Consider the following 72089-nt stretch of genomic DNA (forward strand, 5'->3'; position numbering starts at 1 on the left):
TGTGTGCGCGTGCATGTGTGCATGATGTGTGCGTGTGTATCATGTGCGTGCTCGCCTGTACACAAATGCACATGGGAATCCAGTGAATCTTAACGGCTGCTTGGTGTTTATTTGACACCTTTGCTGGAGTGCTAATGCTGGAGAAACATTTAACAGCTAAACAGGCTGTCACAGAGGTCGCCACTGGGGCCACAGCCAAGCCCCCAGCACTATCCTGCTAAACGCCATGTAACGATAATGGATGGTGACCACGCAAGGAAAAAGGAAAAGAGGCAAAGGACTAACACACAAGGTGTGTGTGTGAGTGTGTGCAGGCACGTGCACACATTGAAATGAAAGAGGGCTTGAGCCCCTGCCCTTTCTTTATAATATTTGTTATGCCCAAGGAGACACAGGGAGAACATGCAAACTCACCACAGAAAGGCCCTATCGCCAACCCCAGAGCCCCTGCCCTTTTATCCATCTGTAAAAAGTGCCCTCTTCAGACCATGAATGCAGGTTTTACTACGGTGAAAGAAATGCAAATGCCCTCTTTCCATGCCATACCTCAAGGCAGTGTTCAAGAGAATTGCCTTGTCTAAACTCTCCTGAACTTGCATGCAGCATCTTATGTTTCTGTGTAGAAATCCATGCAGTACGCCACATCTCCAGTATTGACTTGATTATGCTTAGTTCAGTGTGGTATCAAGCACCGAAAATGGCCGACCTCCCAGCTCATAACGTGTTGCAGCGCGACCCGTTGTGAGCTTGGAGGTCTGCTATTTTCTATATTTTCACCAAAAGGCCCTTTTTAGAAATGTCAGCCCCTGCCTCTCTAACATTCTCTGCACGTCCCTGAGTGTGTGTGAGGGGGGGCAGGGAGGGGGGTGACAGTGCACATGCCCCGATCCCATGCCGGCCCCCTGCCGCGCTGGATGAAAGCTCCCCGACCGGCCGTCGTCGCGGTAACTAATTTGCCAAGATTTTCCGCCTGGCTGGAGGCACGAGGAAGGCTTTCCTCTGCCCCCCACCCCCCCAAAACACCTCTCCCTCAACACTCATAACCTTTACATCTTCCTTGTATTCAATTCACCCCGCGAACGCTCTAGAATGGGAACTTAAATGTGCCTTTAAATCTCTCAAATCAGCGAAGCTTGTGTTATAGGAGTTTTCCGGACAAAATACGGGGTATACGTATACTCTTTTCTTGACCTTTCAGCTGTAGTAGTTTCTGAAAGTGAATGTGGCCAGCACTGTTTGGAAAGATCAGAGATACAGTATGTGAGCATAGTAGGGGGGAAAAAATCACACCTACGGTAGTTAATTTCATTAAGCTTGGCCAATCTGACCCTGGGTGTACAATAAACTTTGAGTGCTTTGTGCCAAGATGTAGGCCAGATGTAGGCCATGCTTCAGAGCCCAGACAAAGCCAGATGTTGGAGCTTAGCTCCTTCCAGGAGCCCCGCTCAAAAACAACAAAAAAAGTATAAAACCCACCAACAATTAGCTATACGTTGTAGGCCTACATTATACATTGTTGGCTGAACCGCGGTATGTTAGTTTTGCATGGTGGAAATAATAATGTTCCGACTGTATTTGATCAATTACCTTGTGTAACTTGTACACAAGGTATTGTGTACAAACACCAAGTAGCCGAGTCATCATCTTGGTCGTATTCTCTAATCACGGCTCCGGCACTCTTAGGGGGTTCAGACGGGGTCACTGGCTGGCGAGGGGACATAATCCCTCGCTTGAACCGTGACCCACAGCAGCCATTTAATGGGGGTGAATGTGGAAAGCTTGGGGTCACTCACATCCCCACCAGCTCACTGCAAAGTCAGCTGGATGACGTGTGAGAGAGAGAGGATGATGGATGTTTATGTCCTTCACGACTCAGGCATTCCTGCTAGAGATGCAAGTAGGGATGAGACGATAGGCGATATTATCGTTTATCGTGATAAAAGACACTCACGATAATCGTATCGTGGAGATTTAATTTATCGTGATATCGTCCTCCGTCATGATCAATTCACCCTTTGTTTGCCGAGCTGCATATCCGGCACCACTTAAGTCCTCTATTGGTAAAAGGTACTATATTATAAATACTTGCTATACAGTCTTTTTTTCACTCTCTATCAAATGTCTTTGGCAAAAAATAGCCGATCTACAAGCTCACAACGCGTCGCATTGCAACGCGTTGTGAGCTTGTAGATCTGCTATTTTTTTGGCATATGTTTCGCCCCAGGATAATGGATTTTGATTATCGCGATAATATCGTAAATCGCGATTTATTTTGTCACAATAATCGTGATATGAAATTCTCATATCGTCCCATCCCTTGATGCAAGTACATATCCACACTCAACCAACACACACACACACACACGCACACGCACGCGCACGCACACACACACGCGCACACGCACACACACACACACACACACACACACACACACACACACACACACACACACACACACACACACACACACACAGTGGTGTAAAGTAACTAAGTACATTGGTATAATTCTAAGGTATTTGAACTTTACTTGAGTATTTCCAATTACCAATACTTGCACTTCTACTCCACTACATCTCAGATCCAAATATTATACTTTTACTCCATTACTACATTTATTTGAACACTTTAGTTACTAATTACTTTGTAGATTTTGATTATTATTACAAAACATACATTATGGTAACCACTTAAGCCCTATATAAATCTTGGCCATTTGAAAATAGCCGATCTCACAAGCTCACAATGCGTCGCATCATGTGAGCTTGTAGATCTACTATTTTCAAAAGATTGTATACATTTGAAAACTTGTGAAATGGGACATTCTGCATAATGACTACTTTCTACTTTTGGTACTTTAAGTACATTTTGATACCAATAATGTTACTCAAGTAAATTTAGAATTTTACTAACAGAGTATTTCTACATTGCAGTATTGATCATTTTAATAAAAACATGTGAGTATATTTTCCACCACTGCACACACACACACACACGCACGTGAGTGCACGCATGCGCACGCACACACACACACACACACACACACACACACACACACACACACACACACACACACACACACACACACACACACACACACACACACACACACACACACACACACACACACACACACACACGCATGCATACATTTGCGCACAAACACACTGAGTGCAGTGTCACCACCACAATGATGTACCTGGAGTGGATAAACACGCGGATGAAACACGCCGTGATCAATAATATTGATGGGGACACTCCCAGCATGCATGATCACTCTATAAGTTGAACCACCAGTCAATATCGCAAGAGGTGGGAGGTTTTCTACTGCAGTCGCCAATATGTCTTATCCTGCGTGCATGCAGATTATTAAAGACAGGATACCGTGATTTTTTCCACCCGACAACATGATAATCAAGTATTATGATTATATTTGGAGGAAGGTTTTTGGAGCGGTGAAAGCGCTCCCAATAGACAGGTATGTCCGTGGGTGGCTATGTGGCTGGCTGGCTGGCTATGTCTGTAGCCTGGCAATACCTTGAGTGGCCACACAAGTTAAAGGAGGGGCGCTGTTGTGCAGGCACACACACACACACACACACACACACACACACACACACACACACACACACACACACACACACACACACACACACACACACACACACACACACACACACACACACACAGAGACAGGGTATAGCTGCTCAGATTCACCGCTCCACTTCGAACCGAGGTTTGATTTTTTTTTCTACAGAAAGTGTTAAAAATATGTTTTTCTGTGGCCACACCCACCTGTTCATTAAGTATACCTGGTGTTCAGGCGGGTGGTGACCCAGCTGAAGTTAGCCGCACCCACAGTGTTGTTGTATGGTAAAAAGGGGAGGGGATGATTTTATGATGTCATTAAAGCGGTATATTTCAATTGGGCCTTCAGGGGCTTTCAAGCTGAAACCAAAAATACACAGGGAAGACACATTTGCATATCATAGATCTGGGTCTATTAGAGTAATGTTCCATAGACACATACAAAACAGAAAAAGTACAACACTATGGCACCACCTCTTTAACAGGTGCACAGGAACTAGGAAAAACAGCAACGGGCGACTGTTTGTGTGTGTGTGTGTGTGTGTGTGTGTGTGTGTGTGTGTGTGTGTGTGTGTGTGTATGTGCAGAATACGTGTGTGATGGTGTTACTAAGTGCTGTTAATACCCAGCAATAACAACATTTAGGCAACAATAGATGTTTTCTTACGGCCTCTTGGCTTTTGTCCATTTCCCTCACTGTTATTTTAGCGGCTCTGTTAATCCCACTTTCTGCAGCCTCTCAGCCATTCCAAGACCACAGGGAATTTACAGTAGGCCATGAGACTAAAACCCTATAAGAGCTTACAGTTTGCAGGCCGCCTTGCTTTTCCACATTACATTACCACATGACGTAGTTCACTCCGCAACCCCAAAGACATGGGCTAAACATTTCACACGGTAGCCCTGAACAGCTCTGCTCTGAGACGTGTTTTTCATTTGTTAAAGGAAAGTCCGTTTTTAAGGTTACATTATACAATTATTCCCAAAGGATTTGCTCAAAAAACACAATCTACAGTGTCTGACAGACCTGAGCTTCTGATTTTCATGATTTGAAAACCAGATAATGAATGGGGGGAAATCCAAAACATAGATTTTTAAAGTAAAGATACATTTCATGTCATGACTTGTGACATTGGTTTTTAGTAAGACTTGACTTTCATAAATTAGGTCCAGAGAGCAGAGCATTCTGACTAATGCCAAGTGCACAGAACTAGGACTTGTGCTTGCTTGGAGATCACGCCGCGGAGAGGCCCTGGGGGAAGGCTGTGTGAGAAGGAAGGGGGGCTCTTTAAGTGAATAAAGGTTGAAGTCAGCCCTACTAATAGGGGCTCTTTGCACATGGTCTTGTTTGGCCCCCTCTCACTGGGTTGGCTGTTAGCACCCTGGATCCCTGCTCACCAGCGCTTCCACACTCACACATCGCCTTCACAACCCAGCACTGTAGAATTCTGAGCTTTAATTAAACTCAGAGGGTGTACAAATAGACCAAAAGAGGTCCATTTGTACACTCTCTGATTTAAATTCTGACAGTAAACTGCGACCTTCGGTCGGAATAATCATCTTCTTTCAAACCATCTCTGTCTTCATATTGAATTTAATATATTTTAATGTGGTGATAGATCCCGTTGGAGAATAGTGATTTATTTATTTTTCCTTTTCAATCTTGACTAGATCAACAGTTCCAAAACATATTTACATTGATTTTTGCATTTCATTTGCTGAGAGGCTTTCACTAATTGATTGTTTGGATGAAGTGCTTTTTTCTAATAATAATTGCGACCGTCAGGGAGCAGTTTACTATGAAAACCTCCACCGGCCGTCCGTCCGTCACACGTCACACGTCACACCTTTGCCCTGCTCATATCTCCGCATCAGTATGACATCACACCACATGTGTACACAAACCTTTGTGTACGTTGCTGTGGCAACAGTCTGTTGTTGCTGGTCTGTTAGTGTACGTTAGCAACCACCTTAGCAACCATGGTTTTACCCTAGCAACCAACTGTTTACCCTAGCAACCAACTGTTAACCATAGCAACCATGTTTTTTTACCCTAGCAACCAACTGTTTACCATAGCAACCAGATACGCAGAGCAGGGATCTCCATATATGGGCATAAACAGGTGACATCACACTGATGTCAGATACTCAGAGCAGGGATTTCTCCATAATATATGGGCATAAAAGGGATTCTGTTAGGGATCTCCATATATGGGCATAAAAGGGATTCTGTTAGGGATCTCCATATATGGTCATACAAGTGATTCTGTTAGGGATCTCCATATATGGGCATAAAAGGGATTCTGTTAGGGATCTCCATATATGGGCATAAAAGGGATTCTGTTAGGGATCTCCATATATGGGCATAAAAGGGATTCTGTTAGGGATCTCCATATATGGGCATAAAAGGGATTCTGTTAGGGATCTCCATATATGGGCATAAAAGGGATTCTGTCAGCTGTTAGTGATCTCCATATATGGGCATAAAAGGGATGCTGTTAGGGATCTCCATATATGGGCATAAAAGGGATTCTGTTAGGGATCTCCATATATGGGCATGAAAGGGATTCTGTTAGGGATCTCCATATATGGGCATAAAAGGGATTGTATCCCAGATGATGCCCTGTTAGGAGATCCACACTAACAGAATCCATATATGGTCCTACCGACAGCTGCTATAAGCCAACCCTGGCGATAAGGTCTGAGTCGAAGAAATGCTTCTTTCCTGGCAAGAATTGCCCCTTTATACTGTAGGGCTCGTTTGTGTATTGTATGACATCACGCCACATCATCGGCTGAGGACTGTGTGATGTCATCATATCTCCATATATGGAGACATAAGTTGCTCATGCCCAAATATGGGCTGGTGAGGTCAGACTTAGTGTGATGCGTAGGTTATCTCCATATATGGAGATTCAACTTCAATGAGTAACCATGGCAAACTGTCAACTGCCCGTATGTCTTGATAATTGGTAAAACAAACTTTTGGCCTATTTGTGGAGATAAGCGACCAACGGTCGCTTATCTCCCGATTAGGGAGTCTTACTGGTATAATTCTGCTGAATTACAAATATTTATATTCACACATACCATCTTAGATGTCTAATCATGGAAGAGCATTGTGTCAATTTTGCCATCTACTTATTTTGAATTTAGAAAGTTACGCTTGTTGTTCCTCTGCTCCTATATATTTTATGTTTATTTGGAATCATACTGCCACCAGTGATAGGCATGTTTTTATTCTAGGTGTGCAGGACTTAGGCACATCTGAACTGATTTAGATCAGGTCTACAGGGCTTGATGGTTGAGGCATGTAGGATTTATATTCTGAGTGTACCTGGATGAATTATTTGAGTATAGGTTATGGGTTTCTGTTATAGCTGTTTTCTCTATTCATTTGTAAATTATATATTACTTTGTTTATTTCTGTTTATTGATTGTTTTCTTTTCCTTACAGCCCATTAAGCATCTGTGGCAGTCAGCCCAAGTAAAGAGTCATCCAATACAATGTTACATCAACCTACATCTCAGGTCCTCTGCTCATACTTTCATAATAATCTGTTTGGGAAGTAAAGAAACTGTGCAGGTTTTTATACACCTGTGACTGGCAATGGTAAAGGCATGTTTTTGAAGAATATAAGGATGCTTATATTCTTCAAAAATGTCCATATCTTCTATGTGAAAAAGGTCCTACCACAGTAACATTAGTTAGAATATTCATTTAACTCTAAACTTGAAATGGTAAAACAAATTGCGCTCTGAGTTAAATTAATACTCCAGATTTGACTGTGCAGGGGGAGCCTCTGCATTTCTTTTTTCTTTGTTGTGACTCGACACTGGTCACTTCTTTGCACAGACTTTTGGACACTTTTTTGGCTTTTTTTTTCTTTTAGGCTAAGCATTATTATTATTGTCTTGGTACAAACACTTATGCATACTGTATATATGTGTATATTTTTTGGCACTACGTTGAGAGTTCCTGATGTTTGAATGATTGGACCAAGTTCTTTGAGTTTGCAATATGGTTAGAAAAGTCCCTTAAAATTGTAATCCTTTACAGAAACGTTAGTACTATTTTTTTGTTGTGTTGTGTTCTGTCTCGAGTCTCGACACTTTATGTGTATATATATATATATATATATATATATATATATATATATATATATATATATATATATTCTTTTAACTTAATTGCTCTGTATGGTTGATTCTCCTGTATTGTTGATTCTTCTTTCTTGTATGTTTTTGTCGCTCTGCTGTACACAACAGTCCTTTTCTTTGTTTCTTACTGTCCTGTAACCTTCTGGGTGACTTAATTTCCCCCTTGGGATAATAAAGGTTCTATCTATCTATCTAGCCTCCAGTCCAGATCCCATCTCAAAGCAGGCTTCTCTTGTAGCCAAAGTGAAAATCTGTGGAGGTGAAGTGTGGAGTTCTGAAGCTGAGGTCAAACTACTGAAAGGTGAAGTCCACAGCCTAACATGTGGAGATGACTGGCTCCCACCTCACCCATATTTGGTGATGTGAATCTTCACAGCCTGCCCCCCCGCGGGAGAAACCCGCGGTCGATCTGGTTTGAAAAACCACTACACAATTACAGCACTCCTCCTTAAAGGCATGTATGAGTGGGGGTTAAACCAAGGAGGAGGGAGAGCTGCTGTATCTAAAACCATGCATCCCACTGTTGGCTTTTAGCACCACGCCCCTACTGCTAAAAAGTCCCACTGACCGTGTGATGCTGCAAAAAGGATTAGGGTGTAACAGTCCTGTGTTTCTCCTTGCTGGACGTCTGTCACACTCTTTGCCTCCCGCACTCGAACACTTATGACACACTCTGGAGTGCCTGTAGATGTGGCATTAATCTCTCTTCTTACCATGGCCATCAATTATTCAGCAGCGTGGCAAAGTCAAACATTCCCATTTAAAGATGTAACACTTGTTTGACCAGCTGAGTGTCCCAAAGTGATGTAGAGCCTGGGGGTGGGGGTCAGTGAGTAGAAAAGAGGCTGCCCTTTCATGTTCAGAGATGTTCTCCTCCACTCCACTTTTTAGAATTTTACTTCACAGAATGTGATTCATTCAATCAAGCAATGTTACTGCATTTCACCATTAAGAAGACACACATCATGCACTGACACGTTCCTGGAATATTATAGCCACTTAAAGGAGTAGTTCACCCAAAAAATGACTTATTTTCTATCAGTTACACTCCCCGTGAAGCCTTGAATGTTTTCGTTTTTGTCGCATTCCTAAACCAATAATTGGATGACCTGCAGAGACTCCAGCATTTGAATCTCCTACCGGAGACTTTAGCATCTTTCCACCGGTCATCAAAATATTGGCTTAATAGACAAAAACAAAACAAAGAAACTCATGAATTCAAGGCTTCATGGAGTGTATGTAATTGATAGAAAATAACTCATTTCTTGGGTGGGTAAACTACTCCTTTAAGACAATCTACAGTGAGAGGCAACAAATCCCCCCAGAAAACCATTCACCAAGTCAACTCAGTGTGCAGGAATTTGTCTCCATGTGGCGTTTGTGTGTTGAAAACACAGAGGACATACTGTATGACTCTCACATCACAGGTACAACAACTTAAGGAGTTTCAGAAATTGGCAAGTGGTGGCATGTTTAAAACGTGCTTGTTCCTTGGTAAATTTGACATATTTTATTTCCTATAGTTTTTGACCAGATTGCAAAGCTGGTCAATAGATTAACAGCTGATGACAGCTAGTCCACAAGGTGCAAGCTGGTTTAAAAGGACTGTGTCATTTCTTGTTTTTCCTTAATGCCCCTTTCCCAGACGTGTTTGGTAAAAGTACTATATATAACTGACTTGATTTGACTTTGACTTTGGGGTGAGAACATGTGGGGGGAGACTGCCTTGCATTTGAACTTAACCTGGCTGTGCCCCGGGACGGACGTGGCAATTAGCACCAGGAATCAGCTTCAAAAGGAACAACGCAGCATGAAGCTGCTCTAATTAGTCATATGAACCGAGGCAACCACCCAACTGCTGCATGCCACAGGCTCTGGTGAGGAGGAGGAGGATGTGCTTTGGGGTGCTGCTTTGAGAGTGCACGCGTGCGTGTGTTGAGTGCTGCTGAGGGGTTGACTCATTGCAGTTCTCAGCAGTAGCCAGGTGAGTCTACACTCTTGGAATTTTGTTTCACATTAAAATTAGATTGTTTCATTTCTGTCTACACTCTTGGAATTTTGTTTCACATTAAAATTAGATTGTTTCATTTATATGGTGTCTGCTGGATGAAAAAAAAAAAAAAAAGAATATAAACTCTAGGAGACTCTAGGAGAGGGGAAATTCATGTTAATCTGATGTCAACTAAAATATTTTCTACCAGTGTGTTTTTGAAGATAATCAGGTTTAGAAAAGATGTTTAGACATAACTTTCATGGAGGATAAATAAAGCAATGAATACTGAATAGAGAGAGGCAGGATGTTGGTTTAATATGTTATTCTTTCAGTTTAGTTTTCAGACTGTGAAATATGCATTTGTTACTATTCATTGTAGACTTTATCACCGTGTTTAACACTTAAAGGTCAAAACATATTTACTGAGCCCTTCTTTTGAATAACCAAGCTCAAATAAAATATCTTTTGTATATTTAAATGTATATTTAAATATTAAACTTTGATTGATTGAGGTATAGGCTATTGACGTTTTTATTCACAAAGATATGAACATATATATTTGTGAATAATTAACACAAAACATAAGCTGAAGAGCTTATTTCCATTATAGTAATTTGGGTGTATGTGTATGTGTGAAAAAGGTTTTATGAGTGGGTGTATGTGGACTAGTGTGGTGGTCTCTGATGCCAATTTTGAGCAGTGGTCACACAGTCTCCTGAGTGACTTTTCCGTGTTACTATGTTAGTACTTTGTAGCCTAAGCTGCAATACCGCTGAAGTGGCAGGCCTGGGTGAGCAAGGGGCGCTGTTGAGCAGGCGAGGCACCCCTCTCTCTCTCTCTCTCTCTCTCTCTCTCTCACTCTCTCTCCCCCTCTCTCTCTCTCTCTCACACACACACACACACACACACACACACACACACACACACACACACACACACACACACACACACACACACACACACACACACACACGATTAGTTAGGACACTTAACTTCTAAATGAACTTCTCACATCCATGCTCACTTCAAACATGAGTTTGATTTTTAGTCCCATGTCTACAAATGTAGGACTGTTGACATGGTCCATAATCTTGAGACACCCCTAATTTCCACCTTGGGGGAAAAAAATCTATTACTGTCATTCATATGTAACTTAATTGGTTTGGTAAGTAGGCCTAATATGTAGCCTGACACTCAGCCTGAATTGACATTTAAAATTAAAGGGGTGTGGCTAGCGATTCAGGGTCTGGAACTAGGCTACCTAAGATGAGTTTCTATCACACATTTCTTTTCTTAGCCTATTTTCTCAGGGTATGTAAACCATATTGGCCATGTGCTATTCTTCAAATTAGCTTTTCAGTGATTCAGTCCATGGGTGACAAATTGATAATTTTCGCTATAATGACACACTGTAAATGCTTAGCATTACCTTTTGAAATAATCAGCTTTTATAACATTTATGCATGAATAAAACCTGACGCTATATTTCAAAAGCCTTTAAATGTTTTCAAAGAACTATTATCCAACTTGTATTAGCCTACATTAAACCGTGTGTCGTCTTGTATTCCTCTTTGGCCCCTTCAACCCCTTATACACGCGAATATTGAGATGTAATATGCAGCAGCACCTGCGATAATGGGGATTTACATTGACAAAAACAGACACTTGGATTAAATGTCGCCCTGTAGGCAAATAGTCGCCCCTGCTGCCTGCTCTTTAATCTAGTAAAATATCGCCAGGGAGGTGAATGTGTCGGGTCGGGTGTCGGTCACAACGACAGCCATTTCATTATTGAGGTCCAAAAACGTCCCAGGGATGCAATTCAATCAAGTGGCGATTATTTTCCCTCAAATTCCACTCTGCTGGGAATTGGTTGTCGTTTTGTTGCTGACCTTTCGGCGCTGTGTCCATTTATCCGAGGAAGAAATAATTGTTAAGATCGTTTCATCGTCATACCCCTGAGTGGTGTGGCGTGTGTGGGCTAACAGAATAAAACTAGCCTATCACCTATCTTGTTATCTTTGACACTGAAAATATATAGAGATTTGTTGCAGGGAGAGCTTTGCGACAGCAAATGGGATGAGCAGTCAGTGATCTATAGGCCTACTTCTATATAGGACACTGACAACGTCAAAGTAGGACTACTATATTTCATATAACCGGCGTCTAAAAGTTATTATGATGGTGATTGGTGAATGCACTTTTTCAATTCATGCCTGCCCTAGTTTCAATTAATCCACATAGGTTATTATCTAAAAAACGAATACAAAATGGTATAGGTTATAGGGTTGATTATTGTTATACCTATTCACATATATATTAATATTAGTTGGCTATTAATATATTATTATTATATATCATTATTATATCATTATTATTAACCTAGCCTTATTGATTGTAGTCTAATAGGCACCGGTCAATCAAATTCTTGCTGAAAACGTTTCATGGTTCAAACGAGTTCAACCTGTACAGTATGATTTATGTGATTTCACTTCACATATATAGCCTATATATATATATATATATATATATATATAGGCTACAAACAGAACACCTAGTGGACCTTGAGATGTTTCCAAATCAGCTTTTAAAGGCCACGGGTCCAATAATCGCAACTAATCTGGCTGGGGAATTTGGCACATAAATATTCTATACATTTATATATTAACCTGAAAGGGGATTTTCGGTCTGCGACTTACAGTTTCCACAGTAGGCTTATGTGTGTGTAGACGTGAGAAACAAGCAAAATCAACCTGTCAACAATTCCTATTTTGGATTATTCTAATCCCACATGGCTGTTTCTTTAAGGGGCGGCTTTTGGCCGCCGGTACACCGGCCCCCAAAGTGTGAATAATATTCGGGTAAGGAGTTACGCTAAGTGGGAAAGCTTTTAGCACATTATCCACTGGCAATTGCAAGGTAATCTAATTTGCACAGCACAGGTCCCTTATTAAATATCTGCAGCATCGGATTTGCATTCGGGAGTCAGTCGCCTAATGGGTTTAGTGGCCCGTGGATCTCCTCCTGGCTTGTGTTTATGTAAGCAGCATCTCTACAGGGAGGGAGTGACATTGAGGATGAGAGGAGATCCACTCCAGCCTCACACTGAAGTCACGCGTCAGCGGTTTAACACAGGCATGCATCCTATAGGCCTAGCCTAGACCTATATGCGACAGTGCGACAAGTGCAACAAATCCATGCATGGGGTTGAAGAAGGGCAACCAATGCGAAGATGACAAAAATATAGTTTATAAGATCTGGTCATGTTATTATAACAGGAGTATATGGGCCGAGTATAAGCCTTATAGATTGTGTTAGTATATTTTCATAAGACTGCAGATAATCAGATATTTATAGCAACAACAAAAAAAGAAGAAAAACAATATCTCAGTCCATGTGGCTATGGTATCAGTATCTATCAGTCACTTCAAAACATTGTGGACTGTACAATGTATATATGTATGTGTGTGTGTGTGTGTGTGTGTGTGTGTGTGTGTGTGTGTGTGTGTGTGTGTGTGTGTGTGTGTGTGTGTGTGTGTGTGTGTGTGTGTGTGTGTTACATGTAACGACGACACAATGTGACATATAGCTCTGTCCACACCACTATATGTGTCCCTTTTTCAACAGTTATTATATTTTTACACTCTTTCTTCTCATGCCAATAAAGCTCCTTTGAATTGAAGTGAATTGGGTGCACGCGAGCTTACGTGTGTACACAGTGCGCGCTTACTAGCAGGCCAACGTTCCACTTTCTGTTGAAGCCATGTAACAGTAACAGCCCTGAGTCTGAGTGAGGAAGCTGTGCGCTCAGAACAGAAGACATGCATGGCCTGATGTGACGTCTAGACAGGATCTCATTCCCTATCAGGTTAAAAGGGATCTGTTCATTCCAGTCTTTCAAGTTTGCTTTGATATGAAGTTTATTTAGACACGTGCATTTGCCTATAACAACAACGGTACATTTTTGTCTGTAAATAAAAAAAAATACAATACAATATCTCCATTGATAATAATAATACTATTATTATTATAACAACAACATCAAACCTATATAATAATACGGTATTATTATTGTTTTGTTATTCAATAATTATTATTATGTAATTGTACACGCACATAATAAAAACCAAGCAGTGTTGTGGCTCGTGCATAAAGCATGTGGTTCCTGTTATTTAGTGAAAGCTGGGGGGGGGGGAGAAGGCACAGATTATAGGGGCTCACTGGTGTGTGTCATAGAGGGGATTAACCCAGGGCCGCTGCCCCTTGCACTCATAAGGCTCCAGTGTGTGTCTGCAGTGGCACAGCCTCTCTGAATACAGCGAATATTATTAACCAGGGCAACAATAATATTCTTACACAAGTGCATGAGCTACACAGCATCACCTGACGTCTTGGAGAATGCAGATCAACAAGCTGATACTGTAGTCTATAGGCCTGCGCTGCATGCGCGTAATATAGGCCTATACGGACAGGGACAGATGACTGAAGCCTGAAGGCTATATGAATCAAACAGTGATTCTCAAAGTTGATTCCAGGGACTTATGGGGGTCCATAAGTCTGTAACTCTGACAGTGTACACATACATGGAACCAAATGGACCCGTTGGGGAGACCTTGACATTTGAAGAAACACTGGGTAACAGTAACGTCATCAGTGTTAATTTAACCATAAAACTTTTTTTAGACACTCTCAGAGTTCACTTATACCTCAACTGTGAAGGGCTTTGCATGACGACACGGCTTTGTTGTCATTTCATTTCATGATAATCACATGCTGTTTGATTGATCACCTGCTGTTTGTGACTGAGCACGATATGCAGACATGACATGATGGGCAAAGTCGTTTTAGTTGAGAAAAATCGATCGATATATATAGCTATACATCACGTTGCATGCCTATATCAGTTTTGCGGCAACGTGTTATAGGAGACGGAAGAGAAGTTGTATTTAATTGGTTCTTCAGCTACTATCAAGAGTTACTATATTCTGTCTGTGGGACAGTGGAAATGTGACGTCGACGCCGACGTAGCGATTGGTTGTGCGCGATAGCGATGGAGAGGAGGACTGGAATTAAGAGGAGGACGAAGATCCAATCTGTCCAATGAGCATTTGGCTGCAGAGCTGGAAGAGTACAGGTCAGGAAGAACGCGATGAAGACAGACTTCTGACAATGCAACAACAGACAAGCAAAAAGGAGACCGAAATCTATCTGACCATTTAGCGAGAGTAACATCCGAGGTCGAGAAGGAAAGAAATTGCGCAGGGTTTTTTTTTTGCCACAAGGACGCTAGAAACGAAGCGAGCGCAGTTCGAGCTTTTTTGGAAGATCATTTTCAGTTGTTTCTTTCTTACCATCATGGAGTACACGTCCTCGCCGAAACCGCAGCTCTCATCTCGGGCAAATGCATTTTCTATCGCCGCTCTCATGTCCAGTGGGAAACCCAAGGAGAAGGAGACGGAGGAGAACACCATCAAACCTCTCGGTAAAACTTTATATGAGGCCAGCGGCAACTGTGCGCAACTAGTTCATAGTTTACTTTAGATTAGGCAGTCATTTAAATAATAACTTTAAGAATTCCACAATATGCCACAATGTATCAAGCTATATTTGGGCTAGCCGATGAGATGACGTTAAAGCCAAGTGCAAGACAAGAAAGGCAGGTCACGGATAGCCTGTTGTAGCCTATCTATCTTCCATCACTAAACTTCACTAAAATCACTGACTGGTGGATTTATCTGTTTAACTAAACTTTCCTAAAATCACTGACCGACTGTATTGGTGCATTTCGGAATCTATCTAACTTGGCATTAAATAAAATGTAGGCTAGCCTAATTTGTTATAGACGAATAAACCTAACCCGTTATGTCCAAATCGGACACAACGGATTCATGTCCATATATTATGTGATACTGAGATGTCTTCTATATTCTTTTTTTATTTACATTCTATTGGGTCGGGTATAAGAATATAGATAGCCTACATTTAAATTATAGACAAAGCCTCGCATTGACTTTAAAAGTTGCCTTTTGTTTTAAACTGAAATTACTTTACAATCAGATTGGTCTTGCATTATCATTTTTCTATTTATTTTAAACTGAACATTTATTTTCCTGACTTCAGATATGCCATTTATGAATTATTGTATTTTAAATATTAGCCATACAAAATATCAAACTTCAATTATGTTTATTTTCATTAAAATATAGCCTACCTCTTTATCAATTAGGCTATATAGACTGAAATAATAATAATACTTATAAAAGGATAACAATAATCATCATCATAATATAATCATATAATAATTATGAAGTAAATTGTCACAACGGTAAAGCTTCTCAATGGCTCGTATTCACATCAGTCATCACAACAACAAATTAAAATAAATAAACAGCTTGTTGTTGTTTTTGCATCTCTGAAGAGCAATTTGTAGAGAAGTCCTCGTGCAGTCAGGGTCTGGGCGAGCTGTCATCCCTGGACGGACACGGAGGGGACTTCAGCGGCGGCAGCGGCGCGCCCAGCGCGGTGTGCACGGAGCCGCTCATCCCCACCACCCCCGTGGTCCCCAGCGAGGAGATGGCCAAGATCTGCTGCAGTCTGGAGACCAAGGAACTCTGGGACAAGTTCCATGATCTCGGCACTGAGATGATCATTACCAAGTCTGGAAGGTAAACACTGCAGAGCCACTGGCTGCAGATAACATCCTATAACAACCCCAGTAAATGATGCTAATTGTGTGTGGGTGATGATAAAAAATAAATAAAAAAATAGGCACGTATTAGGCCTACAATAGTCCTTTGTTTTAATGACCTAAAATGTAGTTGTTTATTTTAATTAGTCGTGCGTCCTTTTAGCCAATTGAACCTGACAGGTCATCGCCTTTTTTTTCTTTTTTTTCTTTTTCCCCCTTTCTTTTTAAATTTCACGAGTGGATGTGGAAACATCATATGATATGATAGGCCTAATAATAAACAGACACGCATACATGCACGCTACTGAATATTATACAGTTTATACGGGCCTATGATGAGACAAGAGAAAGAAGAAAAAAATAAAACACTTTAGAAAGACAAGCTTCAGAAAAGCTTTGTAGCCTATAGGCCTATGTACGTATGTGCCTATAATTTGAGAACAATTCATGGGGGATGTGTGCGCAAAACTGCTGTGCTGCTACACCATAATCTTTTGTTTTACTCTCCCCGAGATTATATATACTGTATACAGCCTAAATATTTCTCTGTAAGGGAGATCGATGGCCGGAATGAGTCATTTTAAGCGCCTGTCCTGTCCTCCCCTCCAACAGAAGAATGTTCCCCACCATCCGCGTGTCATTCTCCGGCGTGGACCCGGACGCCAAGTACATCGTGCTGATGGACATCGTCCCGGTCGACAACAAGCGCTACCGGTATGCGTACCACCGGTCATCGTGGCTGGTGGCGGGGAAAGCGGACCCTCCTCTGCCTGCAAGGTGTGCAACATTGTTCCGTCATGTAGCCTGCATCGCCGTTGTCTGGTGGAAACCTTGTATGTCCATTAAAACCGATCGTTTTGTATTTATCATTTAAAAATGATTTAAGGCGTTGTGTGCTTATCTGCTATTTTCACTAGTTTTGTGCGACAGTCTTGTGTACGAAAAAAACGTACACATTCGAAACTTGGGAGATACAAGGTTTCTGCCCGGCCCCGACACATCAACAAACTTCATTTGAGGGATTTATATCGATTCTTATCGAAAATAGAATCGTCTAAAAAACACTGTTTCCCAAACACTGGGTCTGTACCCATTTGTGGGTCGCGGACAATTTTATTATAGTAATTATTATTTCAAAACATTTTCAAAACACATTCCCCAAAAGATTTTCGTGAATAAAACGAAATGCAATGATTTTTCTAATTAATTTCATTAATAAATAAATAAAAATCGAAGAAATTTCATAAATTAGAAAACAAATGTTTAAGATCTGTTGTTGTTTTCACTAGTTTGGGTCCCGGGCAAATGTCTAATTTCTCTTTCGTGTCACCACACCATGTTTGGGAACCACTGGCCTACTCTCTTTGGTGGAGTATTTTATTGGACGCGTTGGACTAAGATTTCGTTAACTTATTTTCTTATTCCACACAGGTTATATGTGCATCCAGACTCGCCATTTACCGGAGAACAGCTCCTAAAACAAATGGTGTCTTTCGAGAAAGTCAAACTCACGAACAACGAACTGGACCAACATGGACATGTAAGTTTCTCATTCTCTGCAGCTATGCTATGGCATAATGACAACAACATATCAGAGATAGAGATAGACTTCAGAGATAGGCTTATTGCCATCGTGACACGAATTTCTAATATAATATATATATATTTTTTTTAAAGGACAACTCTCTTAATTATCACCGCTTTATTAAACAATCTGACTCAGAGCATGCTCTTTAAATCCCCTGTCACTTTTTCAAGATTTGACTTAATCCATTAATTGGATTAGGAAATGTAAAAATGACATGGAATGAATAGCCTACTTTTCACGAGGTAACATTTTCCTGCCTTGTGTTTCTCTGACTTTTTTCAGTTTCAAATGACAATCGAAAATCTGCCATCTTTAAAACGAAATAGCCTTAATTAACATACCAATACAACATGTAATTAAACTATTCGTTGTAAATAAATAGCCTAACAAATAAAATCGTTCTTCTTTTGTTTAGTTTTTTTAAGCATTTGACCAGGTTTGATACATGCATGTCACTTTTATATTCGACTGGACAAATGTAGCCTATAAAATCAATGAGTGATTTCGAGATAAAATTAAATTAAAATGTGTTTGCATCTAAACAGTATACATACATTTTATATTACAGTACAAAAGAACTGCATCCCCTGTATTTAAGGCATTACTTTAGATTAGTTAATAAATAAATCAAAACAGAAATGTATATAAAACAAAGGTAAACCACATAAAATAATAAAGTAATTTATGACATAGTTTTTAATCCCCTTTGTCTTTCAAGGGGCAACATGGATGAATGAAATCAGACATGAGCTTGTAAATCTGCAAATCTCAGCCCAACAGGCAAATCTTTGTCTTCAAATGTAGTCTATAGTTGAAGAAAATATTCTTTATTCTTTGCCTATTATACTAAAAAAAAAAAATCTATTTTACTGATCTCAAAATTGATCAATTCTTCTGGCCATTTTGCAAGTCTTTATTAATATAAGGTAAACTCTATATTGAGGAATATAATGATCTATCTCACACCACCACACTTTAGGCCTATAATAATAATAATAATTTGAATAATAATACTTTTTAATCAATAAATCTCAAAGTGCAACGAATCTATTGGCAACAAGGAAACAGACAGAAGTGACGAAGCAAGATTAGCCGTCTATAGAGCAGAGCAACAATCCCTGATAACATTGTTTTGATAGAACATAGCATTTACTTTCATCTGTAAGACACAGTAATGCCTTAGACGATAATTCATTTAATTCACCTGAGTCATTAACTTCTCTCTCTGAGTCAGAGAAATCATAAAGGGCAGAAAAGCTTTGGCTGGATCTACACTGTCTGGATGCTCTAAACGGCATTGTACGGAACACTGTGTTCACTGCACAGCCTTTATTTTAATTGTTTATTTACACTGAGACGCTTTAGCTTCTTATAGGCTATATTCAAAACAACTCAATTCTCAAACTCAATTCAAAACAAATAGGGCATCCTGGTAGATATCCGGTTATAGTGTATCAACCATGTAACCATCCCCATCTGATTCCAGACTGTGTTGATTGTGTTGACACAAATTGTCATCTCTCTCTCATATAAAATCTGGATTTGACTAAATTGTCCATAATAAATAAATAAATATCCTTACACCTTGCTACGGAAGAACAATGGTCTCAACATTATTATAATAAAGCATAACGTTTACTGTTATCTATGACACATTCATGATTGTGCAAATTACTATACATTATTGTTTATGAAGGTTACATAGGCCTACATTTTATTCAATAAGTATAAAGACACTAGATTGCTGCATTTCTCTAGGCTAAAAAAAAAAAAAGTCTCCACTTGTACAGGGCAGGGCTGAATTCTTGGCTGGAGCATTGGTCTGTAGAATACACCACAATGTGCTTCATCTTGGAGCAAATATAGTAACTAACTATTCGCTAACTTCCCATAGAGGTAGACAAAAAAAAGGATACTAGTTAATTGTTTTCTGTATAAAGTAAGGTAAAATATAAAGTAAGTAACACAACACAGCCTTTACTATTATGTCTATGACAATACAGTCAACCATGCATAGCAGAATTATTACTGTCAAACAGATAAACAGAGCCATGGTCTTCATCAGAGCGAGACGAGCGAGTGGTGGAGGGTGAATGTCTTACACGTACGGTGATGCTGTAGTGTTAACATGTTTATCTTTTCACACTCTTCTCTCCCTCCATCCTACTCCTCCCACTCTGCCACTCTTCTTGTGTCCAGTCTTGCCAGATAGCTCTGCCTGTTTTTTTCCACTCCCTGATTTAGCATTGTCTCTCTCTCTCTCTCTCTCTCTCTCTCCTCTGTATCTCTCTTTAGTTTGTCTCTCTTTCAGTAAGGCACTTGTTCCTTTCTCTAATTATTTTATTTTATTCTGTCTCACTGTCACTGACTGCACCCACATATTTTCAGATTTACAGTCAGCATTACATCGAGACATTCACCTCCTGTGCTCGCTCGGATGAAAACCATGCATGGCTTTTTTATCTGTTTGACAATAATAATTCAGCCATTTAGCTGACGGAGGCATTGGGATGTCTGAATAGCATCTCTCTATATGTAGGTGAACAATAAAAAGGAACCATTCTTTAATGAAACGCATATTTAGCAGATTCTTTATATTTTCCTTTAAAACATTTAAATGTAATTTAATTTATAGCTTTCCTTCTAAAATGGGTGCCTGTCACCAACACTGCCCACATTGGATTGGTTCTACTTGGAATGGTCTGATGTGTGACAGGATTGCAGGGTGGATTTACTTTTAAAAAGAAAACAAAAACTTTGTCTTTAGGCATTTAATTTTAACGATACACTAAGTAAATTCTATGACAATAATTACTGAACTTCATCAAAGATGGCAGTGCATTATTTCCTCAGTGGAAGAACAGGGAGACCATGCACCACCAACCACCGCAGATGGGCTATAATTCTTGTTTTAACAAACTCAACTTGGTCAAAATAAAACATAATTACTCATGAAAATAAGATTTGGATCGTAGCTTCAATTACACAATATATAACTTAGGAAAAATCCTCTGCCATGAATGAACCAAGTAGTAGCAGATTAATGTTACATTGATTGAAGTGAAAGTAAATAGACTCTAACCTTGATGCATCACTCATAGGGAATTTTAATGTATTGGAAGGATAAAAGCGTCCATCAAACTGATTACTTTATTATTTATAAGGCATATATCCTCATTGTGTCTCTGTCTCTCTACTTTATGAGCCATAGTCTACACGTTGTTCTGGTACTGTATTGAGTCCTGAGTCTATAGTAAGTGTTAGGGCTGTCACACTTATTACATAATCATCTAATCTCAATTATTTGAGGTAATCGCAATTATTTTGCATAATCGTCAAAATCGTTTCCATGTTGAGCAATGTTAACACTTTGACTGCCACAATGTTAAGGGTTTTAAGGGTATAACCCTTGCCACCATAGACGGCCATTCATTTTTGACGGAATAAATTGAAAATGGTAGGATGTACGAAAATTGACAAAAATTTCAGAGAATATAGAGTCGGAACCTTAGCTTTCACCATAAAAATTTCGTCCTGCTGTGGTGTTCTGCTGTGGAGAAACCTGAGGGAGAGCGAAAGCTGTACAGATGAAAAAGGAGCATCAGAAATTTACTTTCTGAGATAATTGAGGTCAAAGGAAAAAAACTTTCAGAAGCCCTAGAAACAAATTGGTAAATGGTACAAGAACACACAGTACCTCTAAATGACGAACAGGGTGCCGGCCATAATGCTGTAAAAAAAAAAGTTAAAAAAAGTTGTACCGTGGTCTAGTTATAAGGCAGGAAAGTGGAAGAAGCCAGGAGACTGACAGAGGCTCTTTTTTCATCTTCCCAGGATGAAGGAGAGACAGAGTAGAATCCACTGTGTTTTGACCTGGGATTTTTTATTCAAGCCTTCAGTTAGACATCAGACATCTCAAAAATAAAGATAAAAACTCTGATAAAGATTAAAAAAAACTTTACATTGCTGTTTCACTTCAGTATAGTTGTAGATGTGTTCCATTGCAATCATCATTTTAGTCACTTCAAACTAAAACGGTCAAACTACCCTGAGCAATTCAAAGTCATAATACATAAAATTAAATAAAAATGTATGTACATTCATATGGAAATGTTTGTATTGACAAATTCAAGCCAACTGCGACAAACTTCACCATGTTAGAATCCAGACCAGGCAACTGCAAGTAAGAGTAATTATGAAAAAAAAAAACATAATTACCATAAGGTATATATAATTATTTGCTATACATTTTATATACACAGGTACATATATTTCCAAAATAGCAGATCTACAAGCTCATAGCCCGGCACCGCGCTATGAGCTTGTAGATCTGCCATTTACATATGATGCCTAATAGCCGATCTACAAGCTCATAGCCCAGCAAGGCACTATGAGCTTAGTATTTTCATGGCTCTCCTTTTAGTAGACCTTGTACCAGTGAACTGTACCGTCATGAAACTGTACCTTTTCCTATGCAAACTTCTAATAAAGTCTTCAATCAATCAATCAATCAATCAATCAATCCCTTCTTTGTATTTACCTACTGTATGTTTTTATACTGTTTTTTATTTCCCTCTTTTTTCCTGACTATATCTACTGCATAGTACTGTGTTCTATCCGTCTGTCATTCAATGTTATATGAGATACTGCAATGGTTTACTATGGAAATAAGCATAGTCTTTTCATGGATCTCATGATCTCCTTTTAGTAGACCTTGTACCAGTGAACTGTACCGTCATGAAACTGTACCTTTTCCTATGCAAACTTCTAATAAAGTCTTCAATCAATCAATCAATCAATCAATCTCTCTCTCCCCAACTTTCTCTCTTGTATCATGGCTGTAAGGTTTATTCTAACGCAGTTTCTAGCGAAAAAAAAAGAGAGAGAGAGAGAGAGAGGGAGAGAGAGAGAGGAAATCTGAGCAGGCTTAGCAAACAACGTTGGCACCGCTTCGATGGGTTACCTTTAGAATAAAACACGATAAAACTATAAACATACAATGAGGATTACCACTGGGATTCTTTTTCGATCTCCATCTCGCTGGATTGGTCAGACTGCGACGTTTGCGAGTGACTTATAGTGGTTGTTTTGCTGGGATGTGTTTGTTTTGCACTAAATGGAGCATCTGTCCTCCTTTCTCACCAAGCTAAACTAAAGAGGCGTCAATTGGGTATGGCAAGCTATGGCAGCTGCCATACCTTGGCTACAGGGGGAATATAATAAAATGTACTGTAATCGTGCCTGTTGTAAAGTTATGGTAACATGACTGGTGTCTTGCACGCGAGCCTCGCGCGCGTGAAAGACACCAGTCATGTTGCCATAACTTAGCTTTTTCTGAACTGACGCCCCCAAACACGCCAATACACCACTGTATATCAATCAATCAATCTAGCAACAACCACTTACTTTATATAGCAGTTCTTTTCGCTGCGACGCCGCGGCTCGGTGGTCCCTGGTGGCCTGGTCGATGAACCATGACGATCCAGTAAAACTTTTCAGATCACATGTAACGGCTGTAGAAGTAGTCCTCAGTAGTATAGTAAAGCACTAAACTAAACCCCCCCCCAAACACATGGCTGCTGCTCCTTCCGTGAATGCCGTCCATCCAGCAATCCCAGGCCTGGGGAGGACGGTCATGTACCAAATCACCATGGTAACACAAGGTAACACAAGCTGATTGGCCACACAATGGTAACCATGGTGATTTTAGTCATTCCAGGGCCCAGGACGGCTGAATCCAAGCGTCAGTGATACATATGCTCCTAATCTTGTGTTAATTAAAAAAAAGACATTCTGGCGTCATATGACGCCGGTGGCAGCGCGGGGGGGGTAAAAACGTGACGTCATATGACCTCCGTGGCGGTGAAAGTGTTAATATAGTTACAAACGCTACAAGCTCACAACGTGTCGCGATGCCAAGCTTGTAGATAGGCTATTTCCACTATTCTTTTTTAAGTATAAAATTGTCAAAATGTCAGTAATTTCTTTGTATATTTAAGTTATGTGTCATGATTGCCATATGCAACTTCAAAGCCTAAAAGCCAAACAGAAATGTAATTGTCAACGACAAATAAACAATTAAATCGTTAATCGCAATTATTTGAGTGACATGACAGCCCTAGTAGGCGTTTTCCCTGTACTGGCTATAAAGACACCACTGGGGTGAATATCTTTAAATATTAATATTCCTGCAGACAAATATACTGATTGTGATTGTCATAATAATTTTCTCCTGCCAGATCATTCTCAACTCCATGCACAAGTACCAACCACGTGTCCACATCATCAAGAAGAAGGACCACACCGCCTCCCTGCTCAACTTGAAGTCTGAAGAGTTTCGCACCTTTGTCTTCACTGAGACAGTCTTCACTGCAGTCACAGCCTATCAGAACCAGCTGGTGAGTGACTTTAAAATCCTGTTTATGGATCCATTTAGTTCCGTTCACTCTGAGTGTACAAATCAGAGATCTTTACCACTAAATGATTGTTATCAGAGAGACGAAATCAACAAACCCTCTCAAATAAAATCTTAATTAACGAATTACATATTTATTCAATTATATAAAAATGTATTCTTTAGATTATTCAGCAACTCTCAGCCTTGTTAACCTTTACAGTAAATAGCAATTTACAATTTAGGCATTTAACAAGTGCAGATGCCCTTATCGAGAGCGACTTGTGAGATCTGAGCAGAAATGTAAACCTTAAAAGAAGGAGTATATGACAACAGCACCATCAGTCTTTATACAAATGTATACATTAAATAGAATGCCCTTTTGAGCCAGAAATGTTAAAGCTGACCTCCTTTGTGTGCCTAAAAGCTGTACTTTCTCCTGTACAAGATTATAGAGAATGTTACTGATACAGGAGAGTAAAACAAAAAGACAGAGGTTGAAAGACAAAGAGAGAGTGGGGGAGAAAGTTAGAAAGAGTTTATGTATGCATTTTAGAGAGAGAGAGAGAGAGAGAGAGAGAGAGAGAGAGAGAGAGAGAGAGAGAGAGAGAGAGAGAGAAGAAAAATGGAGTGTAATCAGTGCATGTGTTTTCCAGATAACCAAGCTGAAGATCGACAGTAACCCGTTCGCCAAAGGCTTCCGGGACTCCTCGCGGCTGACAGACATGGAGAGGTACAGGGAATTCTTGGTTCTCCACTGTTTGTTCATTTCTGTCCCCGGAACCCCTGATAAGATAAACACTGAACGACCATGTTTGTGTGCGTGCAATTTGGAATGGGAGTGATGAGTTGTTTTGCACACTGACTGATAAAAGCTATTCATTAGTAGATACACAGGTTTAAGAGTTTCTTGCACAGCTATGGGTGTTTGTGTGTCCACATGGGAGGTGTTGAGGGAGAGCTGGTGGATCAGTCACCATGCAGTTTTCAAGACTTTCCCCACATACACGTACACAAACACATATTTTATCTGATTACACATATATGCATGCATTGCGCGTGCGCACGCACACACACACACACACACACACACACACACACACACACACACACACACACACACACACACACACACACACACACACACACACACACACACACACACACACACACACACACACGTCGTAGTTGTCCTTGGCACACACACACACACAAAAAAAAACACTTCTCGTAATTCCTGATTCCTGCACTATGCTGCCAAAATCACCTGACAGAATCAAACCATCAGCCCATTCCCCTCAATCAAACACCCAAAGTCAAAGACTGCCACAACAGAACCAGACAAACAACTCCTTTCTCTCTGTCTCCCTCCCTCCCTCTGTGCCATTCTCTTTTTGAGGGCTGTGAATTAGATCTGATCAATTGATCTACAGGGAGCTGCAGAAATCACATTAGTCTGGAGTCGGCCACTGCACTAAAACACGGCGTAATTCAATTGGCTGTGGTGACTGATTGAAACCAGCTTGCCCCGCCCTCATCTCCCCCGTCCCTCCTGCTCTAGCATTGTAGGGAGCGGGGTGGCCTCTGTACCAGACAGGCCCAGCGCTGATAAAAACACACACATTTGTACTGCTTCGCTGACAGATATTGCACTTTCCTAACCTAATTGGTGGGAGGGGGGGGCTAATGTGGACGCATGGCTCTTATGATGCAGACCACTCCTTGCCTCTTCTCTGTGCAACCACACGCGCAGCCTCCCCCACAATTTCTGTCACTGTGTTTAAAGGCCTGTCTGACAAGACTCAAATGAGCTAATGTGTTTTTCAGAAGAGTGTGCATGTGGTATACAAAAACATCTATGCAGTCTACAGGGCATATACAAATAATATATTTAGAGACGCATATTTGGATGCATATTTGCCGTAGTTTATTCGTATAAGAAATGGTTTAGCATAGGCTAATGTCTGCAATATAAATATAAATATAAATATAGCTTAGCATAGACGCATTAAAAATGAAAATCTAAAATGAAAGCAGAGATATATTTTGGGTGTCTTTGTTTGGCTTTTGCTGCAGGGAAAGTGTTGAGAGTTTGATCCATAAGCACTCGTACGCACGGTCGCCAATCCGTACGTACGCAGGAGACGACGAGAACATGGGAGAAGATGTACTCTCGGCACACGCCAGGGGTAAGGGCTGCTTGTCACACACTGGTGAACCTCTTTTAAAGAAAAGATAATGCATGGCATGTTTACACATGTATTAATGCACACGCTAGTGTTGATTTTGACAGAGAATTTTGATTTAGTTTTAGTCATAGTGTTTTGAATAAAATTCCATTTAGTTTTTGTCCATTTTTTGTCATCTGGAATGTTTTAGGTTCAGTCTAGTTTTAGTCGACTAAACATCTCGTTTTGGCAGGCCTTGATGGTGTCGTAATGCCTGTTTTTACACGTGGTTGCATGCTGAAAATAGCCGATCTACAAGCTCACAAGGCGTCAAGCTGCTATTTTCAGAGCGTAACCGACTTCTGTCTTTTAGTTCTACTGGATACACTTCGCCACTACCAGTCCCTCCCTAACATTTTACTCTAGTTTTTATTTATTGACAAAATTGTCAATATATTTAGTCTTCGTTTTAGTCATCATATCTTACAGTTTATAATTTAGGCATTTAGCAGACACTTTTAATTCTAAGCGACTTACAATAAGCAGGTAATACATCAATATAATAAGCAAGATCAACAACAATATAACAATGCATAGTATTGAATATCAATCTAGAAAAACAATAACATAGGTAGACCACGCACCTAATCAGTAAAAAAACTAAAAAACTTAAAGTGCTATCTAGCTTCATATGAGGTCATTGAGGGAAGGGGAGTGTTACAGTAGTGCTATGGGTTTAGGTGGAGTCTGAAGAGGTGAGTCTTAAGTCCATGGTTTTTATTTCCTTTTTAATTTGTTTTCGTCAGTGAAAAAGTCAACGAACATTTTTCGTCATAGTTTGTCGTCAAAATCAACACTGGTAATTTAAACACACACGCACGCACGCACGCACGCACACACACACTAATGTATCCTCTGTCACCCCCCAGGCTCAGCGTTCACTGCCTCCGACAACCTCTCCCTGAGCTCCTGGGTGACCTCCACGTCCGGATTCTCCGGCTTCCAGCATCCCCAGTCCCTCTCAGCCATGGGTGCCGGCACCACCTCTCTGCCCCACCCCATCCAGGGATCCCTGCCCCCATACAGCCGCCTGGGCATGCCCCTGACACCCAGCGCCCTGGGCTCCATGCAGGGCAGCGGGCCCTCCTTCCCTTCCTTCCACATGCCTCGTTACCACCATTACTTCCAGCAGGGCCCGTACGCCGCCATCCAGGGACTACGTCACTCTTCCACTGTTATGACCCCTTTCGTATGATTCCGTCCTGGGATAAGAGACAGGCTGCGTGGCCACCTGACCCGGTTCAACCCTCAATCCACTGGTCAATCCAGACAGCATCATAAATTCTGCCGCCCAGAGTCACTATCCCTTCCCGGTTTCCTTTCTGGTCTTTGTAAATACTTCACCCATGACGACTGAGGTGACTTTGACAATCTGGAGAGGCTGTGGCATGCTACCAGCTATATCAGAGAGAGGGATGGTGATTCTCTCGGAACCTGCTGAAACCCTGACAGGACCAGTGGTTGCTATGAAGACCTAATGACTTTCTGTAAACACCAGTGATTTTGTATTTAAAAACAAACAGAAAAAAAAGTAGAAAAAAATGAAACTCATGGCGTCAATGTGAGTGAAAAACAAAACTAAATGCGAGAGAAAATATTGGACTTTGGCCCCATGGCTACAAAAGCGGGCTGAATAAATGATTGGTTATTGTCTCTGTAGGCATTTGCTGAGCGTCATTTGATAGAGCAAAATGTGTGACTCTATAAAGCATTAAGGTTTTAACAGCGATTGGACAGTGACTACACACTAAATGGTTTCAGCTCAGCCTCTGAAAAGGGCAGCCCATGTTGTGGAACAAGTGTTTCTGCCATCAGGTGAAACCACTCATTTTGGAGAGCATCCTCTCACCTCAACATTTTGAATCTTGGTCTGGACAATGGATCCCATGCTCTAGCTGGACAAAGATGCACAGTTTATGTCCAAGAACAATGGAAGAACAATGAAAAACATATTGTAGAGGTTTGAAAACATATACTGTGTGTGGAGGGTGAGCAGTCCCTTTTCTTTGTAGCCAGACATGAGTACTGTACAGTGCAAAAGGAAACCAAAAGTTCTGTTGAAGTTTTTGACAAGTGTAAAATAGAATGCAATGTACAAAGATGCAAGTGTTACACTTACTCATAGGAAATCCTCACTGTAGAGTGCCAAATCATAGGACGCATGCCACCCCGCAGTAGATAATACATTGGGGAAACTTTGTATGGGCTAATATGAGATAACAATACCTTAAAACAGGGTTTTAGGCTTTTTGCACCACTGGCAAATATACATTTAGCCGGAAAATGGTCACATTTCAGTTTACTCAGTTTGTAAATATACAAACTGAAACTACCGGAAACTATAGCCATTGTTGGCATCATTGCAGTATTGCCAGTGCTGGTGTGAAACTGTAACTGAGCACTCAACTATTTTCACTGGTTTGAAGGGAAATTGAGAGAATTTATAGGGTCCTGTAGCTTTAAAACCCCCTCTCAAATCCGCCTAGAAAAGCAAGCAGATCATTCATATCTTGCCGTATCGATGGCAAACCCAACAAGTCGCTATCAGTCTCTATGGCCTGTGTTAGTCACACAAATCTACTCTATGGCTGGCTGATGCTGTGCGCCGACAGCATTCTGGGAGGAAGTCCACACCTGTTAAATAATGACTCTTGGTGCCTCATTTAGAGCAGGGGAGAGAAGAGAAGAGGCGCCGCGAGACATTTGCAAATTAACTACAATTTGGTTGTTGCACTGGTCGGGACCAGGTGCATAAAAGTGGAATGCTAATAGTGGCTATTTAATGGACAGTAGGAAAAACATATTAAGGCAGCTCATTTTTAATACAGTATACTCATAAAAAGGTACTGTGCAATGTTGCGTTTTTTTTTTTTTTTTTTTTTATAGTTGATTAGCAGCACCTGAATTTTGAATTATGTGAGCGTTGAACAATGGACTTTTCTGCAAAGACAAAATTATGCCAGTAAGCAGGGTTCCATTTTTAAGCACTTGGTCCAAAGAATTACATTAACTTCATTTTTCTTTTTTGACTGTAGGAGTAAGGTGGGCAATGGGATCTGTGATGGAGGGTTGGGAGATGAAATGCCAATATAGTCCACATGAACACAGATTTAGTAACCAAGTTAAAACGGGAACATGAAAATTATAGGATGAATCAAAAGAATATATTGATATACTGTACAGTACACTGTAACTGCCCTGGTATTGTGTCAATGTTGCAGTTTGACTTGCTGTGACTGTGTAAGTTGATGATTGAACACGGGATGCTACGTTTTCTATGACCCCTTGCATATTATTTGAATGCAAGCAGATTTTAAATCAGCTAGCCATCAAAAAAAGACAAGACACAGAGAAGATCTTTTTTTCCCTTCTTTGCCTTAGGAAATCTAACCCTGGTATGCCATCTATTGTTTTCATTTGTTGAACAATATATGGAACTTTGATTTCCTTTGTGTAAATGCAAAACACTTCATCATCAAGGACAACAATCTTTTCTTTTGAACAAAACGCACATCATGATTTTTTTCCACTGACAACAATTGGCATTTTTTTTTACTTTGTATGTCATTTGTAATCTGAATATGACATCTAAGGAGGTTGTTTATTGATTATTTTTTATGTGCAATATATTTATTTCGTTCTCTGAAAATGTTTAATGTATTATGCGCATTTAAAGAGTTATTTGTAAACCTTGAAGAATATATATCACCACCCAAAGACTTTGAGTTATTTGTTCAATCATTATCATGAAGTAGAAATACACAGAAAACATAGAAATAAAATAAGTTAGAGTGTATGAGATGAAAAATGTTTGAACTGAAATAATGTGAAACCACACTCAGTAGGAGTGATATTTAACCAGAATATTATTATTGAAACGGAACTATAAAGTCACGATGAAGTGCCATCTGTTTTAGAACACTGAAAGATGAATGAGCGCTTTTATGACATTTTCTGCAATGATAATATACAGTAAATGCTACTCCCCATCTCAAAGCACCATTACTGTGCTAAAGGAAGGGCATTTTTATTGAGAATATTTGTGGTTCTCAGTTTTCAATTCTATGTTGAACAATTGCAATGGACTTCATACAAACATCTCAAAGCAGCCTTGCTGTTTCATCAGCTATAGTGAAGAGTTGCTCAGGCCTCACAAGCTAATCCTCTACCGCCACCTAGTGTTACATTTATTGAAATAACTCAAGTTGTTTTTCAAAGGCCCAAACATATAGTCAGATGAGTTATACTTATACAGAGGACAAATAATAACAATAATAAACTAATAGACCTATGTACTTTTTTCATAGATGGTATCTTGGCCTATAAATCCAATGACAGACCCACTATCACTGACATATTCTGTCATCTCTACATCCAAAACTTCTTTTGACAAAGATGACTAAAATTAGATGGCTTTTATATGCATTTTTGATAATTTAATATTAATTTATTGTAGTTATTATTTTGCTTAACGTCATAGGCCTACAGTATTTCCATATGGAATTGTAATAAAGTTACAGTACAGTACAGTATATAGGCTAAAGATAAGAGTGTTTTTTTAGAACATGGGCTTGAACTCAGGGGCATTGGTCAAGAATTTCCAATTACTTCAACTTTTAATCATGACAGTCTCTGATCCTCACTGGTATATGGGATGAGTTACCCTGCTGCTCAGATTGAATGAATTAATATTATTACACCACATTCTCTCATAGTTACAAAATGCAACCCAACCCACACATATTAACTATTGTGTCTGTATCTCACACACACACACACACACACAGACACAGACACACACACACACACACACACACACACACACACACACACACACACACACACACACACACACACACACACACACACACACACACACACACACACACACACACACACACACACACACACACACACACACGTCTATGGGATGAGTTACCCTGCTGCTCAAATTGAATGAATTAATATTATTACACCACATTCTCTCATAGTTACAAAATGCAACCCAACCCACACATATTAACTATTGTGTCTGTATAATCTGTATCACGCACGCACGCACGCACGCACGCACGTCTATCACCAGAAGCATCACCCGCCACCACAGGCAAAACCAACGGATCGATGGCTGGACGTTAGTCACCGTTTCACCAGGAAGAAGGGACCACTTCTACCCTGATAAGAATCAGTTACATCCCTTGTAAATAAATAAATAAACAAATAAATAACATCCAGTGCGGCCCTGATTGGATTAAAGGGATAGGGGAAGGGCAGACAGGCCACCGTGAGGTATGGCCCAGCAAATTGGAGCCAACAGTTGGGTTTAGAGAGTCCATTTTGGGGCATCACAAGGCATAATTTACACAGTGAGGAACGCAAGCTGAATCTAATGTCATTTCCATCAATTTTGCATTTTGGCCCCTCCACCCCCCTCCTCTGGCTTTTAGCGGTCGTTTGCATCGTCTGGTGGAGGCCAGTCGGTGTGCATTACAATGTTGGAGGCGGCATTTAGCACTGTAGAAGAGTGAGATAGTTATCTATGGTGTGGTGCCTGGCTGGGGGCTGGGAGTGCATGGCTATTAAATAGCTGTGTCATCCAAAAACTGTCAGTATTAAGGCTGCAACTAGCCATTATTTTCCTTGCGATTATTCTATTGATTACTTTTGTGATTAATCAAATAGTTAAGATAGAATTAGAAGCCCATGTTCATGTTTTAACCATTTTTATATACCAACGAATCAATTAAGCATTTGTTGTAAACGTTTCGGTGTGTCTGGCAAAAATGGTGAAAATAGCACATCTACAAGCTAAAAAGTCGTTGCCACACGTTGTGAGCTTGCAGTTCACTCTATTTTCCCTATTTTTGATGTTTGAAATTATTCCATTAAAAAAACGAAAAAAAGTTCTAAGTATCACAAGTAGCCTACATGCATGACATTCATATTAGAATGTTAGAATGACTTGCAGGTGCAGACAATCCATTGTGCTGCTAGTCATATTGCAATTATTTGCAAATGTTATGGCCAACAGCACATTTTGAAGAAGAAAATATGGCATTTTGACTTGGAAAAGACTTGGAAAATAAATAATAATTGCAAGTCACAATCACATTATATTAGGCCATTTTCAAAGTGGATTCCAGGGAAAGGAACCCACAGTTCCCTGGAATCCACTTTGAGAAAAGTTTAGGGGGTTTAAATTGACCCATACAAGTCTGTCACTCTGACAGTGTTTAGGGGGAGACCTTGACATTTGAAAGTTTGAGAAACACTGCATTAGGCTACTCATCCTCCCTGGGAAAATACAAGGGACATTATGGATGATGTATCTAAACATTATACTTATTATTTGTCATGTAACGTTTTTGTTTGCTAATAAATGCTCACTCAGAACTTTATCTCCTACCTTTGTCTCTATAGGTGTTTCTGTAGTTCCTCAATGGCATTTTGGCACCCATGAAAGCTGATTCTGGTTGCAGCCTCCAGCACTGCTTGTTGTGTTGTCCATTTCTGGGATAGACTGGTTGTGCACATGTCATGGGTAAAAACAAGGGCAAAAGAAAACAATGCATAAACACACAGTTCAGGGGGTTTGTTAAACTGACCTAATTACATTCAATAAATATTTTAAGAGGTGTCGTAAAAATAAACAAGAGTTCGACTGTCTAGTTCAATGGATTTGTGATGCACTTCCCCTAGACCTAAAAGGGGGGAGGGAGAATGATTAAAAAAACAAGGCGCACCACTAGTTTCGTGAAAAGTCAACACACAAGCCCATCATAATTCATAAGCATAGGGTAGTTCACATAAACTAAACTGGTAGTGTCCATGAGTCCATCCAAGAAAATGCTGTTACACCGAAACGTGTAACCTACCAATTGATATGACCCCAGAGGCCGCTGTTTTACTGTTGCGCAAAGTTGATCGCTGAGGCTTGTTTATTTTAGGCTACAGACATTTCCTGAAACCCGATTGGGGATTTTAGTCATCTTCTTCTGGACTTTCAGTTTCAGTGCAAGCATTATGGTCTTAATTCTTTCTTGCCGAAACGGCCAATATCCGGAGTCACAGAATTGGATAGGTCATCAATTTCAGTGCAACATTATTTACAGTACAAAACACATAATAGGTTGTAGGCTCAAGGTTTCTAATAATTTAGAATAACTAATTAACTGACTAAATAAACAATTACGTATTCCTGTAAGTAAGCCTACATTTTAAACAAAAATGTCAGTGGCTGTTTCGCTTTCAACCAAAACATGGAGAAAAGTGCGCATGTGTGGAACTTGGGTGAATGGGTGTGGATGTGACGTCACTGTCGCGTAGAGGCGGAAAATTCAAAAAACTGACAACAACTTCCATCCTTTCTAAACGGCTGAGCTCATATAAAGCGACATGAAAACAAAACAAGTATTACAAATAATATAGAGAAAGCAGTGGTGGTTTCAACGTGCCCACCATTTACGACAGCTACGAGGTATGTGTGTGTGTACTTGAGGGTTTTGGACTTTTGGTGGTTGTGCTTTTTGTTCACGACGTTATATGCTACCTAACGTTAGCCTTTAGCAATATGTCTTTGCCACTTTAGCTTAGCAGTGAATGTCATTATAATTAAATGTACTTAAAATTATTTAAAATACGTATGTGCATATTATAGACCATTGGTTCTCAAAGTGGGGTCCGGGGACCCCCATGCAGGGGTCATTGAGGGAGTACCAAAAATAAATGATAAATAGTCACTCAGGAACCAAATGGTCCCTTATGGGTATGTATTGATTGATTGATTGAAGGCTTTATTAGAAGTTTGCATAGGAAAATGTACAGATTCATGACGGTACAGTTCACTGGTACAAGGTCTACTAAAAGGAGATCCATGAAAAGACTAAGCTTATTTCAACAGGAAACCATTAAAGTATCTCATATAACATTGAATGACAGAGAAATAAAACACAGTACTATGCAGTAGATATGTAAAGAAAAAAAGAAAACAGTAGGTCTATACAATCAGTAGGTACAGTATATACAATATATACAAGGAAGGGGCAGGTAACAGTAAGTCTAAACAAACAGTATGTACAGTATATACAAGGAAGGGGCAGGGAGGGTAGGGTTGGGCTAGGTTTTTTACCAGTTGCGAACGGCTGCTGCCTGTAAGTGGTTTTTCAGGGCATTTTTAAAGGATGCTAGTGATCCACACTCCTTTATGGCCTTCGGTAAGGCATTCCACATTTTTGTGGTGTAGCAGAAGAACGAGTTCGACCCTTTCTTTGAGTTGACTCTGGGTTGAACGTGATCTGTGGCACTGCCTCTGGTGTTGTGATTATGGACATCCTTAACGTTTATATCCTTGTAACACAGAGACTCAGAGTTAAATTAAGATTGCTTTTACAATATAAATTGGGGTCCCAGGAATATCAACGCCATTAATTGGGGGTTCATAGCCTAACGAATGTTAAACTGGGGGTCCTTGAAATTAAAATGGTTGAGAATCACTGCAAAGCCTATGCTTGATCCCTAAAAACATCTCTTCTGGGGGTCCTTGGCGTATCTTTTCAAATGGGGGTCCGTGGGCTAATATTGAGTCAATTTTGGGGTCCTTGACATATAAAGGTTTGAGAACCACTGTATTAGACCATGGCAAGTCAAATACAAAAATGTGAAAGTCTCTGACCTAGGTTAGAGCTGGTTATTAAAGTTTAACATAATTATTTACTTATGCATAGAAATGCATACATTACACTGCATTTCATAATACATTTACGTAGCATAGTCGTTACTCTGCTTGTTTATAGGTTTTCAAAGAAATAAGTAGGCTTAATGTTACTGCTCTGCTTGAGTGTTGACGTTACCGCTTGATATGACAGATGGAATTTTGGGTTCTTGTCTGACCAGGGTTGTTTTAATGTTTCCCCACCCCACAGCTGAAGATGGAGCCACTTGATGCTGCACAGAATGGGTGAGTGACAGCATTGTGATATTATTATTATTAATAATAATGTTTTGGTTATTATTAACATAAAACAAAGCAAAAGTATTGCCAATTGACATAAAATAGACCATGTAAAGTAACTTCCTGTTCCTCTTGCTTAAAAGGTGATGTATATACACACAAATGCCACAAAGAATATTTGTTGGTGTTAAGACAGTCATTTTTGGTGTTAAGCTTATAGGGCTTTTCTAGGACACAAAATGCAGACAGGTTTTAAGGAGGGTAAGGAGTCACAATTTCTTATGTTTGTGCAGGGCACAACACATTTTGGTGGCATTAGCAGTAGGACGAATTTGACCCCAGGTGTATAACATTATCTACTAACTGCTCTTTTGCTAATTAGCTGTCTTTATACAGCCTGTAAGTTAAAGCGACACTATGTCCAATCTGTATGGTAGAGTATGTTAATACAATATAACCTTGGGGTGTTGTTTTTTTGTCTTCCTGCTCTTCTATTGAGAAATTTAGATTATGTCAACGATCATGTGTCTCCTAGACACAGGATCTGACACAATTTTGAGCAAGTTGGCAGGCACTATTTAGCCTGACACTCTAGCGATTCAAGGGTCTGGAACTAGGCTAGGCACTATTAGCTTAGTGGTAAAAAAACAGTGGGAGACCGGTTTTAAAAAGGAAAAAGAGGAAAGTTACATGCCGGTAGTGGCGTAGTGCAGCTTTAAATGGCAAACCCCAAGGGTCTGTTTCGATTTCATCATGGAAATGTTTTTACTTGCCTATTTCTTTTCTTTTCCTTGCCACCTGAATACAACTTATTTCCTCTTATGTTACAGTGAAAAGGTCCGATCTTCCGGACGCCGCCTTTCATCGGTCAGTGCACAATGTGAAGTTGTCATTTCAGCGGTCTCACTGCTAATCACAAGACTGACACATTTTATAATGGGCTAATCTTTCTTTTCAGATTTTAAAAGCACCACGGGGCTCTGGCAAACTTTCTGACCCAGAGAGAGTGGAACTCCAGGTAAATGATATTAAGATTATATTTTAGCCTCTGTTGCATTCGATCTTCGTCAGTACATGATACTAGGCTATTTTCATCTTCTTAAAATGATAATGTTAAATTCTTTACTACAATACTTGCCTTCAGGATTTTTTATATTTTGTACTTTTTTTAAAATGCAATCCAGCCTATCCCACATTGAATGTGAACAGCTTAGCTTATTCACTTTTTTTTCTTCTTCTTTACTTACTAAGGTGGAGGTTGCCAAACCTGTGGAAAGAAGGATCTCAAGAAGAGTCAGTTTTGCCCCTGCCAATAATGTTCTTCTGTTTTCAAAGTAAGATCCTAGAAAATGTTGTTGTTGTTTTTTTCTTCTTTTTTTTTTTTTCATTCCCCTCCTTTTTCCCCCTCCATCAAGACATTGTCGAAATGTTGACAATTTCTTCCTTTTGTATTTACAGGGATGCTGAACATGAATCCCCAGTCCGTACTCCCCTACAGACCCTATCAACAAGTAAGAATGTTTTACTAGGTGTGCTGTGGATGCAATCAATGTAATAAATACTACAAAATCCATTACAAAATTTTTCCTGTGGTTATGAAAGCCCTTGCCACTTACTATCCACTTTTTGTAGGAATGATTCCTGTAACAGATTTTAGACAAGACCCACATTAGTATCAATAATGCTTCTTTAAATATGACTCGGATATTCTAGTAGGTGACATTTTCAAGATTAAGAAAACACATGATTATGTAATTGTTATTACATAATTATTATTACATTTAATCTGTTCTGTACATGCATTGCAAAACAGCTTACTTGGTCTGTTTAGATTTTTAAGTGATAGTAGTGCAGCTGAAAAACTAGCTAACTTAACTCTTCACACATTAAACATTTTCTCAAATCTTTTCCCCAAATCAGCAGACAACTGTGATAGGAGGTAAGTTGCCTTGACGATGAGTCATTACTTTCCACATTTCAGATTGATTAACTGTCAAGATAAGATAATTTTTGCTGGTCTCTATAGGAATAGACATTTATGTTTATTTCATTTGTTTGAATTTTACCTAAAGGGTCCAGGTGGGGATCACTGATAAAGGAGCTCAACCAGTCACTGGTAAATTGGCAATATGCATTTTTCTTCTATTTGCAGTTTTGCATTTTTCTTTCTTGCATGTAAAGCCTGCATATTGTATGTTCAAATTTCTGCCTCTAATTTAGATATGGAAACCTTGTTGAATGCTCCTCTACATGCAGCGCAACAAAACAACAAGGTGAGTTATAACTCCTTCCTGCCACAGATGAACTGTAACATAAAATGCAGTGTAGTATGTACAATGACATGAGCACTGTGTTTGTGAATGCGAGTTTTTAGTGAGCATACACTTGTGATTGCTGAGTCAATGTCTTCCTCAGGAGATGCCCTGGGTCCACCATGACTTCCAAGCTGACTATGGAGAGAGAACAGTGATGTTTGATGGGGATGAGGCTCAATATATGGATGTGACACAAAGTCACACTGTAATCATCGGTAATGATTTGGAATCAGAAGCTGTTCTGCCTGAACTTAACTTCAAAAGTTTGCCTACTTGTGGAAGTAAGTTTTTTACTTTCTCCTTTGACAATAAAGAAGATGAGACTCCATTTCCTGTCAAAATATCCTCATCAGACCATGGATTTTATCCAGAAAACGTCCTTCCTAGGGCTGATCCTATGACCACAGTCATGCACAATGCTGTACCATCCCTGCAAGAAGATCGGTCCAGAGATCAGAATCAAGATCAAACTGTTGATCCACTTCCCTTCCTCGCTCGGCTCAAAGCACTAAGATCGGTTGCTAATAAGGAGAATCAGACTCCAACTTCGTCAACAGTGATGGAAAAGCCACAAGTCAAAAGCAGGAAGAGTGAAAAATCATTCAACAATGTTTTCCATCCAGGCAACATTGTAGGAAGCACATGTACTAATGATCCTCATAAGTATCCGTTTCCCACACAAGATATATGTCCGCTGTCTGACTCTCTCATGCCAACACAGATCGGCACTGAAGTGCAGGCCTATACATCATCTAACCTTGAGGACATGGAACTCACCAAGAACCAAACGGTTGGCATTGAGTCGAAAATATGCAGGACTGAGCCATCTCAAAATAAGTCAAGAATCAGATCGGGTCTGAGTTTGGCTCATGTATCTCCCAAAATGATCTCTCACAGTTTTGACAAGGCACATCCTACCTTATGCCAGGGAGAAGAAAGAGAAGCTACAATGTATATGTCCGATGACATGGACATGACAAGAAGCCAGACAGTTGCTATTGATGCCAAAAGCCTCTACAAGATCAATTCTTTACAGAACAAAAAGAGAAAGAGTCTGTCTTTCATGAGTGCCTCTACTTTAAGCAGCAATGTCTTTGGAGACGAGTCTGATGACATGGAGTTAACAAAGTGTCAAACCAGGGCAACGCCCTCTTCGAGTGTTCCAAAACATGGCAATGGAATAGAACATACAAGGCACATTATTGTTGAATCTGATGACATGGACATAACAAGAAGCCAGACGGTTGCCATTGATGCCAAAACTGTTGATGCGATTCCTCTTTTACAGAGCAAAAAGGGACTGAGTATGTCCATGGCGGCGTCCAAAAAAGATTGCAATGTCTTTGAGTCTGGCAACACAGAGTTTTCAATGTGTCAAAGTAGGGTTATTAATGCGAAACATCATGATATCACAAAGCCCTCGTTGAGAGTTGGTGCTGGGGGACTGGAGTCAATTCGACATTTCTTTTCAAAAGAGGACAATGGTATTGATACAATGCTTTGTCAGAGAGAAGGGGCACAGAAAAGTACTTCTGAACCTGCTGACATGGACATGACAAGAAGCCAGACAGCTGCTATCGATGCCAAAACCCTCCACACGGTCAATGCTACAATGTTATTTCAGAGAGAAGGTGCACAGAACGTTACTTCTGAACCTGATGACATGGACATGACAAGAAGTCAGACAGTTGCCATTGATGCCAGAAACCTCAACACGATCAACCCTTTGCACATCAAAAAGCAAAAGAGTCAGGCCTTTATGACAGCTTCTCAAACAACAAATGATGCTTCTAATGAGTGTGGCATGGACATGACAAAAGCTTTAACTGTTTCCATTGACCATATTACACAGTCAAGTGGCTCAGTGATGTCAGCTAAACCTGAACCTGATGACATGGACATGACAAGAAGTCAGACTGTTGCCATTGATGCCAAAACCCTCCACACAGTCAACCCTTTGCACATCAAAAAGCGAAAGAGTCTGGCCTTTATGACAGCTTCCCAAACAACAAATGATGCTTCTAATGAGTGTGGCATGGACATGACAAAAGCTTTAACTGTTTCCATTGATCATATTACACAGTCAAGTGGCTCAATGATGTCAGCTAAACCTTTGAAAAGCTTGTTTCCAAAAACACTCAATGAGATGGAGACAATGGATATAAGGGAAGCAGATTCTGGTGACATGGAGTTCACAACGTGTCAGACCAGCATCATCGAAGCAAAACATTTTGATGTGGTAAAGCCATTGTTGAGTGTTGGTATTGGAGGACCAGACAGCACTTTGGAGTCAAATGAAAATGTATTTTCCGATGAAATGGAAATAACAAGAAGCCAGACAGTTGCCATAGATTCCAAAAGCCTGTACGCAGCCAATCCTGATCCAGTTAAAAAGCGAAAGGGTCTGACTATCAGGACAGTTTCCCACAAAGATGGCAATGCCTCTGATGATGAGTGTGGCATGCACATGACTAAGGCATTAACCGTTTCTAGCATCGAAGAAAAACATTTAGATGCAGCAAAGATGTCGCTGAGTGTTTGCACTGGGGGACAAGTCAGCACACTGGAGTCAAATAGAAAAGATGAGAGTGGATTTGAGAGGATATGTCGGGGAGAAGGTACAAGGCTCTTTATTTCGAAATCTGATGACATGGACGTGACAAGAAGCAAGACAGTTGCCATTGATGCCAAACTCCCCCATGTCAGCCCTTATATCAAAAAGCGAAAGAGTCTGGCTTTTATGACAACTTCCCAACCAGCTGACGATGGGTGTGGCATGGACATGACTAAACCTTTAACTGTTTCCATTGATCACTTTACTCAGATGAGTGGCTCACAAATGCCACGGTCAGATAAACCCTTGAACAGCTTGTTTCACAAAGCATCTCATCAATTGGAGACCTTGAATAGGCCAGAGGCTGAATCTGATCTGAACATGGAATTCACAATGTGTCAAACAAGGGTCATTGAAGAAAATAATCTTGAGACTGTGACGTCTTCAATGGGTGTGGGCACAAGAGGACGAGTAAGCACATTGGAGTCAAATAGCCAATGCCTTTCAGAAGGTCAAGTCATAGAAAATGGCTCCCAGAATGTTTGTCATTTATCCCAAAGTAACAAAACAGCGGTTGAGGAACACGGAATGGTGACAAATGTGGAAGAAACAGGCCACATTTTAAATTTGGATGATATGGAGCTGACAAGAAGTCAGATGATAGCTATTGGCGCTGACACCACAAGAATGGGGAAGCAGCTTTCTCCTGTTAATCAGGTGAAATATGTTGAAAAGATTAATCAATTTGGGAACCAAGGCCTCGATCATGACATTTCACCTGATTCTGTTGAGCTGGATATGTCAAGAAGCCATAATGTTGCTGCTGAATCAAAATACATGTGCACTGCAGATGCGACCGGTAAAAGCAGTAACCTCGACCTCCCTCAGCCAAGTGTGCCATCTGAGGACCTTTCAAGAGACGAACACACCACTCAAGCACAGCGTGTCCACGAAGTTAAGTTATCTTCAGAAGATGGCAAGACCAAACAAGTTAGTTTAACAGACCTCCAGTCAAAGTTAAGGCGTATAAGCCATACCATAAATGAGGCCAATAGAAAGTCCATCATGGACAGCTGCACTGCACCTGCATCTCAATCGGAGGAGGCTTTGGATACAAACGCCACAAAAGCCATAGATCTGCCTGTAATGGAACCTGATTCAGAAGTGACACAGACTGATGGGGTGCATTCTACCCCAGAGAAACGGTCCCCTGTCATGGCTCCTCTCAACTTAAAGAGTAAACGTCTCACAGCCAGGCTGTCAATGGGTTGCTTCATTCCAAAACTCCCACAGAGAAATAGGCCGTCGGAAACCACAAATGACGGCCATGAGCTAAGTGGCAACATGCTGATGCAAGAGCAGTATGGAGACATTAATGACGAAGTTATGCCCAACTCTCCAAGCGAAGAGGATTTGTCAGAATCACTGGAGGCTCAAGCTCCCCAGGGGACCAATGAAAACCAACAAGGATGCAACATGGACATCGTTTTGGAGTGTGACATTTCTGAAGAGGTTGTCCCCAACATTGTTCAAGGCAAGAAGAGAACCCTGCCGGAAGATTATCTCAAAGATACCGATGAAGATGACAAGAGAAGGAGACCATTGATTGACAGCATCCAAAAGACGGTAAATTGAATCAAAATATATTCTAATCTCTTAACTTAGTTCACTTTGAGATTTCTGATTATTTTCCTTTGAGGACAAAACTAATCTTAATTTTCTTTTCTCTCCAGGGACCATTATCTGTTGTGTGTGACAGTAACCTAACTGTATCTTCCAGCGTCATTACACAGCCCATAGATTCTTCAAACAGTAGCAACACAACCAGTCTTAGATGTGAAACTACACTTGAGTCCAGTAAGTTCCATCAAATAAATGGCTATTAGTTATAATTTGTTTTCTTTGTTGACATACTCAATTGCACATGTCCTTTAATACTGTATAACTACTCCATTGTCCAACTTAAAACGTTCTTCTTTTTTCCCCCCTCCTTTTCAGGTTTCAAACCTAGCTTGGTTGAATCCCAACTTGAAGATGTTACCGACTGGATAAGTAGTACACATAAGGTAACATATGTTTTAAAAAATTATTTAAAAAGACAATTGTTTGAAACATATTCTATTTTAGATACTATTTTATGGGTGTGCTTGTGTGGCACAGTGGAATAGTGACTGTCCGCCACCGCAGAGGTTGTGGGTTTGATTCCACCGTGGTGCATCCGGCTTCGACGAGTGTCTACACGAACACAATTGGCCCGTGTTTGGGGGAGGGAAGCCGGGCGGGGAGGGTGATAATGTGATTGCACGTAATCCAACAGCCTACCTGTCAGTAGGAAAGGTTTGGCACTTTGGCGGGAGGAGTAGGTTTTTTAGTAGTGTGGGGAGGAATCAATTGGCATAACTGCACACTTGGGGAGAAAAGGCGCACACGCAAAAAAATACTATTTTGCCTTAATTTTATGTTTTTGTTACAGAAACTGGATGATGGAAACATGACCATGTTAGAGTTCTTCAAATGCTTCGGCGTCGACTTTGTCTTCTATAACTCTCGCCAGAGTCTTCCTGCAAAAGTAGGGTGATTTTCCTTTAATGATTAGATTATAAGACACTTAAACAATGGAAAACATATATATCTATGATGGCAATGCTGGTGTAGTCATGTGATTTTATTTCTGTAGCTTGCATCTGATGTGGATAACAAACCAGAGGATCTGCTCAGAGATCTGCATATCAACCGTCCAAAACAGAGAGTATATGAGAAAGACTACCAACACCTTGCAGAGATAATGGAGGGGTTGGTACTTTTGTTTTGGAAATGGCGTATACATTTGAAGTGTATAATTATTTTCTTTTCACACATACACACAGGATATACTGTAGGTAGCCTACCTGTATATAATGTGGAATATATATTTCTGTCTGTTGAGCATTTTTGTCTTGTTTCCCCTTGTTGTTCTTCCCAGATTGAAGGTTCGGATGAAAGACCAAGAAGGGCTTGTAAAGAGTGTCAACAGACCTCTTTGGGATGCAGTGAGAGACCTCTCAGAGAAAGAGGTATGACACATGTATTGTGTTATTTACCATGCAAAGTCTTAATGCTGTGCTGTAGGGCTGACACAATCATGCATACAATTGCGATTATAACCATTTTAATTGTATTTTTGGCACACACACACACACACACACACACACACACACACACACACACACACACAGTCACACACACACTTAACCCATTTAGGCCTGACCTAAGTTTTCTGAAAAAACATATTATTCAAAGATTACACAAACAAATATGTTGCTACTATGATACTGTACATGCACTGTACTACAAAAAAAATGTGTTCCCGGCCTGAATGGGTTGTGAAGCATTTGGATGTGAGTGTGATGTATGACTTCCAAAGGCACAAAACAACGTTTTTATGTTGTTGTGTTTTACACCTAATCCTCACCTTTTACTGTCCTCAGCTGAAATGTTTTGGTGCGAAACTGAAAGAGAAAAGCAAATTCTTCAGGAGGAGAGCCAAGGTTCAGGCACATGAAATGAAAGAGGTCTTGTACTCAAATCTTCACCGAACCTATCTGGTAAGAGCCATTGAATTACACTATTATTTGAGATGTAATATGTGTCTTTAAGTATTTGTGACATTTCCAATCTTCTCAGGAGGAGCAGCAGAAGTTGAAAGGAAAAGTTGAAGCAGTAGACGAGATGCTGAAAAGCCTGGACGACTGTATCCATGAATTACAAACGGGTATGCGACACACGGATGGACAAAAATATGTACTGGCATGTGTGTGTTCTGTTAAATGGTGTGAATACTGAATAGCATTGTTTTTTCCCCTCCTTCATTTCACTCTAGAACTTGCTGCAGTTGAAGGGAATGATTTAAATACTTCTGAACCAACACTGAAGTCAAAGCAACAAGGTAAAGTTGGGTACTATTGTCTTTTCTTTTTTTTTCTTTCAATGGCGAATGAAACTGTATCCTCATGTATAGAACTCTGTATCAGTACAGTACTGTATAAGTATACCAATGAATGTCACTCTGTACAAGATGTGACACACTGCTATAAACGTTTATTAGATTGCAGATATTAATACGTTATTTCACCACAGAATTGGAGAGAGTCACAAGGGAGACGGCTGATAACGAAAGGTAAGTTGAACCTGCCATAGCATAAACAAAATCCGCCTCCTTCATGATCTAGAATTAATATTATCAACAAAGTCAATGGTACAGAAGAATGTGTGTTTTGTTTTGCGTCTACCACAGGCAAATGTATGAACTGGAGATTCAGAAGAAACAGAGTGTGGACAAACTGGACAGGCTCAGAGCTGAGACTCACCATCTTCAGAACCACATCACAACTTTGGACATGTGAGTGTTCAACTAATTTTTGTCAATACTGGTTTATCCATAACAAGTGCAATTGCATTTCAGGTGTTGTCCAGTAAGTAATATATCAAACACAACTGCACACTGTCTGTACTTGCTCAATAAAGAATATGTTTAATTGACACCATTTTGGTCAAGGCATGTCTTCAGGCACCTGCTTCCAAATGAATACAACATCGTTATATAAACTTAGAAAGTACACCTGTACAAAGATTTTATTTCAGGTGTACAAGAGACTTTTGATGTCCATAAGGCTTAAGATTTTATATTTATTTTGCAGGCTGAATGAATGGAAGCTTAAGGAGAAGACCGAAAACCATGCAGTGTATACCTTTCTCCACAACACCATGTATCTAGAGGTCGGGTTTGAGGAGCAACATGGTAAGATATCTGCCAGCAGAAGTTGATGTTTCTCCTCCATATATTTGTGTCATTACTTCTTCCTATCGCCAAAATAAAAGTCTGGGTTTCCGAGGCTATGTCATTACTGATTGCTCTTTTCTGATCTGTTTCTAAGGAGACAATACTGATACCTGTGAGAGGAATATATTAGACATCAGTTTGAAGCTTCAACTGGATGGTGAGTACTGGTAGCTAAAAGTCAAATGACATTGCCTGAGCCACCCTGCTCTTCTGCATTGCAAAAGTCTGAGTTTCAGTTTAACTATGGACCTGTATGGGTCTATTTTTACACTCTTAATCAGTCCACTCTTTTTTTCCCCTCTGAACCAAACCTCTTTGTAGAAAATAGCCCACAAAGTGCTTACCTCATATATTTGGCAAATGTTCACCTATTCTCTCTGAATATGTGCCTATTAATTATGTCATGCCCACGATAGGGATGCTGGGATTCATTTTTGTTAATTCTAATCCTAACATATTGTATGCTGGCTTCAGACTAGAGCTGGGGTGATGTGACATAAAAGCCATAACAGGATATTTATGGACCATTTTTGATATTAGATACAATATGTCTCCATAAGTACATAATCTAACAATGCAACTCCATGTTTTGTTTTACTAGACTAACAAACAAAGACAATGCAATCGAGAGAGACTTCTTTTGATGAATCATTTCCCCCTTAATATGAATCCTCTTGATATTGAATATCATTAATTGAAATATATCTATTGCATTTTACATTATAGTCTAGACGTATTGCCCAGCTCTGACTAATATCAAATTGCGGTTAGGCAGGACTGAATACACAGAAAAAATGACATGTTTCTGCTCTTTGTACATTCTTTTTTTAAATAATCTAGATGAAATGTCACAGTGTCACGCCCGCCTTGTTCACAAACTGCTGTCCCAGTACATTGAGGAAGAAGGAAACACGTGGGTGAAAAAGTATCCTACCAGTCATTACCTTCCAGCGGTAAGTGTAAATGGAAGGTAAAGATGAGAGATCACATATCTCACTATACCAGGGGTCTTCAACGTTTTCAGGCCAAGGACCCCTTAGTTGAGAGAGAGATGAAGCAGGGACCCCTACTACCTTTTCATAGATTACATATATAGTTTAATCATTTGACAGCACGATCATCAGTGTATTTTGGATTCATGTAAATTTGTGTTTTTTCATATATTTAACCACTTGAACGGTCAATACTTAATAAACTTGACCTTTCACTCTGTACTTAGTCTGCTCTTTATTCCCCTCTACACCAAACCTCTTTGCCGAAAATAGCCGATCTACAAGCTCACAACGCCTCGCAGCGCTTGTAGATCTGCTATTTTTGGCTAAAGTTCTCAGAATATGGACGTTAGGGTTCAAGTGGTCAATATAAAAAAGGAGTAAAAAGGTTTCTATCACACAAAGATTTGAAGGACCCCCTGTAGTAACTCTGAGGACACCCTAGGGGTCCCGGACCCCCTGTTGAAGACCCCTGCACTACAATATTTTCCTACTCCTGCTTCACTTGACCTCTTAAACCCTACACTTAGTTGGTGGGGGTCCCCCAGGGCTCTATACTTGGTCCGTGCCATTTTCCCCTCAACATAACTACTCTGGAAACAGCCGATGTGCAAGCTTGCTTTGTAGCGTGACCTGTTGTTAGCTTGAAGATCTGCTATTTTTCATTGAATGTTTTCCCCAGAATAGAGACTCTAGAGTTCATGTGGTTGAATTGATCCTTGAATTTTAATTGGTCAAGAAAAACGTTTGCATGTGACGTTTGTGAACTTGGAAGCCCATTTCATTGTTGTATTTGTTGGTTCACGGCAGGGAAGTGAGCGCAAAAGTATCCCATGGCAAAATGTTCACTCCAAAGTATTATCTTTCTTGTTTTTATGTCCAGCTGCTTCACAGTGTGAGCCTGGCTGTGTCTCGCTGTCGTCTGCTGGGAGAGGAGGTGCTCTTGATGAAGAAGTGGGGAGCTCAGAGGCTGAATCTGCTGGACATCAGCTGTGTGGACACACAGTAAGATTGATTATTACTGATGGAGACGGTTATATTTCTTTACATATTGAGCATCTTTTTAAAGCACTACTAGTACAGTACATGAGCAGTATCTTGAAGTGATGAAATTCCTGTTTTCATCAGGAATAGACATTTGCAAAACTAATTTCTTATTAAGACATACTGATCTATTGCTTTCATGCTCTAAATATTTCAATATATTTTTGTGTTGGAAGCATTGCCTAACAACTATTGGCATTCCCTAAAAAACTCATTCATGCATTATCACTATGAGGTGAAATCAATTTAATGACATGGCTCAGTGCCCTTTAGTCTATCTAACCCAATGTTTTTTTGGATGCCAAGTCACATGAAGTAATTTACTCCTTCCAGGGTTTGTCTGCTGTTCAGCAGTCTCAAGGCGTTTGCCAAGTTTGAGCTGACCATAGAGCTCACCTCAGGCTATCCCTTCTGTCTTCCTCAAGTGCACAACTTCACAAACTACATTGGAAACACCACGTAAGTGTGGCCATTAAGATGACTGTATTGCCCCAGGGACATGCCAAACAAATCACGGCTAAAACGAGTAACTTAAAACCGGTTGAAAATAATTGTTGCTGCTTTGATTCCATGTTATTTCAAACTACGATTCTACAATACATTAGTATATATTGGCCCGTTATACAATTATGTAATGTTTACTTTGATACATGGAAGTTGCAATGGAGAAACTTTTGCACATCTGCATTCGATATACCGTACCTGGTGGTGCCCTGGTTTCTAGACTCTTTATGGAAATAACATCCAAATGGGACCAGTACTTTCCTAGAGGTCAAATGTAAACTGTTATTGTCACCCACTCGTCTGATTCTTGATTGGGACTATGGTAATTTAGAACCTTGTTCTAGCTTATTCAAACTGAAAGCAGGCCATAATTGGTGCTTCTCTGGTGTGCATGTACTGATAATGAATATTTTGACTGTTTACAGGATCCATCAGATAGAGGAAATCGTGTTTTCAATCACCCCAGCCAGAAACTACTTGACCAAGATAGTCAAGAAGATCAATGACACTCTACTTTGTGGAGACGGACCTCAATGAGAAGCCTTTAATCCTGCTACATTTAGTGTAGTAACGTGTTCTATTGTATATTTTATTATATTTTTTCTTGTATTTTCATTTTACCCATTTAAAATGTATATATGTTTTAGATTGTTGATTAATAATTATCCAGCTGGTCAATGTTCCTGGACAGTGTGCTAAATGTCTTAATTTTGTTTTTTCCAGTCTGTAGATTAGTTTGTGCTAGATTTCACAAAGTGTAGGAACAGAGGAATGATAAACGGCACCCCTGACAAATCAGATGTAGTTTAATTAAATAATATTAGTTAAAGCTATACTGTGTAAGTTGCTCAACTGGTGGTCTGTAGCAGTATAGCAAACCGCGGTCGCGTTTGCTTTTTTCGTCCGTTTTTCGCTCGCGGACCGGGCCGTCAGACCACCGCGTCCGCCTCGCCTCGCCGAGACGCTTTCAATGAGGTCTCCCGTGTCCTACGAGCAGCGGTTGGGGAGTTACATGCTAGACTCCTCCAGTGTAAACACTGCAGTGTACTTCCTGAAGGCGTGTTTCCTAAACCCACCAGAGAGCCCGGCAGTGTATGTTCTGCGCTGTGATTGGCCGGCAGTGTATAACCCTCGCTGTGATTGGCCGGTAGTGTGATGACGCAATTTTTCCGCGAAAACCGGTCCCGGGCAGGGATCATAGAAAACATATAAAGAGAAGGCTTTGGAAGCTGAAAATAACGGAGTGGGGGTTCTAAAACTTTAGCGATTTAACAGCTAGGACCATTTTAAGATTTGTTTTATAAAAAAAGTTACATGGTATAACTTTAAGTTTAAGCTTGGGGTTGGGGTGGTTAGGGTAAGGATCTGGTTTAAAGCATCCTGTTCCTACACTGACTGGAATGGAATCTAGCACTAACCCTGTTGTATGACTGTTGATTGTGTTGTTACAGTATGGCCTGGCTCTTTGGCCACAACATGACACCACGGTTGAGGACTAAAATAATTGATTAAATCATATTAAATAGAATTACAGCATAAACTCAATTCCATAGAAGATGTTGACTTCTATGGAAGTGTGTAACTTCAAATAGACTATCTACAAGCTTACAACGAATCTGGGATGTGTTGTAAGCTTGTAGATGGTATATTTCCGGTTATCAGTTATTTTAAGATTAAAGATTATTTTAAGTGTCTAAATAGCGATAGAATACATGTTAAATCTTCCAGAAAACCTGATTGATTTTCAATTTTCATAGAAGCACGTTAAAATCAATCTGCAATTTCTTCATCTGGTTTGCTAGTTTAGTCTTTAGTTTTAGAGATTTTATTTTGCTTTAAAACAAATAACCTACATCAGTTAATGTATGTTTTGTCTTTTGTGCAACAAAAAGCAATAAAACGATGAAAAAAATAATGTATGTTTAATCTAAGAAAAGTACGATACAACAGACAAGAAAACTATTTATACAGAGGTAATGTGTTCACCTCCAGATGCTATGGTTTTCCCAAGGATGGCAGGGGTACATAAGCACATGTTTTGGTTGGATTTTCTACAGCATGGCTCAGCAGGAATCTACACCCCTGAAAAGCTATTTTCTGTTAAATAAAGAGCTTCAGTGATGTACTAGAGATGCCCGTTACTGAACAAACTATATGATTACTGTCAGTATATACTGTAGCGCTTCAACGTAAAACAAATAAACTAGAACTGCACTCTGTCGTGGTGCCAACTTGTGCCTTGCACACAGCTGTTACCATGGCGGCGTGCCGGGGGTGTGCACAGTATATGAGGGATATAGGAGTCTCAGAAGTAATGTTGGAGTGGCCATTGGGCAGATCTTTATGACCATATATGGTGTTCTGTGACCAGGCTAGTCTGTGATGTCATAACTATGATGTCTGATGTCAGCATGCTCATCTCCAAATTGGTCATTGAGACAGTTGATATGTCACTGAGTGGTGAAAAAGAATGTTTCATTTGATTGTTTCTTCTAAATGCCATTTGTGCCGGTTGGTGTTTCCATCGCTAATTAAATACAATTTATGAATTAATTTCCATTTCATATACACGACAGTCCCCAGTACAATATTCCATTCAATACTTTTTATACAGTTTAGACTAGTGCTACAGGCACAATGCACATAGTGCGCCCCCTATGGATTTCCATGGTGAATTTCGTCTCCACTTGCCAACCAATAAATAAGCCAATCACAGTGCGACTGTCTGCAGTACACAGCACAGGTTGTCATGGGAACATGTTGTATCTGACTGTCTGTCTGTGGGATAGAACTTTTTCAGTCTGTCCACAAGACATGGGATTGGTTTAAAAATAAAATAAATACTGCTTTTATGTGGATTCTAGGACTGGGAGCTACAAAGAGGAATTGTTTTCACAACTTTGTCCATGAATCAGAAGTAAGTTTGGCTGTCTATATATATATATATATATATATATATATATATATATATATATATATATATATATATATATATATATATGTATATATATATATATATATATATATATGTATATATATATATATATATGTGTGTGTGTGTGTGTGTGTGTGTGTGTGTGTGTGTAGGCCTATATATATATATATATGGTTGAGCATGTTTGTGCTTAATTAATACATTATTACATCCTTTTATCTTTTTCATACAGATGGAAAATATTTCAGAGGAATCAGGCTTGAAGACAAGCCTTTCAGAGAGCCTTCTCTGCAATTCAGTGCCAGGTGACATTGGTGTGGATGCAGATAATGCATTTCTTTGCAAAGATAATGAACATCTATCCTCTGAGACTGATTTGCAATCATCCATGGACCAGTACCTGTCGAATGGTTTACATGCAGGTTCACCTGTCCTTTCACACAGTAGTGACAGTTCCTATGAAGTCTCATGGACAGTTTATATTGCAATAGCTATTCCAAGAGGTAACTTTACCATATCATATCCAACGTGACAAATAGAAAATAATAATTTTCATCCCCAACCTCATTTATACTCAATGTGCAAATGTTCCCTTTTAGGAGAGGCTGAGCAATCCCATGTAGTTGCTGAAAAGGCCAGGAAAAAGCCAAAGAAAGTTCCTCGCGGTCACATGGTCGACGCCCCAAAAGCTCAGGGCTACTATCATATTGAATACAATTTACTGCCAGGTGACACGGAGACAGTCAAAGTGGACGTTGCAATGTTTGGGCCAACAGCGAAAATATACAGGAAAACCGACTCCAAGGTAAACCCCCAAGGGTGTCCAACCAAATTCTGCATTCTGGGCCCTGGGTACAAGGATTCACTGCGGGCCCCCAATGAATGGGGAACTGGGAACGCATTATTACGCATTGTTTTGTGCTTTAACTATTGAAAAATAGCAAGCTTGTAGATCTGCTATTTTTGAATATTTCAAATCCTTTAAGGTTTTTTGAAAAAACTACGCTTCTATGTCAGTGGTGCTCAAACTTTTTAATGTGAAGGACCTCCAAAATGATATGTATTTAGCCACGGACCCCCCAGAAGCAAAAAGTTACAAATGTTCGCTTAAAAAAAAAAGATTTACACACATTTTCACAACTTTTCAAAGATAGTAGATCTACAAGCTGAGTGCCGCGCTGTGAGCTTGTATATCTGCTATTTTTCAATAGCTAAAGTATAAAATAATTAAGTCCCCTCCACCTTGGGCCCTGGTAACTCAGTCCCCCCCCCCCCCCCCCCCCCCTGTGACGCCCCTGTAAACACCACCTGAGACTGAGAGTGAGCATGTGTGCTTGTATCCCAGCATGAACAATTCATGAAGACGAGCAGTGAACAAAGACCAGTTGGTTTAGAGTTACAGATAATGGCCAAACTCTCACAAGGGATTCATCTTAGCACGCTTGAATGGTCAACTCACATCCATTATAAGTACTGTCAATGTCCCACTTCACTTAGAATGTTAAGCTTTTATTGGTGGTAAATAGATTACTTATCAAAGCATATTATCATGGAAACACCATTAACTGGATACTAGAAGCTCGGCCGCCCGTAGTCGGCACCCTGGCCAACTCGGGAACAATGTAAATAGGGAATGAATGCCCCGCCCTTTAATGTAAACCCCATTATACCTGTTGTCATAGGATCTGTTTTGACAATCTGTTTGCGTGTGTCCATTTATGCCCATATATGGAGATATCTGTCTGTCTACGTCCATTTTATGCCCATATATGGAGATGGGCGGCCGAGCGTCTAGTGTAAATAGGGAATGAAGGCCCTGCCCTTTAATGCAAACCCCATTATACCTGTTGTCATAGGATCTGTTTTGACCATCTGTTTGCGTGTGTCCATTTATGCCCATATATGGAGATATCTGTCTGTCCACGTCCATTTTATGCCCATATATGGAGATGGGCGGCCGAGCGTCTAGTCGGCGCCCTGGCCAACTCTGGAACAATGTAAATAGGGAATGAATGCCCCGCCCTTTAATGCAAAGCCCATTATACCTGTTGTCATAGGACCCGTTTTGACCATCTGTTTGCGTGTGTCCATTTATGCCCATATATGGAGATATCTGTCTGTCTACGTCCATTTTATGCCCATATACGGAGATCTCTGTAGGACCCGTTTTGACCATCTGTTTGCCTGTGTCCAGACTCCTTTTATGCCCATATATGGAGTTATCTGTCTGTCTGTGTACATTTCATGCCCATATATGGAGATCTCTGTAGGACCCGTATTGACCATCTGTTTGCCTGTGTCCATTTATGCTCATATATGGAGATATCTGTATCTGTCTGTCTGCATCCATTTTATGCCCTTATGGAGATCTCTGTATGTTGTCTGTGTCCCTTTATGCCCATTATGGAGATCTCTATATCTGTCTGTGCCTCCGACTGTGTTGCAGACACAGTGCCGGTTCCCCCTTTAATGCAAACCCCATTATACCTGTTGTCATAGGACCTGTTTTGACCATCTGTTTGCCTGTGTCCATTTATGCCCATTGACTCATGTGGCGTACGTGATGTCAGAGCCTTTTATGAAGTGATGTCACAATGAGTCAGCGCTTCCGCCGATTTCCTCCGGAACAGCCTGATGTCAACAATCAGCCCCGCATAAGGAGATTCCGAACGTTTTCGCGCCGGTTCGGGGAAACCGCGCGTCGGGTCGGGTCGAGGCCCGGCACTGCACTCCGCGCCGCGGCGGGGAACGCGCGTGCCGAATCTGAAGCCGGTGGGACGAACGGTTCTCGAGATACGCGGATTACAGACAGACACGCAGAGACTTCTCGCATTTATAGATAGATAATGCTGTCTATAATTTAAAGCGATTAACCCAAACATTAAGGCATCTCATGTTAAATGTACTTGTTCTTTTTGAGCGGTGGTAAACCACTCCATAGAGTGGCTGTGCGTGTGTCTGTAGCCTTTTTCCTCAGCATTTTGCCATAGCAAAACGTGTGTGTGTAGCATAGCCTTTACATCCTAGACTCAAATCCTAGTCTGAAGACGTTATGCAAGCACCATAGAGTGGCTGTGCGTGTGTGCAAGCACCATAGAGTGGCTGTGCGTGTGTCTGTCTGTAGCCTTTTTCCTCAGCGTTTTGCCATAGCAAAACGTGTGTGTGTGTAGCATAGCCTGTACATCCTAGACTCAAATCCTAGTCTGAAGACGTTATGCAAGCACGACCACCGCTCACTTCACATTGGGTGTGATTTTCTTTTACAGATTTTGAGGACTTGGCATGAAGGCAATCAGATATGGATTGGTTGGTCTCAGTCTTTCTGTGTCAGCGTTACCAAAGAACTCCTGATCAAACTTCTGTCACACAAGATCATCTTAAAGATATGGGAGGGCAAGGACAAAGTGTCCAACAAGGCTCGCTTTGACAGACCAGCCTTCAGACTGCCACAGACGCAACCTGAGGTCACAATGGACATGTTCGGTACGTCTTTTCTTGAGTTTCTTTGCTCTATAGCTTTTTGTATTAAGGACTTACAAGTATGGCCTCTCTGCTTTATCTGAACAGGAAAGACGAGAGTAAAGGGAAGGGATTATACGAATCAGACCTCTGTCTTCATGTAATTTATTATTTACATTTATTTATTATATTTACATCCGGTTTTCATTTAACGTTTCAGTCAAACTGGCCATCGATGCCTGATGTATCCTCTGCTTCCTAATGTAATGATAATGACACAGTCATAAATTAAGTGACTATATTTACTAAGAATGCTACCTGCCCAGGAAGTCACCTTGCAAAAGAGCCTTTGATAACGGAAACTGGCTTTAGCAAAAGTACAAAAACACAATTTGTTATATAAAACTGTACATCTTTGCCTCCATTTTCTGCCACAATTGTGTGCTTCAAATGCGAGTTATTTAAATAATACTTTCCTCAGCTCCTTTAAGGGACATGAATTTGGCTGCAGCTAAAAAAATACCTGCAAGTGATGCAGCTCATCTGGAGAAGGTCAAAAGGAATGCTTTCGCCTCAGCTGAAATCCCTCTTGTTCATTTGCTGGCAGGTACAGTATATCATTCCTTTGTTCATGTAAATTAAAGTAAAAATGATCAAGTATTCCAATATAATAATATCTTGTCTCAATACCAATTCCATGCGACTAAGGTTTAATTGAATTAAATGTGATTATGTACCATCATATTCATATAATTAACAAATCACTTATCACATTACACAGCAAAAACAAAACAAGACAAAAAGCCTAGTTGAATTCTTAAGTTTGGCGATCACTTTTATCAGTAAGTCAAGTCCTCACTGTCTAGTTATTTATGCACCTACCAGGGGAGACGACACTGACTGATCGCTTCTCTACTTGTTCACCTGCAATAAGTGAAGCCATGTTCAACCTATCTCTGGACAGACCATTACTATGTGATCATCTGAAGGCTGAACTAAATCCACTGGTCATCACTATTCTGTCAGCCACCTCAATGCCGTCATCCCCAGTCGCCTTCCATGACCTAGAGGTATACCAAACTCACTTGGCAAAGTTAGAATGATCGATTTGTTGTACATTTATTTAATTTCCCCATTATATCTGAATCACACATTTTTGAGTTGTGAGTTTGCCGTGTCATTCTGAGCTCTTGTGTAAATATCATACCCCTATTCTTAGGAGAAATGCTTGCCGGTGTATTGCCAGTATAAGGTCCATAACCTGAAAACGCACAGGACAAGTTATCAAGGACACGGTAACAATGTCTACTTCAACGATGTGAATGTTATCCTGACTGGATTGATGAGTCCAGGAGAACTCCAAGAGTTCTTGACAGGTTCTCCCCTGCAGATAGAGGTTCACGATCGCGACAAGAAGTCAGACCAACCCCCTCCAGGGTTGGATGATGACATGGTGAACGATGCAGCACTGGTCAGTGGGAAACGCATTACCCACAATCCCTTCAAGAAGAAGACCAAGGTGTATAACTCTCACGGCCTTGCAAGTCTCGACCTGTCTGAGCTGCTACTCGGTCAGACAAGCCTAAAGCTGCACTTGCCGATCAGATGCTCCCCTCCACCTCAGCTACTGACCACCGAGAGAAGTGTATGGGATAGGTTGAAAAAGGCTGAAAGGATGAATCCAGCAGGTGCTGCTGACGGACCTGGCAAACAGCCCATGCCCCAGGGCCACTACCTTAATGCCAATTCTCAACTCAAAGTCAAGCTCAAAGTCGCTTTTCCGCTGAACGATCGCTGTGAAGTGGGGTCTTCACATTGCCCGTACGGACGCATCGTGTATCTCTTCAGGTACGAGAATGTTTCCACAATGACCAAGCTGAGGTCGGAGGTTCTGAGAATCAATGCCTCCACTTTCCAACTAGGCTTACCATCCATGGAATCAATTCACAGAGTCCTGTCCAATTATAACAACAATTCCATGGGCGGGGAGGACAAGGAGCTGGATTTTGTAACAGGATTCCACATGCTAGATGAAAAAATACACCTTTTTGTTCTTGAGGGGCTCAAACATCAAGCCATCAAAATACTTTGGGAGACAGTCCCACCAAAGTAAGTTCACAAACACTTTCTGCAATCTCTTACATAAATATTAGTTGAGCTGCAGGAAGAAAGAGTGCAGAACTATACTATAGCGTTATCAAGCTCACTGTATTCATCAGTATGTATATGATACTCGTGTCACACATGAGGATGCTGGAAACATAAATAAACTTGGGCTGAAACAGCCATGTGACTTAACTATTGTAAGCACACCCCTAGGTTGCGTTGTTGCTTTTCAGCACAGACAATAATTCACAACTATCAATTGTATTGCAGGTTGGATGGGACCGATGAGGAGCAGGTGAATGTTCTCTACAATTCAGGCCTGACTTTCTCCAAGCGCATCTATAACTCACTGGATTTGTCGCTGAGGCCTGTCCATCTTAACACGCCACTGGAGACGATCATGAGGCATCCTCTGATCTATGTTAGAGACATGGTCCCTCACTCCTGCTTTCAAGCTTTGTCACGGTATTAATATGTACAGTACACAATAAAACCCAGAATGTTCCTTTAACTCTTAAGAGTGTGTCTGAGTTACTCTACTGTAAATGAACAGTGCAGATTTTGCTTAGTGATGCTGCAGTGTGGCCTCGACTTAACTGAATCATTATAAAAGGCCATACTTGTTATTCAAAAATATAGAATATGGGTGATGTGTAGTTCGTGTTTTAACCAATATTGTGTTCTCTCATGTCAATTATATGTCCTCTTAGGTTAAGCCAGATGTGCCAAGTGAGGCATCTAAAAGATGCAGTGCAGAACAAGCTGTTCCCCTCAGCTGACATGGTTCTCAGTATGAGCAGGGAATTTGGCACGTTTACTGGGAACAGTGGGCAAAAGCTAGAAGTGAAGCCTCCTCAGACAGACATGTCTTCTGTTCTCATCTCAGAGAAGACGTGCAGACCCCTCAGCACGGATAAAAGAGGATCCATGAAAGATCACTTCAACAAGAAGTTGAAACATGAACATATCAAGGACTTTATTCAGGTATGTACTGTAGACCTACAGTAACTCAGAGTCATATTTATCATTATCTAACAGCTTTATATCGGTTTCATATTCATGTATTCATATTTACATTACTATTTCACATAATATATCCAGGCCAACATTAAAGAAGTGCAACAAACCAGTATACAGTTGCAGAAGCCAAAATCCACCGTGTTTGTGGCCGAAAACACTGCTTCCAGGCCGGTCCACAATTACAGCATCCAGACCTTCAACTCAAGCGTGGAAGCATGGGAACTGTTGCGCAAGGAGATGGCTAAGGTTCAGAAAGACCAGTTAAATCATATTGTGGTTTTTAACTTTTAAATGTTCAATGTGTTCAAATGTTCAACTTTTAAATGTTCAATGCTAAATGCCTAAACTGTAAACTGTAATGTGGCATCATGCCTCTCTGATCATATGTTCATCATCAGATGCCAGGCCGGAGGTTCACCTACAGTCAGCAGTATCACAGTGCCACTGTGGAGCCGGGTGATGTGACCAAACCCAGGTCCAGATCATCTAGTGCCCCTTCCAATTGCTTCTCAAGTGCCAGCAGTGATTATTCCCATGAGCATCCCAGGCGTCCAGATGAGGCCCGTGTGGCAGAACTGAAGAAGGTAATGTCACTGCTTCACACAGGGTTTATCTAAGAGCCCATGGAAGAATTCCTCAAAGTCTGGGCACATTAAGGCAAACTGTAGTGGGCGACCCAACAATAGACGAATGGTGTTTCTTGTCTCTCTACACACTGTATATTTGAAGGGATGTAAATTAGAGAATAATGAACCAGTAGAGTACAAGACAGTCAGTCAGGCCTATGTGAAGAACAGAGATCATGGCTGTGGCTACAGAATATGAGAGATACTGTAACACCCAAGGTTTAGTGGAATCAATGTTGCACATGACTAACCCTAGAACTGCTCACACACGATCTAACATCTATTAAATAAATGTTGCTGTTATTACGAACATTGTTTGGGGTGTGCCCACAGCCATGGAGAGAGAACATACTACATGCAAATACTCTGAAGCCCACGCTTACTCGGGACACATGGCCGTGGAGCCAGCGGTCACTGGACTTTCAGCTCTACAGCAAACCGCCTCCTGTCTTCAGCGCTCAACCTTTCTCCATTCACCTAGCTGGTAGGGGCTCTACTGTTGCAATTATTATGTGGTGTTCACATGGGGGCAGAAATAAACACCCTTACTGGGCGTAATAAGGATATAACAGGAAATACCTCAGTTATATTCAACTATACATGTGCCTTATTTCTATTTAGACTTCAATATAAAGTCCCCTATTTAGAGCTATGCAAATTAGCCACTGAGCGTGTGTGCGCGCGCGTGCATGTGTGTGTGTGTGTGTGTGTGTGTGTGTATCTCAAGGAGAGGCTCTGAAGCAGGAGCAGTGTCAAGCAGCCAGAGAACAGTATAACAGGTGGCAGAGGAAGATTCTGTGGGACAGCGTCGTCCCTCCAGTCAACGGACAGGTCCCAGAGTTCACGTGCCACCTGCGAAGAGGTTCAGGGAAGATTGAGGAGATACTGAAAGACAAGCCCCAGAAATACTCGCTCAAGAAGCCAGGCATGGCGCTGAAGGTAAAAGATGTAAGATGGTAAAATACTATTCTGTTCATGTGTAATCATCCTGATTAATCATGATAATTGAATCAGTGTTCCAAATAAATGCCTCTTTTGTGGTTTCAGTATTATGTTGCTTTTAAGTTAACAAACAATAAAACCCTTGAGGTGCTTAACTTAAATGCATGTTGTTTGTAGGTCTTACCTGTGCAGTCCGTGATCAACTCAGTTGATGGCAAAGTGGAGAAAGAACAAAGTATTGCTCTGGCTCCAGGGCCCTTCATGGAGAAGAATTTCACAAGCAAGAATAATGCCATACCCAGACATCAATCCTTGTACAAAAAGTACCATTTTGTGTAAGTTCTTGAAGTTGCAATATTCATTGTATATGTATATTGTGTGTAGCAAAAGTCAAATTAAAGACAGGTGCTTCTTTTTTAAATGGCATGTGGTGCTTGTTGCAGGCAGCACTGTGGGCAGCATTCCTTTGTGTACAAGCGGAAAGCCTTGCCACTGACAGAAGAGCAAGGCCTTGACCCTGACAGAGAAAGAGGAAGGCCTTGCCCCCTAACGGAGGAAGAGAAGAGAATCTATACTGTTCAGAGTCCCGTTCATGATGGGAACGCATGCAAAACAGCCGTATAATCTTCCATGGGGAAACATACCGGTAGTAGAGGTCAGTAGCTAGAAAGATCAACCTTCCAGGAACACCGGTCCATACATGGGGAAACCCTTGGGACCGCAACTACAGATCCCGTAGCCTGTGGTAAAAATGTTAATAAACAGATTCATTTTGGGAAAAGTGAAAAATCTGCTTTGTGTCAGCTCCTGCATATGCCAATGGTCAATGTCCATGTTAATTTTCAATTGACTGACCAAGCCACTAAGGACAAAAATGCATCGGAATAACTGTATCAATGTCAATGGTCGTTTTTCCATGCAACAGGACTGTGACCGTGAACCTTTAGCATTTGGCCAAAAATGCCAGTAAACAGCTTACATTTGGGAAAAGTGAAAAATTTGAAAAATGCTTTGTCAATTCCTGCCTGGGAAAATCAGCTTTGTCAGTCCTTGAATATGGCAATGGCCATACTGATGTGCAATGTCAGATCGATTGGTCAACCCACAAAGGAGAAAAAATTGATTAGAATGGATGAGGACGGACAGAGTTCTAATTGAGTCAGAGTTCACAAATTGAAATATCAACTCGGCCAGTTCCTACCTGGGAGAATCTGCTTCCTCAGGGGACATGCTAGTTAAAGTGACTATTCTAGTGTATAACCCTTTGATGCTCGGGCCCCCAACCCTAACCCAACCGCTGTCTGTCCATTAAAATGTGTCCTTCAAAATTAACCAAATTCATGCCTGCTGAGTCTGACTGGAGTTAACATTCTGTACTGGCGAAAAGCAATTTTGTGAATAGACTTGGAGATTGCTGTCGCCATCTAAATATATTGTGACATGTGGGCTCCAGTAGTGGTTTCCTTGGCTCTTCTCCATAGCCTCACCTGACGTTTGTGGGACCCTGAGGAAGATTTGAAGTGGGACCAACATTTTTTTGGCAATGACACATACTTCCAAAACTATATACAGGCTTTAAAAATGACATAGGCCTTTTACTGTATACCAGAACACTGCACAATTGAGTTTCTTGGTATTAGATTATGTTCAGTCCGGGACGCTGCTTAGCTTAGTGGTTACAAACGACTCACTTCCCATTAGGGACACTGAAACAGTTGAAGTTTACTCAGCATATGACTATTGTCCTGCTTAGGAAGTTAGGTCCAGGGATGCACCGAATATTCAGCCACTGAATATATTCGTCCGAATAGTGCCAAAAAACACACATATTCAGTTTTGGTTTGGTCGGATTTTATGTCCGAATAAATATTACCGAATACCGAATTTTACCGACTTTTGGGATTCACTGCGGACCCCCCATGAATGTTTTTCATAGGGTGAGGAGGGGCTTTAACCCATTTAGACTGGGAACGCATTATTACTTGTTATTTTGTGCTTTAACTATTGAAAAATAGCAGATATACAAGCTCACAGCGTGGCACCAAGTGCTGCGATGCGAGCTTGTAGATCTGCTATTTTTGAAAAATCTTTTTTTTTGTGCAAGTCTTTGAATATTTCAAATCCTTATAAGGTTTTTTGAAAAAACCCTATGTTTCTATGTCAGTGGTGCTCAAACTTTTTAATGTGAAGGCCAAGGACCCTCATCTCAAAATATTTAGTTCCAGGGAACCCCCAGAATCAAAATTTGAGTTACAAAAGTTTGCTTAAAAAATACATATATTCAACGATTTGCACACATTTTTACAACAACTTTTCAAAAATAGCAGATCTACAAGCTCGCAGTGCAGCACTCGGTGCCGCGCTGTGAGCTTGTCTATCTGCTATTGTTCAGTAGCTAAAGTATAAAATAATTAAGGCCCCTCCACCTTGGGCCCTAGTAACTGAATTCCAACTCAAACACAGGTACACAGCCCAAGGTAATCACCTGTATTTAATCTTACTTAACAAGGAAAAGTATAAAGATCACTGCTGTGATCATCACTAACTCCTTGCAATGGGACCAGTTGTATGGCAAAAACTTAGTCATATAGTAGTGCCTTAGTTATAGGGAATGCAGGGATATTCCACCAAATTTTTATTCCTGAGTATATTAAAGGTCTGATTATTTTGACCGGTAGTCATTTTCCGCAAATACATATTTTTGATTTGCAATATGGTTTATAGAATAAAACAAAATGTTCATAAATAGCAAACAAGAAGAGTAAGTGAAACATTTTGCAGTCCCCCAGCTGTGCATCTCCCCTGTGTGCTCTGTGGCAGGTGTCCAGCCAAACTGCAGTTCTTCCAAAGACAACGAGGCCTGATAGCAGAGAGGCAGGAGAGCGGCTGCATAACAAGAGCTTATTATGATGATGAAATGTCCTACAAGGCCCCGAACACCATCTTTAGGAAATCTCTCCCACTGATAAGGAGAGTCTAACCTTCTGAAGGGGGGGGTCTGTCGTAACCCGATTGGATCGGCGGCTCGGTGAGGGGGGCGTGTGTAACGAAATCAAATGGCCGTCAAGCCGCTGTCATGCATAATTAATTGGGCCTTCTACGACCAGCAACACAAAAATCCATGGTCATTCGATTAGGGGGTTTTGGAGGACTCTCCGAAGTGCATCGCTGTCTGAACTGCTTCCCCGCTCACCTCTGTCTGACAGCAGCAGGCTGGGTATTCTTCTACCTGTGCATGTAAAATGTGAATGAACACTTAATAATGGCCTGCATTTACATTATGGAACAGTAGTGTAATTACATAATACATTAATTACTGTTTCACTCTACAGTATGTAAGAAAAAGCTTGTGATTTAGTGCTTGCACAGTTATAGTACCAGGAGTTAATAAACTGGAATATTATTCTGCTTAAAGCACATTTGTAAAGTGCTACCAAGACCCGTTCAGGGTGGGGGGATATTTTACCATTGGCTATTTGCATGTGTAACTCCACTAAACCTACAGTGTGAATTAAAACAATGTTTATGTCTACATAAAGTAAATGTCAAGTCAACAAATGAAAAGAACCAATAATTATCCATGATACGTAGGCCTAACCAAATTGAGGGTTTGCACAAATTGCACAGCAGTCAAAACCAATCTTAGGTCGTCCGAGGATTTGGCTTCTTTTTATGTATAATGTATACTATATTATTTTCATCTACAGTAACCTGTTCATAGAAAGGGGAGGTTAGGGAAGAGGGCAATTAAAGCATTCTCATCTCTACTCTGACATACTGTGAGCAAATGGCACCACCTGCAGGACACGGCAAGAACTACAGCATCACGACAGGACAATAATAACAGCCAATGGATAAAACTGCAACATGGCTTTTATTCAAAAAAGCATATATTCAGTAATTTAAAGATGCATATACTTACATATGTAAATACATAATGCTCAAATACACAGAGGGGAAAACAATGTGCTTCAGTTGCAGCAGTATTTATATGCACATCTTCAGAATGCACATATTACACATCTCATCACGGATGCAGGTTTTAATATCATTTTGTACACGCAAATCCCATTCGTTTCTAATGGGAAGTAAATACTTTTCCTTGTTCCTGTGTTAAATACCACATCCCTCATCACTTTCATTTTAACCTCATCTCTTGCTTACATTGGAAGACTACACCCGTCATGTCAACCTATACTGTAACTACCATCACACCGAATTCACACTCTGACCGCAAGCGTAACTCCGCGTTGTTGTTCTGAAAAAGCGATGTGGTTCCATACAGAAGCGGTGCTTAAGCACCTGGGGTTGCCTTAACATCCCCTTGGCCTAATGAAGGCCTGATAGCACCCCAAAGAAGTGTTCTTCTTCACACATTTCATTTTTTCACAAAATAAAATTAAGTGATAATTGTGTGACATGATCCTATTATTGATATGAAATTTGTCCTTATGGATGGATGGTTTGTCCAACAGTGATGAGGTTGTTATCACTGCCTGCATAGTGTGCATGCGTGCCGTTTTGCACTACAGTCCGATTATGTTGTATTTTGTTATATGTGTAGTACAGCCTGTGCATGAAATTAACTACCAGCATAGAATTTACTGAGGACCGCTCCAGTCGTTAACTGTATCGACTACATCAGTCTGGCAGGTGTCATCGCCTCATCTGTCTTTTGTATTATCAATCATGATGTTCTTTCACCAGAAATTAGCCTGTTTCATAGACTGCAAGAGCATTTATAATTTGTGGCTTCTCTCTACCCTTAATTCACAATAATAATTATATTGGGATTGCTTGTCACTACGAAAAGACAGGTTTGATGTACTGTACTACAAACAAATTCTCTTTAACTTTGGATACATTCAAACTTGATTCGGGTAACAGACAGCTCCCACAACATTGAAGCATACAGGTGTCACAAACTTTAAAAGTATATTATTATTATTATTATTATATTTACATATACATATTGACGTGTGTATGCTATGCAATGATGTAACTATCACTGCCTTGCAATATACCCACTCACTGAATGGTCGCTGATTCTTGAGTCCTGCAATGTTGCGCAAACAGAAGAATATTACACGCCACACATACGCACTATTTGGTGTAATGCGATTGCATTTGTCCATCGTGGTTGGCTGTATCCACACATCTGTAACACACCCATTTAAAAGCTAAGCTCCCCTTCAGCAACTCCAATAAGAATCAACTGGAACCACCCCTGGTTCCATGCACTGTATCTGGCGTGGTGCAATTTGCTGTGACAGTTTTGGAGATTTGTGAATGACGAGAAAAGGTGGCAACCAATTAGAAGCTCACCGTTGGTGGAACTACTAGGCATCATATGTACACACAAAGGTAACGTCGACATTTCGAACATTTTGGACAAATCGGTTTAGCAGAAAAAAAAACACTATCACTATTGGTGTGAATTCGGCGTTACATCTTAACGAGAATCTTTCACTGCTGAAGCTTGAGCTTTTTAAGGGTTGTTGTCATACTCACCTGCTTTCTTCCAATACATATATCGGCAATACACTCTCAGCACACACATGTCCTTTTCCCCCATTACTATAGGGTAGCCCATTATAGTAGAGTTTAAGTCTGTTAGTTGGCAGCATGTGGTACGTTTGTGGTTGGGTGGCTGGGCTGAAGAAGACAGTCTGGTTGGGGGCAGGGGGAGTAATAGGGGATATCTGAGGTGGAGAGACAGGGTACAGATCCGTCTTAATTGGCGGGATGGGGCCGTCCCTCTGGGATGAGCGATGTGAAGAAGGTGCTGATGAAGGACCAGGCGGTGGTGAGGAAACCAGGCTGTTGGAGGGCTGCCTGGTCCTCGGGGCCTCCACCTCCTTCCTCACCGCTGTCCTCATCCTCCAATCCCTCGTCCATCAGCCGCTCCTGGACACAGACGATGGGGAGGAAGCAAAGAAATATCACTATAGAGCAAGGGTGAGCAACTTTGATGGAGAGGGCCACTATATTTTCACACACACTCCGGAGGGCCACAATGCATATACAGTAAAAAAAAAAGTAGCTGATCTACAAGCGCAGTGCGACGCGTTTTGAGCTTGTAGATCTGCTATTTTTACTATTTTGGAATTGGAATCCTGAAAAGTAGCTTTTTTTATTTTGTATTTATTAATTTCAAATGCATTTATATGTTCTAATATTAACTTTATGAACTTAAATGTAAATACATTGGACATAAAAAATAGAATAACATTTTAATACTAGTCATTAAGCTACTAATATAGACAGTAATAATTAAAGACGTTAATTTTTCCATTTTTGGAATTGTAACAACTGAAAAATATATCAATACTCCAATATCAACCTGTGGGCCACATTAAGTGAAGGTGGGGGCCGTATGTGGCCGCCGGGCCGCCAGTTGCCCATGTATGCCATAGAGATACCAGCAGTGTAAAAAAGAAAAAAAGAACTATATCAGAACAAACTATGATCAACAAATAAGGAAAACCCACCCAAGTAAAACATGACATGATGTGTGGACGGGTATTGTTTTGTTTCTATAGGAGACGCGTTGTTGGCCATTGCTTGTGATTGACTGAACCGGAGGTAGGGAGCGCTCCACTGTGTTCACTTGGACCGTGCAGAGGTGCCAAAAGTAGGGGGGAAGAGGATTCGTGATTCTGTCCCTATCGGAACATAACTCGTCGGACGGCGCTGAGTCGGCTCAAGCGGACTTCTCAGCGCTCTAAACACTGACACTGACGGCGCACCGCCGTCGTCTCCAGCGAAAACAAGCGCTCCCTTACAAGGCATCGCCTATGGAAACAATAATAGCGTACAGTGGGAAAGAGAAACACATCTAATTCACTCACCATTTCCTGTATATCCTGGTGTCTCTCTGCCTCCTCCGGAGGGGCTCCGTCTCTCTCTCCTCCTCTGGGGTTCTGCTGCTCTGGCCTGAAGGGAAACCAACCCACCTGATGCCTGCAAATTCAACATAGGACTCATGTCATTACAGAGTCACACCTTGGTCTCAGTCAAAACACTGAAATAACACAAATCCCTTTGCTTTTACACTGATATCCCAGTGAAAACATTTCACTTCATAAAATGTATTGATTGGAGATAGTGGAGATGGACAGGAAACAGGGAGAGAGAGAGAGATGGGGAGTGACACGCAGAAAAGGTCGTCGGGAACAGGATTCAACCCGCGACATATAGGCACAGTGCCTATATTTGGTATGCGCCTGGACCGCTAGGCCAGCAGGCGCCCCAAGCAAGGAGTATTTCTGTGACATCACTCATCACTCAAGTGAACAACCTGGAACACTCACAGATAGACCAGCAGCATGGCTCCGGCCACCATGACGAAGCGACTAAAGGAGGAGTAGAAGTAGACGATGCTGAGCAGGACGCCGGCGCGCGACACCGTGTACAGCCAGTCCAGCCAGTCGCGGTTCAGCTCGTCCTCGTTCAGCACGGCCCCGCCCTGCGCGTTCATCTGGATGTTGCGGTTGCCCGCCGGCGGGTTCTCTGGCAGGGGGGCCGGGGCGGGGTTAGGGCCCAGCGGCGGCGGCGGCGGCTGCATGGCCTCGTTGGGCTGGGCGGGCTGAAGGGGCGAGGGGGAGGGGCTCGAAGGCAACGGCGGGGCGACGCTGGGAGGCCGGGACGCCGCCATGGCTGCTTGACTGCAGACGACAAGGAGCAGATGAAACCTTCAGAGATAACTTCTGCATTTTAATTAATTAATAATAATCTGACGGAATAAGTCTCTATGGTTCAGGTTGTTACTACATATCAGGGGTAGGCAACCTTAGGCACGGGTGCCAACATTGGCACAGGGGAGGGTGATCACTGGCACACTGGCAGAAGTGTGACAGACAGGATTTTAAACGTGTTCAGTTAGCTAATTTACAGCAAATTACAGTTAGCTAATTTACAGCAAATTACAGCAAGGTTTCAGTGAGATAATAGCCCCATTGATTTCCATTATAAAATAAAAAGTTAGTATAGTATAAGTAGAAAACATATTTGGAAATAATAAATCGTGAAGGTACCTCTGTGGCCTATGTTTGCGAGCATGCAAAGTGTGCGTGTGCACACACACACACACACACACACACACACACACACACACACACACACACACACACACACACACACACACACACACACACACACACACACACACACACACACACACACACACACACACACACACAGTAAAAACTAATTGATGAGATATCATCAAAGGGTAAAATGTACAAAACAACAAAGTGCCTTATTAAAATAAGGTGAGTGCCCTTCAAATGGAAAACATCCTTTCAGTCTATAATCTGCTGAGGACTTTAATTTACATATCAGCCTTACTTACTACTGCATGTAGTATTGGCGCGCATACATCTGCTGCCACCACAACATCTGCACGGGCATGTACGTTGGGTGTGGGTGTGCATTGGCTCCTATGCCCCCTTGAAATGGAACCTGTGCTCCTTCTGGCCTGTGGACAAAGATGTAAATAAGAGACAAAGGATTTCTGAATAGTGGCACACTTATTTCACAGACAGTTTCAAATGAGTGTCCTATGATTAGCATGTTACAAATGAGTAATTTTCTTTTAAATATTTTCAGGATTAGAATCACTCTACCCATCTCAGAGACTCCCTCCCCAGCCAGAGATCAGAGTTTGAATACATGTAGAATTATGTGCAGGATGTAATCATTTATGCATACAGATGTAAGGGAATTTCATTTAATTCACTGCTTTTGTTCGCACCTGTGCGAGATGACTGGAAACAACGATGGAGGGCTCTATCTAGGTCGTCCTCAGACGAGGGCTCGTCTGAGGACGACCTAGATAGATAGATGTGCCTAAGGTTGCCTACCCCTGGACTACAGATTCATTATGTTTTTCAACTCTGTCTGAATGCTTGGCTCTTGTTTCTCCAGCCATGATAACAATGATATTGCATGTCGTCAAAGAGTGCATCTGTGATTACGTGGTTAGGTCATACACTATTTTTTTAAGTTAGGGCCTGTAATTTAAATACAAATAATGTTGGGGTGTCATTGTGTCAAATGTTAAATTAAATAATTGAATGTACACATTGTGCCATCAGTAGTTTCATGAATGTAGAGTCCATAACCCTATGTACAGTGTATAATTATGATACATTATAGTGCATATTGTCAGCATTATGCCCACTGTGGCAGCTATCGTTGTCTCCTCCAGGCCGAAGGAATGGCCAAGACTAGGTTTTTTTTCTGTCCGTCCGTCCATGTGTGAACAGCTCATTTCCGTCACCGTTGGCCCGATCGCAGCAAAACTGTGCATGCAAACTCAATCATGAACACAGTGTGCTAGGCCAAGGAAGAATTTGTAACTGCATACATGTGTGTATAACCATCTCTCTGCCTTGATCCACTGCTTGCTTCTTGTCAATTTCTTGATGTGGACTTTTAGAATGTTTTTAGGATCCTGTTCTAAGTCTGAAACGGCTGCAAGTTTCATATCTTTGCTGTGCTTTACAGCAAGGGTCCCCAACCTGTGGAGCTGTAGTAAACCAAGAACAGAGAAAATGTTTATGTTAACTCACCACTGATTAACACCAGTAGGAAGTGGGGTGTGAGGATTGTACTGGGGGAAGACACCACGATACCTCAGCCCATCGTAACTTCCTGGTACAAAGTAAGGAGGGAGGGGCTGACCCTCCTGACTTGGCGTGGTGGTGACAGGGGAAGCAGAGCCAGCGCCGTCTGAACTCTGAGAGTGGAGAAGTGAATACCAATCATAACCTGAGAACACAAACACTAATGGCAACCAGTATTTGAAAAGTAGGTTATTTTCAGAGGCAACCAGAGGCCAGATCATTCAAACAGGTATAAGTCATCATGACAATCTGAGTCTAATAAGGTATTGATCAAGTGTATGATTTTTTTCAGTGAAGTATGACGTTTTCAATGTGTTTTCACGAGTAACTAATCCATGACAATTGCAATCACATATCTAGAAAAATAAGTGCAGTAAACGTTAAGATTCTACAGCCCTACAAGAGTAGACAGTCTGCCTACTCACGGTGGAGCTGGAGCCAGACTCAGAGGCCACTTGGTCAGTCATAGTGGGACTGTGAGGAGAGGGAGAGTCAGGAGGGGTCCGGGAGGCACAAACCAGGTGCATCATGTGGTACTCATCCTGCTGTGGAATGAGAAACAGATGGCCAGGACAGACAAAATGACAGAAAGAGGAAGAGAGAATGAGTTGGTGCCAACCAGAGCAGAGAGGGACAATGAGAGAAACAGAAACAGAGAACAGAACAGAGAGAGGATTACTATGGAAAGGGCCAGAATTCAGAGACAATGCTAAACCTTTGTTAATGTGCAGCATCAGATCAGCTATTGTTGCCCAGCCACCCACCATCTCTTTCATTTTGTTTTTGCACTCACGTGAACACATGTCCCACACACACTTTCTGAACACTGAAACAAGTTAGTACTCAAACACAAAACGATATGAAATAGTTACCTAACACAAAAGCTCAATAAAGATCACACCCAGTGTGAAGTGAGCGGTGCTATTTATGAGTTAATTTCATTAAGCGTTCGGCGAAGCTAGGCCAATGTGACCCTGGGTGTACAAACAGACACCAATTGACCAATCACAGTCCGGAAAGACACGGGACAAACAGACAAAGCCAGATGTAGGAGCAGTTAGCACCGCTCAAAACTCAACTCACAAACCTTTCTAAGCACATCTCTGAGCTGCAGGTGGTCCTGGAGGAGCCTCCCAGAGTACACCAGCCGCTGGTCTTTGGATGACTGGAAAGTGAACAAGAAGCTGTTGTGTCAGAGAAGCTGAAAAGTCCCACCAAGACTTTGTAATGTGAGGTTGTGATATGAAGTTTAGCTAGCTAGTTGGTGTTGGTAACAAAATGGACCCTTATAGATCTTTAACTCTCGAGAGTATAACATTTAATTTTACGCTCTCAAGAGTTAAATTATTGTTAAATATCTGCATTTTACTTTAATTCAACACAATCTGAAAATGGTTGTTTTGATCTATGTTTTGACTGTTAATATCTCTCCTATGGACCACATCAATACAGCATGGAAATCTTATCCAACGATAACAAAATATTGTACGTTTTATGGCTGAGAGGCTAAATCTCATGAAATGGTGGTCTGTGACACAAATGCCAAATGAATAATGGACGTTGATATGAAAAGGGTTGAAAACCACTGGTGTAGACAACCACATCTCAGCCGCTTTACTTTTCATCTGACAGGGGGGAGTTTCACCGGGAGGGCATAGCGCATGCCAAGCAGAGGAACACGGCATAGGCCATACCTCCCAGTTCCGCTCCCCACTGAACCCCCAACCCTATTGGAGCCAGTTTCCCACAGCCATAATGTGGACCCCAGTCTTTACAGTGGTGGGCAGGTACTTTACTCCTGCACCACCGGGACGTCTATTCTTAGATCCTGTGTTTCTGTTCATTCTGTTGTTTGAACACAGAAAAACAGACATATACATACCAGTATAGCCTTATTTTACACATGTTGGGTGTGTGCTGTGTGTGGCCAGTTAAGTATAAAGTGAGATACCCAGAATTAGACTGTCTCAATTAGATTAGATTACCAGTTTATGTTAGATTACAATAACGACAGTGTCTGCTTAATATTTACCGGCTTGCTGGGATACACATTGGAGATGTGGCTTTTCAATCTCTCCACGGTCCAGTTGAGGAAGCAGTTGATGGTCTGGTCATCGTACTTCTGGTTGGGGGCCTTGATGACCAAGGTGACGGGAATGTCAAACACCCCAGAGTCCATGGCGCATATTACTATGTGTGTGTGTGTGTGCTCTACAGAACCTGAGCTTATGAGGAGGAGGGGGGGTTTATTGTCACAGCTCAGGGCTTACCTGTGGAGCACGACACCCTCAAAACTTCTCCATGGTGACCTCACCACACCGCTTGAGATCACTCTGGTGGATGGGTGGGGGGGGTGGGGCTCCCCCTCCTCTACCACAACTCTCTCATTGATTAGTGAATTAATTTTGCTCAATATCCAAACAAAATTATCGATAGGTGATCCTCGTGTGTGGCCTCAGTTCTTTGATCCCTGTTGGGACAGAGGTTGGTAAAAGGTTTTGTTTTAATTTGCTTTGCAAATAACCAAGTCACACATCTTTTCTTTATGCACTGGCCTAAGTGGCTTGTCGATTCCAATATGTACAGTCCCTTTACTATTTCACCTTATATCATATCACACATGGAATCATAATTAGTGTGGTTGCTATAAGCAACACATACCATTGTTCTAGGTCATAGATTTTCTTTTGCCAGCAAAGTCAACCTGCTATTTGTTAACCTTTGCACAACAGAAGCTTTTGGTCATGCTTCACACACTGTTGTCATGCTTCACATGACATCACAATATATAATATAAATAGTAAGACGGAATTCAGTTCCCACTTCCCAGTGGATTCCATGCAACTCGCTTCAGTGCAACCACAGTTTAAATGTCCTAGAATTGCACCTTTCTAGTTATTAGTTTAGACAATGATGGATGGATGGATGGATGTTTGTGACTAATATTTAAAGTGCAGCCAAACTGACCAGACACAGCCTCAATTTACTTTGGCTGTTGCTGTTAAAATTAAAACCCTGAATGTTAGACAGACACACAATGGCTATATTCAATGTATAATAGATAGAATGCTACAGTACCAACATATCATCCACAGCATACATGTATATGTAGCATAGGCTATGCATAACATGGCATGCCTATGTTATATTTACAAACATACAGTATGCGTGACACAGTGGTAGCAAGTGGCTTCACCTAGCTTGAACTCAGCCGGGCTAACATTCTGGGCATCCAATATCCAGTGGTGATAAATTAAGGTAGCAGCAACTTAGAAACATCAACAAAGAAACTAGACACCTGATCTAAGAAATCTGTGTGGGGGGCATTCAAGTTTACTCTCAACACCTGCTGTGGAGACTCACTTTTTACAGACAGACAGCTGTCACAACAACCCATCATATTCTAGAACATTTTTCATTTCTCAAAGTGTGGTCTGGGCCCTGGGGACCCCCAGGGGTCCTTTAGGGAGTTCCCAGCTAAATGCTAGTTTGGAACTAAATGGACCCTGGGTCTGTAACTCAGAGTGTACAAATGGAAGGGTCCATTTGGTTCCAT

General features: G+C 40.9%; 2 protein-coding genes across 3 annotated transcripts in view; one reads left to right on the forward strand and one right to left on the reverse strand.

Moving 5' to 3' along the window:
* Window positions 1–15095: 15095 nt before the first annotated feature.
* On the forward strand, window positions 15096–27833 carry tbx20 (T-box transcription factor 20; the record flags this gene model as incomplete). Of its 2 annotated transcripts, none has more annotated exons than XM_080746865.1 (8): window positions 15096–15222; window positions 16159–16405; window positions 17041–17205; window positions 17860–17968; window positions 24256–24414; window positions 25067–25143; window positions 26448–26599; window positions 27508–27833. In XM_080746865.1, 8 exons carry the CDS (start codon window positions 15096–15098, stop codon window positions 27831–27833), a joined length of 1362 nt encoding a protein of 453 aa, XP_080602991.1. The 2 variants fall into 2 exon arrangements, with proteins under 2 accessions (XP_080602991.1, XP_080602992.1); XM_080746866.1 differs by having other exon boundaries at window positions 26487–26599.
* A 34912-nt stretch (window positions 27834–62745) lies between these two features.
* herpud2 (HERPUD family member 2) overlaps window positions 62746–72089 on the reverse strand; it is a 10520-nt gene continuing 1176 nt past the window's right edge. The window contains exons 2-9 of the mRNA XM_080748012.1: window positions 70566–71003; window positions 69621–69698; window positions 68959–69078; window positions 68480–68646; window positions 67258–67383; window positions 66218–66571; window positions 65756–65867; window positions 62746–64811 (exon numbers count right to left, since the gene is read on the reverse strand). Of these exons, the coding sequence (XP_080604138.1) occupies window positions 64638–64811; window positions 65756–65867; window positions 66218–66571; window positions 67258–67383; window positions 68480–68646; window positions 68959–69078; window positions 69621–69698; window positions 70566–70712 (1278 nt within the window). The 5' untranslated portion in view covers window positions 70713–71003 and the 3' untranslated portion in view covers window positions 62746–64637. The remainder of the gene's footprint in view (window positions 64812–65755; window positions 65868–66217; window positions 66572–67257; window positions 67384–68479; window positions 68647–68958; window positions 69079–69620; window positions 69699–70565; window positions 71004–72089) is intronic.

This window comes from Nannobrachium achirus, assembly GCF_963921795.1.
Source record: "Nannobrachium achirus genome assembly, chromosome: 2".
Lineage (NCBI taxonomy): Eukaryota > Metazoa > Chordata > Actinopteri > Myctophiformes > Myctophidae > Nannobrachium > Nannobrachium achirus.